The 72089-nt window shown below is 36.8% G+C and overlaps 2 protein-coding genes across 2 annotated transcripts; both read right to left on the minus strand.

The window, feature by feature from the left end:
- Positions 1–38012: 38012 nt before the first annotated feature.
- cpb1 (carboxypeptidase B1 (tissue)) lies at positions 38013–43209 on the minus strand. Its single transcript, XM_026200913.1, has 11 exons — positions 43100–43209; positions 42895–42970; positions 42148–42272; positions 41820–41919; positions 41627–41728; positions 41311–41415; positions 41116–41226; positions 40349–40439; positions 40000–40202; positions 39819–39903; positions 38013–38275 (listed from the first exon to the last, which is right to left on the minus strand). The coding sequence occupies exons 1-11, from the start codon at positions 43162–43164 to the stop codon at positions 38088–38090; spliced, it is 1251 nt and encodes a 416-aa protein (XP_026056698.1). The 5' UTR covers positions 43165–43209; the 3' UTR covers positions 38013–38087.
- A 919-nt stretch (positions 43210–44128) lies between these two features.
- agtr1b (angiotensin II receptor, type 1b) lies at positions 44129–53338 on the minus strand. Its single transcript, XM_026200914.1, has 2 exons — positions 53073–53338; positions 44129–46052 (listed from the first exon to the last, which is right to left on the minus strand). The coding sequence occupies exon 2, from the start codon at positions 45942–45944 to the stop codon at positions 44865–44867; it is 1080 nt and encodes a 359-aa protein (XP_026056699.1). The 5' UTR covers positions 45945–46052; positions 53073–53338; the 3' UTR covers positions 44129–44864.
- Positions 53339–72089: the final 18751 nt, after the last annotated feature.

Genomic DNA, 72089 nt, shown 5'->3' on the forward strand with positions numbered 1-72089 from the left:
CCCCTTCAGTTATTTTTGACCTCAGTAGATACCACTATGTAGTAATAACACATGAAATTAGATACAGGACCAAAAAGGTAACATTTGTTCGAACCATTTTTGTTAAAAAAAATCCCTATGCCCTAAAATCCCTAGAGCCAAAGTCCTGCAGATTTTAGCTCCAACACACTTGCCAAGAACAGGGATAGACAAATCCTTGAACCTTGGACCGAAGTCCTGCAGAGTTTAACCCCAATCCTAATCAGACAGACCTGGAAAGGCTAATCAGTGTCTTCAGGTTTATTAAGTCTATAGGCAAGTGAGGTTTTTTTGCAGCTAAACTCTGCAGTACAGCAGCTCTCTGGGACTGAACTTTGCCTTCCCCTGGCCTAAAAGTTTCTTGTGAGTCTGAAGACCTTGATTAGCTGATTCAGGTGTTTAGTTAGGGTTAGAGCTAAACTCTGCACCAGGACTCTTTCCACCCCAGTAACTATATTTTCTCTTTGCTGCGTCCTGGTAAGCGCTTCCATAGCCTGATGGCAAAAACCGAAAAACTCTGGAGGAGATTCTTCCCAAGAATTTTCCAATTTCCTTCCTAAACTCAAAACCAGCCTCTTAACATCTACATGTCTTCACTTAATATTCATTTTATCAGTAAGATCTCTTTATCATTCACTACCTCAGATAGACACACTCGGAGTGTCAACCTGTTTGCACTCTTGTACATTCCTGTCTATCTTAATATTTAAGACTACAGTTTACTTTCATACACATTATTTTGTGTTCTATAATTCATTCTTGGAATGCACTTCTGCCACAACTTTGCGTAAAAAAAAAAAAATAAATAATGGAAGCTAAATTTCCATTTGTTGTACTCTTCAAAATCTGAAAGGGCCCCTAGAAGTGATCAGTTTTACACAATTCGGTTTAAATGCCCCTTTCAGAGGAAGATTTATTCAGTTTAGAATGCAGCATCTCCATTACTCTGTGAAATAAATAAATACTTATAAGAATTACTGTGTTTGCGTAGACTTAGGGTGGCAGTGCTTTCTGGGGTGACACGGGGAGCTGTACAGTATGTTGTAGAGACTCTTTGGCCACATTTACATTACAGGTCTAGATGACCAATTTTGATTTCTTGACTATACCCAGCTTATATATTCTTTCAATAGTGCCCCATACTGTATGTCACCCACTTGACGAAACAACCCAAGGTAGACATAGATACCCAGAAAAGCTTGGGCTGAACAGGAAATAAAAACAGGGCCATTGCAGAAGATGTGATTGTGGTTGTGAGTTGATGCCATTCGCCCACCAATGCTTTTTATGTGATGAATGATTCACATTGACGGGAATATCCAAACTAATCTGCTTACATGGCAGATGCAAATGCACTTATCCAATACATATCAGCATTATTTCGACATATGAATCAGGCCTGAATCCAATCGGAGAAAATCAGAATCAGTGTTCTTTCTTCGTTCTTACACATTCATGGATCATATCCGATCGGTGTCACATAGGAGGAAAAGAACAGAATTGGGTCACTTGAACCATGTAATGTAAATGCAGCCTCAGACACCCTCTCCATATTCAAGGCAGTTTCCCAGGATTGCACACCCTCTCCATTCTGCTCTTCCTTCTCATTGGAAATGAATTGTGACTTTGCTAGTAACTATTTCCGAGCTGTTCCCTGTTCTTTATTTCACCACCATCTCTTCTCCAGGCTTCAGTCTATCTAGAAATAGGATAAGCAGACTGGCCTTGAAAAATCTTCTTTATATGCTTAAGTCAAAAATGTATGCAGGATAATAATAGTGGCACACAGGACAGATAAAGTTAATCAAATCACTAAATATAATGTGCCTCTGTGGCCAGCATACATCTACAGAATAATTAAGAGGGAGAAGAAACTGTATTTCAGTGCTTTTGCGTTTTCACAAGAATATAATCCCTTGCAAAATTATGTAAGCAAACACAAACCTAGTGATGGAAATAACTGGTGATGGTTCTCTTGCAGAATGCAAAAGAACAAAAAAAAAATATTTTCCCCTTATATTCTCCCAAGAAACTTGTTTTGGCGATGTATGCTAAACAGGTGATGTATGCATTTGCAAGTGAATGCAAGGTTTTGCGTGGGAACACAGTACTTGTGCGAGAGATCAACATCAAGGCTCTGTAATGAAAATAATATTAGATGAAAAAAAAAAAAAAAAAAAACTAGGTATTTACAAGCAAATGCAAAGTTTCTTGGGGGAATGCAATGGTTTTGTTAAAGTTTTGTTAGTGAATGCAAAGTTTCCCAGTGAATGCAAAATTTTTGCAAGTAAAAGCAAAAGGATTGAAATTGAAATTTCTTCTCATATTCTCAAACAAAAAGAAGTTTGGTGATAGAAATGGAAAATGGAGGGGGGTATGCATTTGCAAGAAAACACAAAGTTTTGTTGTGGAATTATTATTATTATTTTATTTTTATTTAATAATAAAAAAAAATGTGTGTGTGTACGCAAACGTTTGCAGGCAAGTAGAAGTTTCTTGAGGAAATGCCATTCTTTTGCAAGCCAATACCAAAGCATTGAATTTTTTTCCCCTGTCTATTTTCCATCACTATGTTTTCTTAAAGACTCTTTAGATCTACTATAATCTCTGCATGTGGGCACATTTTATTTTGAGATAAAAAAATAGATATTTCATTCACTATTAGTGTTAGGATAATTATCATCAATCAGTGCAAACTCCATATACTCTACACTGCTGAGTGATGAAGATCTAGAACTGGAATTTTCTGCTATATAAAATTGACTTAATACATCTGATCAATACTGCATCCTGTCTTACAGTAATTATTTAGTATCATTAAAAATATACTAATCTTAACACATGTATCACTGCTTTATTCATACTTCATATGTGCCTTAATGCAGACTCCCTCATCTCCCTCATCATCAACACAAGATTTAATCATATAAAAATTCTGATGGACTGTTTTACGTTAAGTAATTGTTTTTAGCGCAACAAGCCCTTCTGAACAATACATCAATAATGTGAATAAGGAATTATATTTACTGCCAATCATAAGCCGATGTTGGGCTGGTTTGCTTTGCCTATGTGAAATATTAATATGGGTTAGCCCTGTGAGATGCAAAAACCTAGACGGGGCACACGCTGGCACCAGAAGCAAGGCCACAGTTTGACAAGGCAAACAAGCCACCATAAATAAGTGATGAGCAATGGTTTGGAGAGACGTTTCTAAACATTAAATAAACAGCCTATGCATCAACATACCCCACGTTGTAGATTCCCCGGTGCACTCTTTCTCCAACATAATACAAGTTGTTAAAAATTAACCTGCTCATTGGCAGAAAGCAAGAAGCGCCGTGCTTGCTATGCATGTGGTTTGGGTGTCAAATATTAAATAATTTCTGCAGGGTTAATGCGAGATCGTGATGCAATGCACGGAGAAAAAGACCTCCAAGCTAGAAGCACGCAGAATGTGGAACACTAAGTGAGAGAAAAGCATTAATAAAAGCAGCATTCCTACTAATGCCACACATACTTCCTGGTCAAATGTGTAGTCTGTGTGTATGGCATGTCTGCAAATTGATGTCAAGCTGAGACTGACAGCTGGAGAAGTTATTCCCAAGCCTGGGGGATACACAATGTATTTTAACTCACCTGTGAGGAAAGCAGCTTTTTCTGGAAGACGAGCAGTGTGCATGTGTGAATGCTGAAATTTCAGTTAAACAGGCATCAGTTACTTAGCTTCTTGTGTATTCAGGGTGAACCAGATGATAGAATTAACTATCCCCCTGCTTCTTTCTCGCCACCTCTGTTTGAAAGTTAGAGGAACACCTTTCTAACTCTGAACCCTGACGCATGTAGGAGGGCATTCAGGTCATCAGTGACTATAAGCCAAGCATCTCCACTCCAAGGGTCACAAACGTCTCTTTCCTTAACGAGCTGAATTACTTGTATGCTCACTACGACAGTGACAGCAAAAAAGACGGCCCCCAAGATCACACTCTTAGCAGACCACCAACCCCTCAAACTCACTTCCACAGATGTCCACACTGCACTGAGCGGGATCAACGCATGCAACACTGATGGCCCCAACAGCATCCCTAGACATGTGCTTAGGGCATGTACAGAGCAGCTCGCAGGGGTCTTCACAGATGTTTTCAACCTGTTGCTCACCCAAGCAACTGTGCCAGAATGCATCCACATCCATTGTGCCAGTGCCAAAACACTTCTCCCCGATGTACCTGAATGACTACCTCCCCGTAGCACTCACACCTATTTTTATGAAGTGCTTTGAGCATGTGGTCTTGGAACACCTCAAAAACTGCCTCCCACCCGCACTGGACCCAAACCAATTTGCCTACCATAGCATCCACATTAACGGAACAGATGTTGAAAGTGTCTCCAGCTTCAAGTTCCTGGGAACCCATATCTTGAAGGACCATTCCTAGAACACAAACACCTCCAGCCTGGAGGTCCTAAAATCCTAAATTCCTTAGGATTTTCTTCTGTCTCCTTACTTAATTATATTAAAAAAAAAAATGGTTTATATATATATATACATACATATATATATATATATATATACAGTATATATATATATATATATATATATATATATATATATATATATATATATATATATATATATATATATATATATATATAGTTTACCATTGAGAATCAGGAAAGAACATAGTTTTGAACACTGGCTGGTTATGTACTTGCTCAAAAACTGATTTCAATACACTGCAAAGTTTTGAGAGTGATGGCCAAACTTTATCGATACGGGACTGAATCTGAAATTGTGATGTTTGCCAAAGTAGGCTAATAACCATAGCAATGGATCAGACAATGAATAAATAAATAAATAAATAAATAAAAAGGGGGGGGGGGGGAGTCAAATTATATATTTGTATTTGTCCTTGCAGTGTAAGTGCAAAAAGACTGGTCACATGTAATAGTTTTCCTGTTGCACCTGAAGGTAGAAAAAAGGTCAACATCTTAGTCAACATCCATGCTATCATAGCAACATGCTAAGTTAATTCACTTTTGTGGTTCATGTGGTGCCAAGAAGTAAAATATCCAGGCTCCACTAAATATCACAGATCTGCTATTCCACCGGAAATGCTCTAGGAACATAAGGTCTTTAGACAGGTTGATGCTGTTTGAAATTACAAAATACTGGGGTGGTGTTGGCACAGAGGATAAGACACATGCCTTTGGTGTGAGAGACCCGGGTTCGAATCCACTGTGAGACACCAATGTGTCCCTGAGCAAGACACTTAACCCCCTAGTTGCTCCAGAGGTGTGCGACCTCTGACAAATATAACAATTGTAAGTTTCTTTGGATAAAAGCGTCAGCTAAATGAATAAATGTAATGTAAAAGATGACCATGGCTGTTTTTAAATGTGCCTTGCCTTGCCTGTGAATTGCTGTTATTGAGATATACAGTACATAATAATCCCACACATGTTCTGAGGAGTTACTCATTAGGCAGTAATTGGGATTTGACACTTTATATCTCCCATATCAGTGCAGAGAACCCTGAAAGACACTGAAATAAAGCTCTGACTGTAAGCAAAAGCAAACCCACAAATACAATATGCCTCTTTTTCTCTTCTTGTCCTTAATCTTGGCCTTGTTTTTACAGTTGTTCCAGTGTGATTTTATTGCTAATTCACCTATGCATGTCTTTGGCGGAGAGTTTATGGTGTCTTTCTTTCTTTCTTTCTTTCTTGGCAGAAAACAAATTTAATTAACCTCAAAAGAATGAAGAAGCTCTCGTGGCATGGATAGTGCACTTTCAATTATTAGCGTATCAGTTTATTAATAGGTACAGCAGTCTTTACCATGGGAGATTTGTTTACTGCTGACATGGTGAGAGTTTGTTTGGAACCGGTAATTACTCCCTTTAGGATTGTCTGACACAATAAGTCACTGAGAAGACTGGAAAAAATCCAAGCGTGATCCTGACAGTGAAAAGTAAGGATTTTACAACATATGTACCCTTTATTTGTCATATTTGGTTAATTTTTGTAGCCTGAGTACTAGTCTGACGTTGCATAAAAAGATTCAGTTTGTGTGTTTTGATATTTTATATTACCAATATGTTATTAATTGTTATTAAAGAGGGCAACTGATAAAATAGCTGCTCATATATATCCCTGATGTGGTGTTTGCGTCTGTTCTTGGGACCATTGCTGATCTCACTGAGGGCATCTTCAGTTCTAGATGTTGAAGATATGCTTGTGAAAGAATTGGGTCACAAAGTGTTCCCTAAGGAAATCCTATCTTTTGACCAGTCATGGGCTTTTGGGAGAGCCTATCTGACAGTTTCACAAGGTTGAATGACCTAGTTCTCAAACTATGTAAACAAAAAGGAATGAACGAAGAAGATTTTTAAACTTTGCAATGTGCAGTATTTGGCAATGGACCTTGTTTAGCAATTAAACTCTCAGTTACGTTTCCAATGGTATTGATTAAGTATATACTTGTAGTAACTGGCTTCCACGTTAAACCTCATCCAGGGAGTTTTCCATATTTTTCGAGGCTAAATGCAGTTTTGTGAGGTGAGTCATGCTGTGGAATATCTCTTGCTGTAGGAATCAAACCATTGGGGATAGGACTTCCTTTTCAGTTACACAAAGCTCCATATATGAGCATATACTGACCAAATGAAGGCTGAACTGCTAAAAAAAAGAGCACATCTTATCTTAAAATAATATATACTTTTTATATTATTATTATTATAAACTAACTTAACAACTATCAGGATTTTTATCGTGAATGAAAACCATAATGACAATGAATACTAGCAGTGGGAAAATATTTTCATTAACTAAAATAGAAATAAAAGATTGACTTTAAAAAGAGTGGAAATATATGCCACATATATATATATATATATATATATATATATATATATATATATATATATATATATATATATATATATATGCCACACAATGCAATCCTCCATCCAACACCACATCGTCTTACCTCTGAGAGCATGTGAAGTTTCATCACCTGAGGTATGCCTGCGGGATAGATACAGCAATCATCTTTCTCTATTGCTCTTTGTGTGTGCCAAGTACATACTTCAGTAATGAATTTCGTTAGTCATGTGCTAATGCAAGCATGTGAGGGAGACTGTGTGTACAGTTTTGGTCAATGATAAATAAGGATGACCATATATATATATATATATATATATATATATATATATATATATATATATATATATATATATATATATATATATATATATATATATATATATAACTAAAAAAAAGTTATGCATCCCCTCACAATGGTTAAAATGCCTTCTTTATGCTTAATACATAAATACATAAATTTTTCAAATCTGTACTGTTGTATTCTTTAAAGGGGAGGTTAACAGCTTTTTGCTGTTTTTTCATGCTGTTTTTTTTTTTTTTTTTCATTATTCCTAACCGCATTTTATAAAAATGGTCTGTTGACTTCCTGGTTCCTTCCTCAGAAATTTGCAATGGGCTCAGAATAGTTAGCTGGCCCAGTGTGTTGTTAGTTCACTTACCACCTAGTGCATGTTAACCTATATAGTTGCTAAATTTCTACTGCTTTTTATGATATGTTTTGATATACAGTTTTATCTGTACTAAGGCTTTAGTACAGCAAAATAAACAATTGTGTTTAGTGGGATTATTGGAATACAGACTGCAAATCTTAAGCAATCGCTACTAACTGTATAGTATCGTTTGTTTTGTTTTTGTAGAACGAGTGTAGCCAAAAATCTGTTGCAAGAACTATGAGCCTGTTAGAAAGAGTAACCATAGCTTAACTATAGTTGCCAAATTAATCAAAGAACCACATTTACTGTGTCTGTAGCAAAACTAGCATAAAAGCTAATGAATAGTTTGCACTGATCACTAAAACGCCAACAAACAACAACTTTCAAGATTTGATTGTGGTATTAAAAATAACTCTCTAGGTGTTTGTATAAGAGAAGTATACATTAGCATTTCGCTAAATGGCTAGAGGAGACAGCATTGCCCTTTGTTTACGTCCTTGCTACAACATAAAAATAATGATATAAACTACTGATGGAAAACACATCTACACATACTTATAAGTTGTGGCCCATAAACAATAGCATAAAACCCGTAGATTTAGGAAGCTGTCCTCACACAGAGAGATTTAGATCCTAATTTTCAGGAACTGAATTCAAAAATACATTTTAACCATTGCTCCCGAAGTCCAGAGTTCCTTGCAAGACTGAACAAAGAGCGTTTTGGCGGCATGTCAACAACGCACTACAACAACAACACTTCTTTTCTAAAGCTGCACAGCATGGCCCCACCCCCTTTGCTGCAAGCTTCAATGGGTGGGGTTTATGTAAATTTCAAGGTTTGTGATGTCACCAATCCAGGAAGTAGCTTGCTGTAGTCCCTACCATCCATTTGTTTCAGGGCATAAAAAAGTGTCTTTTAAAGTGTCATTAATTTGCGAATGTTGTTTATACTACCTAAAATAAAAAGGTGAAATCATAATCTAGTACTTTTACTAAACAACAAATCCATCATTTTAATCACAGGCCCTCAAATTACAAATGGAACCCTTCCACATGGATTTTCTTTCTTTCTTTCTTTCTTTCTTTCTTTCTTTCTTTCTTTCTTTCTTTCTTTCAAGAAGCACAAATCACTTCTTGTCAATGCCATTTCTGTGTTATGAACATTCAACTGAGGATATGCTTTCCCATATTCATTAAAGCCTTTACTCAGAATAATGAATACTAGTAATTTTGGCTAAATATTTCCTCTCCATAACCATAAAATCTGTCCCATGTTACAGTTAAAGGGCTGGGGAAAATTTGTCATTAGAAGATGAGGTCTGGTTCTAACATTTTAAAAAGCCACTCCAGCTTTGAAAGAATCTCTTATTCGCTTCAGTATAAACAGAGGGGGGAAACATTAATTTCAACCTCAAATGGTTATGTTAAGTGGTTTCTTGGATTGTAACCGAGGGAAAATATCTTCTCAAATTATTGGGAAAATTTTTGACTTGTTTTAGTAGCTGACCTGTGTATTGATGCCAAGACAGGTTTGTTTGGTTAGAAAGCATGTCAAATTCATAAATACTATATTTTTGGCTTTAATTAGTAATTTTTATGTTAAAATCAATGCAGTGGTAGTTTGTGTCTGCTTGTTTGGAAGACGTAGCACTCAAATTACAGTGATTGCATTCAATTGTTCACACAATTGTTCTTGTTGTCACAATAATATTCAGAATGAAATGCTGAATTGTGCATTTAACCACGGGAAAAAAAGCCAGTTGGCCTTTTGCCTTGTAGAGATTCAATGCAGAATATTAACACACACTGCAGAAGTGAAGCATGGAAGAGAAATTCAACTTGAGAGCTGCCACCACCAAAACCAATTCATTTGCTTGGCTCTGTGTACATCACAGACAAGCTCTTGCTTCAGCCCCAGCCACATATAGCTGGTATTGACGTCTGCCTGTATTTCAGAATAACAGATTGATGGGAGTTCACGTTTAACGTACAACTACATATGGAATCCCTTATTTGCCCCTCATAGAGGAATAAAATGCACTCCTAATGTGAAATTTGCCAGGGATATTTTTGCACTTCCTTTGTTTTTACTTGAGATCATTTGAGATAATCACCATAACTTAGATTAGCCGTGCCTTTTATATGGAGCTTGGTGACAGTTTGAAATATTTAATCACTAAAAAGTATCGCCATACAGCATATTGTGACTGACCCTAATATTAACTGTAATGTTAGTAAAATGTTAGTGTTAGTTACTATCACTATTTTGATTTTCATGAAAACACATCAGTTTTTTTACTTTAGTGAAACCCTATGGCCCAGTTTCACAGACGGGGTTACAATTATTTTACTGCAATATTTTCACCTGGATAACTATTTTGGGCCATCATCAAACCAGCTTTCAGATGGTCAGACCAGCAGTAGGACCAATGAAGATGAATCGGCATTTGTTTGCAGATGCCACTTTTTATTTCATGCAGTTATTTCACATTCTGAATGTGACATATTCAGCATTTCTATACCATTCTGTCATAGCAGGCATTAAGGAAATACCATCTTCTATGGCGGTATGGTAGGATGTTGCACCACAAATGTGATTAAAGTTTAACAGATATTTAATGTCTGTTTTGAGTCTCACTGCCCTTTTAACTGGCATGCATCCATGATGGTAATTATGTAACTCATATATACAGTATGTTCTCGCAGCGCGTGGTAGCCTTGTTTAATTAAATGGATTTGTGTTCCACTTATCGTGCTCATCCCTGGTTCTCCGCATGTTGCGTGTAATCCCAGAGGTGGAGCTGGTCCCGTATGCCGCTGCCAGTTAGTACAGCGTTGGCCCACACGTTCAGCACTTTGTAAAGAAAAATCGCTCGCTCGCAGGGGGTTGTGGGAGGGAATGCTGACTCGCAGAGCTCGCGGCCCGAGGCAGTGGACAAGTTATGAGCTGTAACAAATCTTCCCGCACATCTGTTCCCCCGCCGCACCACCGGGTCTTAGGACTCTCACACACTGACGGGTGGCGAGAAATCACTTGCTCGTATTTCATCATTAGCTGTCAGTCTTGTCAATGACATGCACCGAGAGGAAGGGGCGAGAGCCGCACGGCCTCAAATAGCAGAGGTGTTTGTAAAGCCGATTGCCTCTTCCTTCCATGATGAGGCCCGAAGAGACAGAGAGGGAGGGAAGTAGAGAAGGTAGGGTAGAATGAGGAGAGATGATGTGGGATGATGGATGACACCTGGGCTTGTTCACTGATTTATCGAGTCAACTGTAAAGGCATAATTCTCCTGACGCTGTGATTGTAGATCCATTGCAGCAGTGATTTGGGGTGAAAGAACTACTTTGCCAAGACACATTGAAAAATACACTGTTATAAGCAATACAGGCAATATATATATATATATATATATATATATATATATATATATATATATATATATATATATATATATATATATATATATATATATATATATATATATATATATATATATACTGTATGTATTAAAACATATTAAAACAGGCTAATTGAAATCTATATGCATATGCATGGATTAAATGTGTGAAATATGCAGAGGGTCATGAGATGTGTTAACAGCATTAAGGAAATGCCCATGCACGAGAAATATGAGCAAGCAACATCAATCCATGCTGCCATTTACTAGAGCAATGGTGTTGTGGTAGCAGAACATCTCTGGGAAGAGCTTATTAAGCTTCTAGAGGTCTACACTTCACCCTAGCCTAAAATCTAAGGAAAAATAGAAAGTTAAAGGGGTCATATGATGCTTTTATAAAGATCATAATTTGGTGTATTTGGTGTAATATAATATGTTGACATGCTTTAATGTTCAAAAAACACATTATTTTTCAAATACTGTACATTATTGTAGATTCTCTATGCACCGCCTCTCTCAAATGCATAGTTTTCTACAAAGTCCCTCCTTCAGACAAGCCCAGTCTGCTCTGATTGGCCAGCTGAGCCAGTGCGTTGTGATTGGCTGAACACCGCAAGCACCTGTCAGAAATGTAACATCCCTTTCCATAATCATGAGCTTTATCTTTCAAAATAAATGTAAAGACAGTAAATAGACAACTTGGAAAATAAAATACTGTTATGATGACTACAGCTACTGAAAGAGCTTACAGGTGGTGATGGATATAAGTATAGGCCAAATGGCGTACCGTCGATTTTTCCCCACAAGGAGTCTAAACGGCCCGGATATCGAGGGAAATCCACGCTGAGAAACTCCACCAGTGGCCGCAGCATCATGATTAGCGTAGCGTCGACGTGTTTCAACCTAACAGGATGGCATAGCGTGTCTTGTCTCAGCCGTTTGTAAGCTGTTTCAGTAGCTGTGGTCCACTTAAAATCTCTAAGGCATCAGGGCTGAAGTGAGGACAAAAAAGCAGGTCTTTAGGAAGTTTTATTCATCCACATGCATCTTACCTTTCTTTTCTACTCTTCCTATTGCTTGGAAATCTGTGACGTCTTATTTTGCTTCTCTTGTTGCCCTCCGAATGAAAATGACAAACCAAAGCCACACAATGTGGTATCATATCAGTATTTTATGTACTTGAGTTGTGCCACGATTAAAAAGTGTCAGAAGCTGTGAATTTACTGCGCACATAAAATAATAATAGTGCCCCCCCCCCATGGTGTAAAAACGATGTTGATTTTTAAAAATAATGTAGATCTTTCATGGTTTTTCTATTACATATTTCAATAAGAGACATCATTAATGTTATATTAAGCTATACATGTCTTAATACTCGGGGATCCCTTTAAGACAGCTGACTCCATTGTGTGACCCTGTCCTCTCTCTCACACACACACACACACACGCACACGCGCACACACACACGTGTGACACACAAAACTTCTGAACAGTCAATAGCAAATCCTTAAACTAATAACAAAACATTCTTCTAGTAGCTCATTGCTGACAACCCAATTGCTGGGTTTGTCCACGTTACACCCAGCACTGGGTTGTATTTAACCCAGCATTTATAGATTGTATCATCAGTCAGGATTCAAATACTGATGTTTAACATGTTCATCAGCTCCCAAAAACGAAAAAGAATGAACTGTTTTCAGTGCTTTCTAAAATCAAAACCTTTGGTCATGAAAAAAAAAAAAAAAAAAAGATGAGAGGAAACCCCAGTTCCTGCTTGGAGGGAGAGTAAATTTACTGTTCTTCTGGATTTCAATTTGTCTCAGATTCATGGTCTCATATTACAATATGCAAATGGGAATAAGTGAAAAAGCCAAAAAGCCACAGTGACTTCTCCACAATAGCATTTATTCACACTTAATTTGAATAAATAATGCAGCTGTGTAACTGGTTTCTAGATTTAATTCTGCAGCCGAATAAAAAGGCTACATATTTGAAAGAACATCATTATTTTACAAAACTGAATTCCTCATTTCTGAATTCCTTATTTTAGAAGTTTTGATGTATGTTTTATTACTTCTTCCATTATACACACATATATAATATACAGTATATGCTTCTATAACGATTAATAAAAGTCAAGCACATCTGTACACACATACACAAGCATGGACATTCACAAACCTGGACACAGGATGATATCAATTCACATCCATAAACATGATTCAGACACCAAAGCTATGAAATCATTAGGTAATGAGCTGCAAACATACCACAAAAAAACCTTGAGGGGGCAAGTGGCAGACAAAAAAAAAATACTGACAGAAAGTGATCCATATTTATGAATTATGTTAAAGTGCCCCCTGAGCAGTAAGTGCGTGCCTGTATGTGTGTGTGTGTGTTTGTGCATATGTTCATATCCAAGGGCAGAAGACACATTAGTGCTGCTGGGCCCCAGAAGGGTCCTGAAATGGAGCGTGTGGTGGTTAACCTCCCCCTAAAAGAGGAAAATGTACAACCCTATGAATATTTACTCACCAATTACAGCGCAAAAGCAGACCCTAGTCTTGTCTATGCCATCCGTACCACTAGAATGTGATATTACAAACGCAGGACATTCTTTTGGGGCATGAATCAATGCCAAGTCAAACTAGGGCTAACAAAAGACTTCAGTAACAGGAGCAGTGCGGTGTGGTGTGACGTACCGTCTTGAATGCCATTATGTAGTCAATCAAACAGCTTATTTATGGAATGAGGAAATTCCGTAGGTATTCCATAAGCAATGTGAAAATCACCTGCCGCTGGCTTCTGTGAATTGCGGTTTGGGACACTGATGTCATTTATCAATTCTGATCTCTTTGCATAGCTGCTCTTTTTTTACTGCCTGCATGAATCATGCTGCTCTCAAAACAAAATATTATAAAAAAAAAAAAAATGAATTATTTTGTTCTTTGGTCTGTCCGGAGTCTAGTATTTTATATTGAGTATATGTTTTCAATTTGTAGACTAAACTGTTACTGGCTGCTGTTGATCTAATATACATTTGGGTGATTTAAAGCGTAAAAGTGTTAAAGTTGGGCTGGTCCTGTGCCATATGTCAAAACTTAGAGCTAATGTAGTAAAGACTTATCGCAGCTTACTTTCATTGCCAAATTCACTTGTGTAATTTTGAAGCAGCAAAGACAATTAATAATTTAAAACAACCCAGACCCATTGGAAAAACGCATCTGTGGTGACATTTGTGCAAAAACATATTAAATTGCTTCTTGCATGTTTTACCACACTTTCAAAGTGAAATGTTCAATCTGGTGCCAAAAGCATGTTTTGTTTTATCCGGAAGAGATTAATGTGAAACTGACATTTTATAAAAAAAAAAAAAAATGCATATTGATTTAGTTCGGATATTAAATGTCTAGTGACTGGAAGTAAAAATATTAATGCTTAATCACATTACTAAACCCTATTGTAAACTGCCCGTGTTAACAAAAGCAAACATGAGATAAAAATGCACTTCCATTTAGCATGCAACAATAATTAAATGAATGCTGTAACCACTCATTAAATTATGTTGAATCGCTACTAGTCGTATCTTTCCAGGCTCTGAGCACCAACTGTTACTTGTGAGCTCATATTACAGGTTTGACAGATGTTTCTCCTATTAGACATCTGCCTACAGTGTGCACAACAGCAAGGCCTTGGGGAAGAAGGGTCTGAAAACAAATTCAGAAACTCTTCAGGTCTAGGCAGACAATTTACTGAGGGATTAATTCAATATGAAAATTAGTGTTCCTGTGGCTCAAGTGGTAGAGCATTGAGTCAGTAGCACAAGACTGTGGGTTTGATTCCAAAAGAACACATGCTAAGTAAAAAATGTTAGCCTGAATGCACTGTAAGTCGCTTTGGATAAAAGCATCTGCTAAATGCACTAATTGAATATTAGTCATAAAAAAATAAAAAATAAAAATAATAAAGAAATATGTGTAATTAGTTTTTTTCCACCTATTTTATAACTGTTCTGTGATTAGGGTGTTCCAAAGATTAAAATAAATGCACATGGAATAGAACATTTACAGAAATTTGTTCTTTATGTGTGTCTGAGATTGATTGATTGATTGATTGATTGAGCAATATGTTTTCACTCCCAATTTGTCACACATTATCACTTGGTCAGGACCATTTTGCGTAATTTTTAAATGAAGAGGGTACTGCTTTAGCATCTCTTTTTTTCAACATGCAGGTCCATTGCTTTCAGTTGTTTGCCTTAATATAATTGTTTACATTACTAAAATAGAAATCATTTTATTTAAATGCATACATTAATTGGAGCACCTAACCCCATACAGTCAAAGGTATTTATTGCAATAACTGAACATTTATTTACAGCATATATTTGTCTTCTTTTTTTTCCTTCTTCTTCTTCTCAGATATGGGCCCGATGGAACACTAGATACACGTGTTAGTAGGGACTGTCTGCAGTCTGATTTAACAAACAACCAAACATGATCATTAACGACCAACTTGGCAACACAGATACCAGGTGTTCCTGCTTGTGTAAATCTCTGAAATAGTCTGCTAGAGAAATATGGATCTTAATAAGTCCCTCTAGGAGCTGTGCAGACTAGAGGCCTGGGAAAAGGAAGGACTATCCGATCAAATTACAGCCATATGCTCGATTCATAAAACCAAAAAATGTACAGGCCACAAGTGCAGACCCTCCGAAATAGTGCAAATGAGCACAATTTAACCCTTTGCTAATTTTAAGTACCATTAAGTACAATTCTAATTAAAAGAGGTTTCTTCAGTGTACATTATTCCTGTTTAACCTCCTTCCCACCTTTACTGTATTTCATTTCCTTCCATATGGAGGCTACAGTTCTCACTCCTGTCACTTTTTTTATATTTCGGAAAGCATTAACGCTGTAAGAATGCTGGAACTGGGAAATCCATTCACCTCTAGAAGCATTAGGACATTTCACTTCACAGTTTTCCAAATCATTTCAGTTCTGTACGTTAGAGGAACTGTAACTCATACCTGAAAACCGATATGCATCAACGCTTGTGGAAAACGCTGAACCTTAATCTAGTATTCTGCACCAGCTATGCAAACGATATTGAGCGGCTGTTGTTGAGCCTTTCAATTATTTATGATATTATTCATTACAACATATCTTATTTTCAATCAATATCCACCAAGGTCCTGAAGGTAGAAACATTAGTGGAAGCCTGCTACATAGATTTGCACTGATTTTGAGAGCTGCTCAACCAGAAAATCTCACCACAATATACAGTCCTGAGAGAAAAACAGAAGTTGTAACAAGAGAAGACAAAACAGGAAAGGAGAAATCTAAATACGTGGCAACATAAGGATTCAGAACAACATCCTGAGTGAAGCATGCAAGAGCCGGACTCTCTAATTACACATTGTGTACTACAAACCGCCAGGGTCCTTTGACTATAGGGGCACTTTGGCTATAAAAGCATGCCTCTTTCCACTTTTTTAAGGGGAACCTTATTGAACATTACTGACATATTTAATAGGAAATACAGCGATCACATTTCACCAATAAGAAGGTACAAGCAGCTTTTCGAACTTCATAGCTTTAGACAGTGTTATCAGTTAGTGGAATTGTCCAGTGGCTCCCCCTTGTGTTTTAATTTATATATTTATCAGTGTTGCATCTAACAATAAAGCTCAGAATGACTGACATCACACCACAGAAGTTATTAATACTTGGAAAAAGGTATTCATGTACATGCTGCCCTAGAAATATGCAAGCTGCCATCTTTGCTCATTTATTACGGTAATTTATTTTACATGCCATGGGACTTACTACTTCGGACCCACCTACTGACTATACAAATACAATAATATAACACATGTAAATACAAAGAATAAATCAATCAAGTGTGTGTGTGTGTGTGTGTGTGTGCGTGTGTGTGTTATATTACTTAGTACACAGAACAACATTTCTTGCTCCCATTGTATCTTATACAAAATTACTAAATCCTTAAAAAATTACTATATATATATATATATATATATATATATATATATATATATATATATATATATATATATATATATATATATATATATTTATATATATAATGAAACATTTGTTTTCATGACAACTAATAACATTGACAATTATGGGAAATAAAAAAATGCTAAAATTATTTGTTTCTATGCGCAGCATATATATATATATATATATATATATATATATATATATATATATATTTATCATATTTGTGATATATTTAAATTGAAAACAAAAATTAGTTACTGTAAGTGTAGTCACCGCTACTTTATTGTGACCTTATATATACAGTATACTGTATATATATAAACACACTTTCACTTCGTCACTTATAAATATGATATTATTCTGTGCAGTATCTAGAAAATCTATATGTTGCCATGTAATTTAATGCATCCATCTTTAACCTAAGCATTGCAGGCATGATACTGGTGTTCTGTCTCTATCACTACACCCTTCTTGGGCCCGTCAGTGTATGGCAGGGTTAAGGAGCAGGTTAATGCAATGATGACTCCCATTCATCCCTCCATTTCCCCAACAGCTGCGCTTGATAAACCTAAGAAAACGGTAACACATGCAAGCTATTTAGTGGGCGGCACCCAACAAAGGAAGCTTTTAATATAAGGACATCCAGCAGGGCGTGTAATTGTCAGTGAATGCAGGAGCCGGGGGATATGTGTACATGCGTGATGTGGGGATGCATGTGGACTTGCATGTGTGCAGTCCTCTCTCAATTACGGGAACTCAACAAGCGCCTCCCTCGGTCGCACAATGAGCCGTGATGATGAGGTTTGATGGTGGACTGGCTCGAAATCAGACATAAAATTAGAATTAGAAAGGGCGGTGTAGCGGACGGATGACCTTGTTATATTTTCGTCGGTAGACGTGCAGGCACTCTTATGCAGACTCCCCATCTTCATTTGTGGCCATCCAAGTGTGAACGAAGAATGACTATATGCATAAATTGTTTCAGTCTCAAGCTTAGTTCACAATAACAATAACGAAGCCAATTATGGATAATACTTGTTCTCAATAACAACGTTTGTGCCTTAATCTTGAAACTAAGCCAATCCGTGGCAGGTCAAATATAGGAAAATAAAAGACTTCAACTGAAAAAGACTCCGCTTTAAGTCCCTCTTGGCATGTCGAAGAAAACACTGAGCAGAACATAATGATTAAAGAAAAGAATTCAAAATGAAAAATAATAACAGAGGTTTAAAATAGAGCGGGTAAAAATATGCATTGGGGAAACACTACGCGCTACAGTAGAAGAGACATGTAATTTTAAACGGAGGCTTCCATGCCTCTGTAAGTAATTATAGCTCTCAAATAGACAAAATGAAATGAAATGATAAAATACCACCTATGCCCGTCAAAAGAGTCATGCTCTGTTTAAAAGAGCAATATGTTGGGGCACAAATGCATGCGAGACGCCATTTTTAGACTTTCTGGGAAAGCATGAAAATGACTTTTAACTCTCTCATTGCTGAAATTGGTACAAAACAACAACAAATAATAATAATAATAAAAAAATAAATAAAACAATAAAAAAATTTAGAGCAATAGTTGCAAATGTCACAGTGTTTCTGTCCATGCAGTGACAGTCAACAGGGTCCATTTTGAGTCCAAAACCGATTGCTCCTCAGGATTTTTGAAAAACTGAGTAACTCATGACAGAATGCTAATTTTTGGATGAACTACTGTATGTCTTTAACAGAGATATCATATTATTCCACCAGCTTCAGTTTGCTGGTTCAATGTCTTGACCAACACTAAACAGGGTACATTTTTGCAGATGAGGTAATCCAATAAGAGAAGTTTGTCATAGATAGTGATCATGATCTATAGCATGAGATCAAATGTGCCTCTAAATGGTCTATAATCTGTTCTCGTGTTCTTTGAAAGATATGTCAAATAAGCCCCAGCTGCGCTTGAAAATGGTGCCATAACAAGGTTAGACGAAGATGACAGATGTCCCAAAGTGACACATGATTGAGAGCAGTGCCCGGGCCCCGGTATCAGATCACACTGAGCTTTGATAAGCCTTCTGTGATGAATTGACTGTCAACTTGATGTCAGGATAGTCGAATTTCCTTTAAACAAGATTCTGACGTGGCCATTGTAAGTACAGTGCGAGTGGCGTGATGTAGGTCTGTTTATTAGACAGTGATGAAACTTGTGTGGTGATGTAGTTAGCCATCATAGGGTTAATTCCTAAATATGGCGTCCTGCGAGTATAAAAGAGACCCGACAGGTATCTAGTGTTGGTCTGATCCCGGGTCCGATAAGGGACGTCATTATGGGGCGCCGGTTTAAGCTCAGGAGCGTGGCTGAAAAAAAAGACGCGGAGTAAACGCTTATCATGGCGAACCGTTTTTATTAGCACGTTCTTGAGGGCACGGCGCGGAGTGAGTTCTCTGCCGCTGTGGTATAAGGCGTGGAAGTGTTGGAGCAGGCTTAGCAGACTTTGTAGACTTTTGAAGACTCTGTTGGCCCGTGCTATTTCCTGAACGTTAAACCTGATCGGCGTGTGACCCTGAACGACCATGGACAGATAAGATGGTGTTTCACTTACAAGATGACGGTCTCCATCCGGTGTAAGATGATGCTCCAGTGGATCAAACCACGCTTCGGTGTACAGCCTGCCAGAATACCTCTAACTCGGTACTATGATGCTGTTCCTCGATTGGTGGACGTAACTTACAGTAACGAACATCTACGAATGTCATCCTTTATGTTTGGATGTTATGAAGAGTGTTTTGGTTTTGTATTTTTTTTTCTGTTTGTGATTTTGGGTTTATCCGCTTGTCAATAAGTAAAAGAATGATCTGTTATCGCATGCTATTGTGCCGATTATGATTCATGAGCATCAGCAGGTTAGCTGGTGTCATTATTGAAGGATAGGCTCCCTTTTTCGAGCGTGATTTTATGCTTCATTGACTGAGGTTTATGAAAAGTGTATGTTTACTGTGTTTATTGCTTTTGTATTGATTATGTTTTTGTCTTTTTCCCTTCAGAATCTGGGGTGTTAGTGGTTCCTGAAGCCTTTTAGGTGTGGGGTTGGTTTGATTGACAGTTGTAAGGTTCACAACGGGTGTAGTGTTGTGAGCGAGCACAAGTGGTTGCTGTGATCTGATAGTCAGGATAAATTCCCCAGGTTCTGAAGTGATAGGTGTGTGTGTGTGTGATATGTGATTTATATTATTTTTATTTTACAATTTATTATTGATTGGTTTGTATTTTATTAAATAGTGTGTTTTAGAATAAACTGTTTTGTATTATCATTGTTGCCTGTTATCTTACTCAGCCACTACGTATCTGCGTGCTTTGTGTATCTGGATAATCTGTGTTCCCGGACTATTTCCGGGTGGCGTAGTCGGACTTAAGTTAAAACATCAGCTGCATTGCCACATTTGGCGTAGTCGGCAGGGTTGCTTGTGGCTGTTGTATAGATTCAGACACTGTGATTTTTTTGTTTTTTTTTTGTTTGTTTGTTTGTTTATGTTTGTGTGGTGACCATACGGTGGATGTTCGTCTGGTAAGTGCCCCCTATAGTATTTAGTTATGGAGGCTGAATTACCAAAAATGAGATCTTGTGAGTCAGTTGAAGGCTGAAAATGGGGGATTGCGACAGAAATGAGCGCCAGTTTGGTTGCTTGATCCTTGCGCAACTTCTGGTAGTGCGTCGTGACCGGTAATACCCAGTTCCGTTGACTTAAATATTGGTATTGTCGAGTGTGTTGAGTCCTAGGTGGCACTTTTAAATTAGTAACCGCTACATGGTCATCCGTGTTTAGTGGTAAGACAGTATATGAGCCTCTCGAGACCAAATTGGTACAGTAGAGTGTGTAGTGTTCTAGGCTGCTCCCAGAAATTGTTACCTCTACATGGTCATCCATGTTTAGTGGTAGGACTGTATTTGAGCCTCTTGAGACCATATTGCTACTGTAAAGTGTGTCATGTTCCAGGTGGCACCCTGAAATTTGTAACCACTACATGGTTATCCGTGTTTAGAGGTGAGACCGTATTTGAGACCGGGTTATCTGTGGGCTTATTACCCTTTCCGTCTTGAGTGCATGTGAGCGGTGGTACAAGTTAAGTACCCGTGGTTAATGCCTGGGCTGGTTCAAATCGTGGGACCAGTAGTGCTTTTCATCGTCGGGACGACGATGACTAATGGGGGGGTAGATTGTGGTGATGTAGTTAGCCATCATAGGGTTAATTCCTAAATATGGCGTCCTGCGAGTATAAAAGAGACCCGACAGGTATCTAGTGTTGGTCTGATCCCGGGTCCGATAAGGGACGTCATTATGGGGCGCCGGTTTAAGCTCAGGAGCGTGGCTGAAAAAAAAGACGCGGAGTAAACGCTTATCATGGCGAACCGTTTTTATTAGCACGTTCTTGAGGGCACGGCGCGGAGTGAGTTCTCTGCCGCTGTGGTATAAGGCGTGGAAGTGTTGGAGCAGGCTTAGCAGACTTTGTAGACTTTTGAAGACTCTGTTGGCCCGTGCTATTTCCTGAACGTTAAACCTGATCGGCGTGTGACCCTGAACGACCATGGACAGATAAGATGGTGTTTCACTTACAAGATGACGGTCTCCATCCGGTGTAAGATGATGCTCCAGTGGATCAAACCACGCTTCGGTGTACAGCCTGCCAGAATACCTCTAACTCGGTACTATGATGCTGTTCCTCGATTGGTGGACGTAACTTACAGTAACGAACATCTACGAATGTCATCCTTTATGTTTGGATGTTATGAAGAGTGTTTTGGTTTTGTATTTTTTTTTCTGTTTGTGATTTTGGGTTTATCCGCTTGTCAATAAGTAAAAGAATGATCTGTTATCGCATGCTATTGTGCCGATTATGATTCATGAGCATCAGCAGGTTAGCTGGTGTCATTATTGAAGGATAGGCTCCCTTTTTCGAGCGTGATTTTATGCTTCATTGACTGAGGTTTATGAAAAGTGTATGTTTACTGTGTTTATTGCTTTTGTATTGATTATGTTTTTGTCTTTTTCCCTTCAGAATCTGGGGTGTTAGTGGTTCCTGAAGCCTTTTAGGTGTGGGGTTGGTTTGATTGACAGTTGTAAGGTTCACAACGGGTGTAGTGTTGTGAGCGAGCACAAGTGGTTGCTGTGATCTGATAGTCAGGATAAATTCCCCAGGTTCTGAAGTGATAGGTGTGTGTGTGTGTGATATGTGATTTATATTATTTTTATTTTACAATTTATTATTGATTGGTTTGTATTTTATTAAATAGTGTGTTTTAGAATAAACTGTTTTGTATTATCATTGTTGCCTGTTATCTTACTCAGCCACTACGTATCTGCGTGCTTTGTGTATCTGGATAATCTGTGTTCCCGGACTATTTCCGGGTGGCGTAGTCGGACTTAAGTTAAAACATCAGCTGCATTGCCACACTTGGTAATGCTGGGAGACAGTTTGGGCCCTATTTACACCACTCGGATATCCCTGACGTCAGCTTTACTGGAATAAACAGACACTTTCTGCCAGTCCTTTAAGATAGTATTTAATAGTGTTTATTTATATTATTGTATTAAAATGCAGTATAAATAAATACTTTTCACTAAAAGGAATGAACTCCATGTACTTAATGTGCAATTATTGTGAAAGCCACATAAAATTGCACACTCATTCTTAATGTATATTATGCTCAAATTTTGACACTTAACTAATCCCATATGTGCATGAATGATACCTCAAATGATATATACAGTACAGACCAAAAGTTTGGACACACCTTCTCATTCAAAGAGTTTTCTTTATTTTCATGACTATGAGGCATCAAAACTATGAATTTACACATGTGGAATTATATATGGAATTATATACATACCAAAAAAAGTGTGAAACAACTGAAAATATGTCATATTCTAGGTTCTTCAAACTAGCCATCTTTTGTTTTGATTACTGCTTTGCACACTCTTGGCATTCTCTTGATGAGCTTCAAGAGGTAGTCACCTGAAATGGTCTTCCAACAGTCTTGAAGGAGTTCCCCGAGAGATGCTTAGCACTTGTTGGCCCTTTTGCCTTCTGTCTGCGGTCCAGCTCACCCCTAAACCATCTGGATTGGGTTCAGGTCCGGTGACTGTGGAGGCCAGGTCATCTGGCGCAGCACCCCATCACTCTCCTTCTTGGTCAAATAGCCCTTGATGCCTTCAGTGTGACTCTACAATTTTCATAGTCATGAAAATAAAGAAAACTCTTTGAATGAGACAGTGTGTCCAAACTTTTGGTCTGTACTGTATATATACTGTAATATATATTTAATACAGTTTTAAACAGTTTTAGATATTTTTAGAAGCACATCTTTATCTTATTACTAACATTCTCTATCTCAAATCCAATTAAAAACCTGCCTCGGGGCACAGCTTTTATTTACACCCACATTTTAATAAAGAAATCCATATTATATATAAACAAATACAACCCTTAGACACAAACACATGCTTGTCATCTACTTGGCATCATAGACCCACACACACCCTGTCTGGTTTTCAATAAATGCGTGACGATGTGAAAGGTGTAAGTGACATGTTTATTTTAGTTCACAATTAGTCTCGCCAAACCCACAGCACTGGTCTCTCCCTCATGTTTGCTGTTGATTGACTTGTACGTGCTCCAACTGTTGCATCACTGTGGGCCGACGGCCAGAGCAGACAGAAACCTACCATACAAAGAAGAAAAGGATTATAAAACTATGAACATGAATCTGATTGCAAAATCTAGCTTGCTCTAGAGTCATCCGAGGTTTGGAACATCTAACACACTTGATTCAGGATGCTCAAAGATTTTGGCTTGCCATTACCAAACTTTATGACAGTATTGTATAATTTGTTTCACGCACAACAACATTGGCCCAATATCTTTCTGAAAGAAACCATGTGTGATTCTGTGATTCTTCAGCAAATGTTAATTGCATTTTAGCCCTACTGGATTGATGTTATCACATCACTGTCAAGCACACTCCATTGTGTCCGCTCTGACAAGTAAATTAAAAGATCTGAAGAAAGAAACTCTTAAACAAGCACAGACTGCTACTGGTTGGTTTTAGAGGGATTTTTGTTACATTTTTGGAGACCATCTGACAATCCAGCTAAACGGCTAAAAGTTTGTAGTTAGCAATGTAATCCATCACACATTTTATATATATATATATATATATATATATATATATATATATATATATATATATATATATATATACATACAAACATACATACATACATACATACATATATATATATATATATATATATATATATATATATATATATATATATATATATATATATATATATTTACATCATGAAGTGCATTCAACATTACATTGTCAACATTTGCCAAACTGGGGTTCGTGAATGAACTGCAGTTACAATATTATTTGGGTAATTCAGATTTTTCATGTTATAGAATTAAGTCTCTTAAACTCACCAATACTGCACTTATTTACTTAGAAAATACATACAAATTTGCTAATTAAAAATGACCTTTTTGTATTTTAATATATTTGAATATATTTGAATATATAATATATTTAATAATAGAAAAATTATTATTTTTGGTGGAAATGCACACATACAATATAAATAAATAAAACCAAATAAATACATAAAAAATAATACATTTTCAGGATTAACTCATGAACTATTATTTGAAAATTAACTTTCTAATATGAATGAAAAAAAAGACTAAACTATTAAAAGGTAGCTATTTTAAAATATCTGTTTTTAGCATTTTGTAATTCATTATGGTACACAATACGTACTTTTCAAATTTCCAACCTATATTTTATCTTACTGAATATCTGTTTTCACTTCCAAACATGTTTGAATACAGAAGTAAAATAGATAGCAAAAGGCAATTCATGTTGACTTTGAAATGTAAAAAAAAATTAAAAAAAAGGTGTTCATCAGTAGTTGATGCAACATTGAAATGTTGATAAAACACTTCTTAAAATTAAAATGACACTGTGTGGCCTCTCAGTGTTCTGCGCAATATAGCCATATGAAAACATGACTAATTTCTTTGTGTGAATGCCCACAAAACTGGAAGAACTTTTGAATGTATGTGAGTGGTAGTCTATATTAGACAGGAAATGTAAAATATGAACAAGAAGAATTAGGGTGAATCACTAAGCTATGAATACTTTATTGCTTAGTTAGGTGCCACAAGTAAACACACATCGCCTTATCCTGTGTCAATCTGATAAATCATGACTGATCTTCTCAAGGATTCCAAACACATGTAGCGGATCATTTTAAGATTGTTATTGCCAGCAGGTGATTAATAATACAAAAAACAAACCGTGCCCCCTTCCTCAACTTTCTCGCTCATCCAGCTTCCTCGTGGGAGATCTTTTGATTGAATATATTGATTTGCTTGAGGCCAGCTAGTAGCCTGCCACAGGGATTCAGAATAAACCTTCACATCGAATGAACTCCGCGGCGAGCGGTAGAGTCCTGCATCTCAAACAGGAAGCCGACTCGACCAACCTGTTGGGACGTAAACAAAACCTTGCCTTTTACAAAACTAATTCAACCCAGAAACAAGTTAGTCTTCAAATGAATGTCAAAGCGGCAAACGTCTTAACACGCGTCTGTTTAAATAAACGGCTTTCATTCATGAAACAAAGCTGGGATGTTCTGCAAGAAGGGTTGATGGATCGCTATATGTTGTCTTTCCACCCTGTTCACAAGGACTTCGATGGTGAACTCAACACAGATGCAACAGACGCACAGAGTGGTGAAATGCTTCCTCCTGGTGGAGGAATGCAAGATTCATAGTTGAAGAGAAAGTGACTAAATGAATGACTTGTGGTTGATGTGTTAGCAGGTCAAGAACCATGACTGAGACATGACTGATTTATGAATGTTGCATGCACAACAACACAATGGACCTTATTCAAGTTGGACATCACGTTTAAGTTAATGTTAGTTAGATGCCAACAGATGCTGAGCTAAAACTTCCATGCTTCTGTCCACTGTCAAATGCACTTTGTTACTTGCGTGGTGATGGCTTGGAAAGTGAACGCGAGGAAGCTTCCTCTCCCTGTCTGTGCCAGCTGCATATATTTCAACTCTTGTCTGAAGACACTTCCAGGCTGTGAGAGTCTCGGTGTGTGTTTGGTTTAACCAGGCTTACGTTCAGGCCCCTCTGGCATGCAAACAGTTTGGTCCATGCTGACGTGGCCGTGATTTACAAGCAGGAGACTGAGGCCTGTCATGTTGTTCTGGGAAACCTGACTGAATATCTCGCATCTGCTCAATCTTTAAACCATGGATGGATGTTTTTTCCTGCTGGAGTTTCTGCATGGGTTCCTGCAGGGAATCGCGGGGGGAACCTGAGACAGCTTGTTGCGCTCCATGGCAGACCCTGGTGGCTAAATTCAGATTGATGGCTCACTAGGATTGGCCGAGCCGTGAAGCTGGCGAATGGAGGGGGATGGGTGCTCTGGAAGCTCCGCTTAATACAGTTAGCAGATACTGCCTGGCCATGGTTTTGAGTTATATCAACAGCTCTCCCCCTCCCCGAGGAGATGACTCTAAATACACACTGAAACACACTTACACACACTTCACATGCTCCTGCAACCTCTCATCGTGCCAAAGACCTGTCACAGCAAATGCGTTTAACGTATGGGAAGTTTGACGTTAAAGTAGGGAAGGGAGAAGGATCAAGAAAGGACAAGAAACAAGAAAGGAGTACAACGCGTGAATCGTCGTCTTGTGGAAAGGTTCCCTCCTGATGGATGGCTCTGGCGTTTTTCCAGAGAGGAAATAGTCACATTCTTCTTAAAGCCATGCTGGGACTCTACCGGATGGGGTTCTGAAATACAGCCCAACTGAGAGCTCCGCGTATAACCGAAACACATTTACGAGCCCCATCCGTCATACTTTCAAACAGAAGCGTCGGCAGATGGAAGCGGGAGGCTGGGGGGGAGAGGGAGTTCTCTCTGCCATGATGAAGTCGTTCCTTGTCTCTTCAGCCTTGACTCAAGGGCTCATGCCAGTTCTATAATCCATAGATTACTAGTTTTAAAAGGCACTGTGGCTAATTATTTCATTACGTTCTCCTATCCCGGCTTAAAAAACAGAGACAAGTATAAGTAAACCATTTAAAGACTGAGATACTGAAGAAAAAAAAAAAGTGTAAACACTGTGGTGCTTTCAAAACAGTTTTGTTTGATCATCCTTACCTGCCTGACACAGCAACAACTCAACCAATGGTGTGGGGCTATTTTATTTATTTATTTTTTTGGAGCAATAGCAGAAGATACTTTTTGGCTACCTTTACTTAAAGGTACTGTATGTAAGTTTTTGACTCTACTAAAGCATAAAGACATACCATAATATTTTTACAGATATATAAGAAGCTAAGTTAACATACTTGTTCATCTGTAAAACAATGCTAAAGTCAGTTATTATCCTATGAAAATGTGTGTAAACTGTCAGTTTACCCAATAGTATTTCAGCACTCCGGGTTGCCAGTTGTCAAAAACACAGCATATTTAATATAATTTATCATCAAGTACGTGTGTTCCTGTTGGTGTCGTCAATCTGGCAACCTGCGTCAAGTCAAGTCTGAAGAAGAGGGGCCAGGTGGAAAAAGACCCCACTCCAATATTTGGAATTTGGACTGCAATACCTAGTTCAACCACTCTGTGTCAATCCTACATACAGCACCTTTAAAGCTTTTATGTAGTGCATTATAAATGTATTCACAATGTATTTTGTAATGGATTATATTTTTTCACACGTAATTGTAACCAAAGTTAAAATGCATCAGAATATTTAAAATTTTGTTAATGCATTTGTTTTAATGCATTATTCTTTCTAAAGGTTTAACAATTAATAATGGTTTAAATGAATTTTCTTTTATTTATTTTTCTTTTTTTGTTATGTTACATACTTCATTGTTAACACATTGTACACCCTATTTTTATTACATTTAATTACACTCAGTAGACTTCTTAATTTGGAAGCATACTTGTCAGTGACACTTTTATTATTATTGTTATTAATAATAATATTATTATTATACATACTTTTTTTCTTTTCTTTTTTTTTTTTCCAAGGTGGAAAGTTGGTGCTACTTCCCAAAAATCCAATATTATTTATAAATTAACATTTCATAGATGTGTGTGTGTGTGTGTGTGTGTGTGTATGTGTGTGTGTTTTCCACTTCCACTTATATTGAATCCGGAACATTCTTCTTTTTGACAATATCTGAGGTGTTGTGAAACCTCCTGTCTCAAGTTTAAAAATGGCTTGTGCGCAGTCTGTCAGCGGTTAACAGAAGGCAATTAAGTTTTCTGCGTACAGCGTGATTTCATTAGGCTGTAACAGCTGTACAGTTAGCGAGGTAAGAATGGATTATCCCTCATACAATGAAATGTTTGTGCCACGAACGCCTGTGCCAAAATGTCAAGGATTCAAACCAAGTTTATTGGACATAGCACTGAGAAATGTTCTCTAAAAGTTGAAGCTTCAAGACAAATAAATAAGTGCATTAGGCAAGGTGAGAGCAAGATATAAATAATAGACCGGAATGGATTTTAAATTTGTCAGGCAGCTTTTTCCACCGCATTTCCAGATGATGTTTTGTTGCTCTGTGGCGGCCTCAGCAATGTTTCCCCCCTGCTCTGGGTCCAAAATGTATGAAATCAACTTTCCTGCACATTCTCATTAGCCAGGAGGAAGCCTGGCCCACAGTTTGGAGCTCTGATGAAGTGGTGCTGGGAAGAGGTGAGCTTTATTCCCCATGTCTCGGGACCTGACAGCTGGGGAGCTGACGTTGGCTCTGGCCCCCTCCGCTGAACCTCTCTGCCACTGTAACACACTAATGAGGCCCGTAATAGCTGTCATTGCCCACTGAGCTGCTGCTGGAGGAGAGGGGAGAGAGACTGAGGGGGGTTGCTGGAGGAATAAAAAGAGATAGCAATAGAATCCTGGAATGGGAGTCTGTCGCTGTGTAGAAGATTATTGCAGGAAAAACAGCTACAATGAGGCCCGTGTCAATCTGTGACAATAGAAATGTGCCTTGGATGTTCATTAATCAAACATTTTGGGTAATCAGACGTGGTTTTTTAGCAAGGGTTAGGAGGTATGAGGCAATTGTGTGTTTGTTTGTTTGTGTATTTAGTTAATTAGTTGAAATTATGTTTAAAAAATAAACAAAAATGTGTTTACATATTACCCTTTGGCAATGCTGGTTTGAAAATTGATTTTTTTTTTTATTTCATTTATTTATTGAGAATTTTTTTCTCAAACCAGATTAAAATAATAAAGTATTACATAACATAAAATTCAAAAGACTCAAAACGTTAATATAATATTAAATATGGTTGGATAAGCCATGTTAAAAATGATGTTAATTCAGTAGCTTTTAAATGGAAATAAATATGACGAACAAGACATCCAAACTTATCATTGAATTTCATGTCATAGAAGTGTTTTCTATCTATTTTTAGTTTAATAAAAAGACACATAATAGATTGTATTTTATTTTTATTATTTTTGGCAACAATCACCTCTCCAATAGAAGACTGCAATATCGGAGTGTTTGAAAATATATACATACACAAGAACAAAACATCACACACCAAAGAATTGTATGTTGCGTCATAAGCAACTTATTTCCCATCATACCTTTAGTCAGCACAGCTGGGGGAAAACAACTGTGCCACCTGTCTGAATAAAAAGACCATTAAAACATGCAGACTAGATCCTTAGCATGCATCACCTAAAAAGTGTTTCACCAAAGCATTAAAGAGCCACACAGATGGGAAATCAAAAATTACTTGTATTACAGTGTATGATGTAGCTGTCCATCAGTGTAAACAATGTGCAAATAATTAAACCAAAAAGTACACGATTTATAAAGTTATTGGCTTCTAAAGTAAGGAGTCGACTCTGAATCGCTGAAACGAGTCGTTATAGATTTCAAATCTTTTGCCCATCTCTATGTACGTCACTAGGAACACTTTGCATAATAATCTCCGCCTACCGTCTTGAGAGAAACGGAACTCTGAGCTGCCCCCCCCCCCCCCCCCCCACACACACACACAGACGCTCTGGTTGGTGTGATAGCATCATGTCGAGGAGACAGTGTGTTTTTAATTGTAAAGGCAAGTTTGTTTTATTTTCACTGCCAAAGAATGAAAATCAGAAGAACCAATGGCTAAAATTCATTTTCACCACAATACCAGAGCAGTACAACAAATCCCTTTTGTTGTGTTCACAACATTTCACTGATGACTGCTTTTCTAATCTCGGTGAGTACAGCGGGATTTTCAAAGCATTTGGGCATAAAAGAGGGTTCATTACCAACTTTATTTAGACCAACAAGCATCTCCGAATCACAACGCAAAGTATGATTATGAAGTTATGTGTTTGTTTTCTCCCGAGCGTCTTATCAGTATGTGTGCTGTCTGCAGCCTTTCTCTGCGCTGATCGTCATGTACAAACACGTCATTAAAATGAAGTGTAACTCCGTGAATACTCAACGAAGAGACATGAGAGAGATATCTATAGAAAGCTCGACATGTCTACTTTAAAACTAAACAAGTGCTGCTTCCAGATATTCTGTGATAAAGTAATCCATATGATAACAACGTGATATCTGTTTTTCATGTCTCCCTTCGTGACCACACCTCGGCGCTGAACGCGCTATTCAGATTCAAACTGAAGCGCGTGGCTTGAATACACCCACACAGAAGAAAAAGCAGCGAGACTGTTCAAGTTTTTTATTTTACTGTTTGCTTCGCGGTGAGAGGAATAAGACATAATTCACCCCAAACAGATGCCAACGCATAGTTTACCGTGGAGGTGTGTGCGGAACAACCAATCAAAACTGACTATGTCAGTTGACCAATCAGAACACAGTATGCTACCGAAAGGTGGGGTTTAAGGAAACTGAATCTTTTGAACAGCTTCGCGTGAACCGTTTGGGGATCTCTGAGAATTGAGGTAATTTTAAAATGATATTTTGACAAAATGACAATGTTTTTTAACCTTGGATGGATTTAAACCTAATGTACAGGACTTCTAAACAGTGATAGGAAGCTTAGAATTTTCATCTTACTGGCTCTTTAATTTAAATAAATACATTTCTAAAATCATTCTTAATGATATCAATAATCCTTTAAATTTACAAAACAGACATTTAACATTTCAAGCTAGTGGTACTAAACAGAACTACATGTGTTTGTTTCATTATATTGCCATTCCATGGTATTAAATAGGAATAAGAATAGGAAATAGGAAATAGGAAAAAAAAAATAGGAACAGGAATAGAAAAAAAAAATTGCTAAGGATAGCACACATGCAACAGCAACAACAACAACAACAACAACAACAACAATAATAATAATACATAAAATAAATAAATACAATAGTTTCCTCTCCTTTTACTGTCCTTTCTAAATGAACGTAGTGTGATATCTAGGTTCTCTGGGAATTAAGCGGGTGAACTGGGAGAATGAGTGCAGCTCTCCAGAGTGGATCCAAGCTTTATAAACAGCTTGACCTCACAAACCACTGAGGACTGCATTCACAGGCCAACCAAAGCAGCCAAGGGCTTATGTACAGATTATTTAGCCCGGTTTATCACTAATCAGGAGTGTTTTAGAAACCACCGGCTCTGAAAATGAAAAAGTTAAAGAAAAACAAGAAGAAAAAATGCTATTTATCCACTTCAATCAGAGCCTAAAAAAGTTCACAAACTTTACTTGGGTGCCATTATTCTATAAGCTTGCTCTCTCTCTCTCTCTCTCTCTCTCTCTCTCTCTCTCTCTCTATATATATATATATATATATATATATATATATATATATATATATATATATTTGTGTGTGTGTGTGTGTGTGTGTGTGTGTGCGTGCATGTGTGTGTGTTTTTCTCAGAATTGTGAAACTAGTCACAATTCTCTGAGTCTGAGTTACGAGAAATGAATTCACAATTTTGAGAAGAATAGTCAGAACATTTAATGTTGTAGTTATTAATTTATTTAGTCCTTGTTACTATTTGATTTTCCCATAATGACACCTTGAGTGTGTTTAATAAATTATGAAAAAACGGAATTGTGCGATAAATTATATTTTAAAAAAGTTAACATAAATGTCAGAATTTAGAGACGAAAAAGTTACAATTACCTTTCATTATTTTTATTAATTTAATTTTATTTAATTTTATTTTAAAGAAATCGCCTTTCTTCCATGTGAACCGGTTAGCACCTGCAGAGCAGTTTTTCTCTGTCTTGCGTCAGCTGCTACTACAGTACTCTGTGTGGGCACTGCTCCAGAAAGCATAAATATCTAATAGATAGATGGCCCAGGGAAGAATTTCGGTGATCTATATGTGCTATTCTATCATACCTGTTAGAGGTCAGGTGCAAGTCAGAGCAGTATTACTAATGACTACAGAAATGAGTTCTAAAATGCCACGCATCAAATATGAATGTGCTGCAACTGAAATGAACAAACAGCAACATGTTGAGTCATGGCTGTCTGAAAATCAATGAATTGTGGAGACTGCTAGTTGGTTTATTGGCTTATTGTGCCACCTACTGGTCAGAGGTTAGCATGGCACACATTTACATTCAAACTAGTTAAACAAGAGTATAGTAAACACTTGAACAAACCAGTTACGCTTGCAACAGGAACTGAAAACGTCTCACCAGCAAACAAATGAGAATCAAATTTGAACTTTGGACAAAAAAGAAAAAGTTGTGTTTTAGTGTTTTGCTTTACTCTTATGGTTACAGTTGATGCTTTTATCTGAAATTAAGTCTTAAGAAGTTGTTTTTGAGAACAGGCTGTGGTCGTGCAACTCATAAATTCTGAGCTATATATATATATATATATACATTGTACATTGTATATATTTCCATTGTTTCTATTAGTGTGACCAAGTTGAACACATTTCACGTTTCAAGCTCTTTTACTCCATCAGCCTCCTCAGCTGAAAGAGAATGTTCTCAGAACTGTATTTAAGAAATCACCTCTAATTACTAAACAAACTTGAAATTTCAATAAATCATTTAATATTTCCATCAATACAATTATTAGCATATAAACACATTAAAAGCTATAAACGTAAATCAAAATTAAATCAAAACACTGTATTGTATTATTTAAGCTAACTCTTACAACTCTTGTAAACTGGAATTGAGAGATTGAATAATATATACATTGGGTTACTTTGTCCTATTAATCTTAAACAGCATAATTTAAATGCGTACAGTGCCCATAGATTTACACTGGAAAACAGCAGAAAAGCTGGTCTACTTATCTTGAGTTGAGAATGGCAAGAGTTTGAATTGGTTATTTAATGTTTTAGGCAGAGCTAACCAAAGTGTCATTTGTAGGCCTTACGAAATTGTACTACAAATAAAACCAAAAAACATGGTAACTATAACTAAGCCATTGTGACCACAAAGTGGTTTTCAATATACTTACTATAAAACTTTAATTATTCATGTGTTTATTGTTGGTCAGCTCCTGAAATCATGAACACTGTGTTGTCTGCTAGTGTAGCTAGCTACTCTCTCCCAATAGTATGTTCCTGCACAACCGGAGGCTGCAGATTCAGGACCGTAGATCTGGACCGCAGTTCTAGGACCCTAGTTTTTCCTGACAGCGCCACCTACTGTACTGGCCAATATAGCGATGGCTGCAGTTTCAGGAACGCAGTTCTAGTATCCTGTTGGTTTAGTTTGCAGTCACGTTACTTTGTATATAGCATCAATATATTAATCTCAGTAGCATGTTTTTAAATGTGATTTTTGATTCAAAATGCAGCAGAGTTAAATTACTAAGTGTGCTTTGAGTCACAATTTTAAAATTAAACATGAATTTACACAAAATATAAATGAAATATAAATTTTGTAAAATTGATGTTAAAATAATTGTAAAAAATGAAGAACCTTAAAAGTCTTGAATTGTCTCTTGAATTATACAGTATATTGATTCACTTCCTTAAGGTGAATTAGCTCATTATCAGGTAAGTTAAAGTTGGAATCAGCGTATGGAGTCACTAAATTACTGCCAATATTTTAAAAGTTGTTGAGAGGCAAGACAAGACACAAGAATGATTCAAGAATGTTTATTTATATACATATATACATATATTATAGTTCAGCGCAAAAGTTTGGACACACCTTCTCATTCAAAGAGTTTTCTTTATTTTCATGACTATGAAAATTGTAGAGTCACACTGAAGGCATCAAGGTCTATTTGACCAAGAAGGATAGTGATGGGGTGCTGCGCCAGATGACATGGCCTCCACAGTCACCGGACCTGAACCCAGTCGAGATGGTTTAGGGGTGATCTGGACCGCAGACAGAAGGCAAAAGGGCCAACAAGTGCTAAGCATCTCTCAGGGAACTCCTTCAAGACTGTTGGAAGACCATTTCAGGTGACTACCTCTTGAAGCTCATCAAGAGAATGCCAAGAGTGTGCAAAGCAGTAATCAAAGCAAAAGGTGGCTACTTATAAGAACCTACAATATGACATATTTTCAGTTGTTTCACACTTTTTTGTTATGTATATAATTCCATATATAATTCCACATGTGTTAATTCATAGTTTTGATGCCTTCAGTGTGAATCTACAATTTTCATAGTCATGAAAATAAAGAAAACTCTTTGAATGAGAAGGTGTGCCCAAAATCTTGGTCTGTACTGTATATATATGTCATTTTTGTGACAACATCACAACAGCACCAAAGTGAACCCCTTCTCCATCAGTTGCTGCATGGATAGAATGGCTGTAGGCTTCAACTCTAGAGAAAGAGAGAGCGAGAGACAGAGAGAGATAAATAAGAAACATTTGTTTAACATATTCAGCTGGAATATATATATATATATATATATATATATATATATATATATATATATATATATATATATATATATATACATACAGTGGCATAGCCAGGGGAGGGGCCATGGGGGCACTGGCCCCTCATGAAAACTGATTGGCCCCCCAGTGTGCCCCCACCCTTCTACTTGTCTGTCACTCACAAATTCAAATCATAATCTTTCAGCCTAGTAAATAAATCATGATTGCGTCGCGATGCTTCTCAACGAGGACCAAGAATAGCGAGCTGCTGTTTTCCAATGAAAAGAAAGCACACGGTAAGTTGATATATTTTATATAGCTTATTTTTTTGATTAGTGAGTTGTTGCAGTGCAATAAGTGTTTGGTACTAACGTTAACGTATTTCGGTGTTAGACAGACCAGGTTCGATGACGATGTTATCTCCTAGAGCAGACCAAATGCTAATCATTATATTTACTATGCTCCTCTGATGCTGAATGTAAAAGGGGTTAACTGCGTAACGATTTACTTATTTTTCGGCCGAACGAGCCGAGGCAACAACGCAATTTAAAGCAATGGTTTAAAAAAAGTATAATTGCAATTCTAATAAAGTCATTATTGAATCATGCAGTCGATTGGCGACTTTTTTCACTTAAGTGAGGTGACGAAACAAATCGTATGATGTTTATCTAATGCTCCACACTTGAGACTTTTTTTTACAGTCTATGGGTGAGACACATGCAAAAACATCGTTTTTTTTTTTACTGGTCATTTTTTAGATTTGGGGCTGTTTGTTTCCAATAACATGTCGTCTTTCAGACTTGTGGTGAAAAAAAAGTCCAAAATATAGGTCTTTATTTTACTACACCTTTAGTCTTTTTGCGTCTGTAGATTTCTCATAAATTCAGTTGGCGTTCTGCTGTCTGCACCCTGGAAAGCTCTCTCTCTAGCTCTCTCTCCCGTACAATGTTCTCAGATCCAAATATGTTTTCACAGAAGTTATTGACAAAACGTAATTTGATGAAACCCAGAAACATTCTCAAAAAAAAAAAAAAAAAAATCATACATAAATATTTAATGCATGATTAAATAGCAAAATAAATAACTAATACTAAAATAACACTGGACTAATTAAGCTATTCTAAACTGTTTCTATAGGATCCACATATTTTACATGTTAAACTAAAGCTACCTTTTTGAACGAGTATCTATCTAACAAAGTATTGAATATGATATTTTAAAATCAATATGCTCAAGATTAATTAGCTTTGACATAAGTAAATTTTGTTTATTCATCAATGCAAATTTACTGCAACTGCTTCTATGCAAATTAAATGGGATGTGGATAATAAACATAATAAAACAATTTATTATATTAAATTTATATTAGTTATATTAATTCATTAATTGTGTATTTATTTCTATGAATTATTAATGTTATTCTGTATTTATATAAATAAGGCTATTATATATATTATAAATAAATTCTATTATTATTATTTGTGAGATGGCGTCAGAATCACATATCTTGACGTTTGCCCAATGACAAAAGATGGCCCATGGTAAACGAAGAAAAATGTAATTTAACAAGAAATCTGAAAATGACTAAATACAGACTAAATGCCATGCTGCTTGTCACATTGGCAGAGGAAATATGGCTTTTGTTAAAATTAATAATTATCAATAATAATAATAATAATAATAATAATAATAATAATAATATACTATAGGACCACTGTATGACACTAGAGTCATGTATCTTACATAAAAACATGTTTGCCCAATGTCTAAATATATAACGTGGTAAATAAATAAATAAATAAATAAAAACTTATATTAAAGCATTTTTAGTCAACAACATTTGCTTACCTACAATTCTTTAAATTCTTCAATTTAATCAGTTTAATTATAATAAAAAAAATGCAATTAAAATGATTCATTATATTAAAGAAATATAAATTATATTACCAATGAAATCAGTATCATCAAAAGCCATCTTTGCTTTGCCATTGACACAGAAGTTGGATCTTAATTGCCATTTATTTTCTGGGTGGTACTGAGCAGCAAAGCAGCTTTCAGACAGAAGCAGCAGCAGAAATGCTCTTTTCCACCAGGGGCGACATTTGCTTTGTTATGATTGTTTTGTAAGGGAGACATCAGGTGGTGAAACTTGTGCTCTGCTTGTACCCTAACTACTCTGAAACTGCAACTGACATTGCATTTAATGTGAATTTAATAAAAACATTGTAAGTTACTATTTTAGTTGTACAGAAAGAGAGCAAAGAACATTTACATCAGGCTATTGAAAAACATTTCACTGACATCAATTAGCCAGAGTTTTAGCAGTCTCAAAAACTCCCATTATAATCTCTGAAGCGGTTTACACTTTGAAATTAATATCTTATTTACATTGTACACACATCTGCACTTTGTTGTTTATGATGAGAGAATTCACCAGAGAGCAGAATTCAGTCAGCAAGTGCACACACAGAACCTAACACCAATGTTTCAGCGATGACTCTTAATGCCTCTGATTGGTCATTGCATTCATAAGCTCAACAGAATCAGTATGATCGGTTATAATGCACAGCACTGTAATAACAGGTCTGTCTCTGCCATGGCTGTTTTGGAGGACACATTTCAAGGTATGAATGCATAAAGGCATGTTCAAATCTAGTGTTAGATTCACTTCCTGTCTGCTGAGATCCCTTCATCTGGTTGAGTTCTTTCACTGCCTTTGATATCCCACAATCCTGTGCGTTCATTCCGACAAACATAATGTTGCATTATATGACAATTGCCATTTAATTAAACTTTTTCAAGCAAAACATTTTTGCAAAATGATGTTTGCAACAACAGATGCATTGTTAGAAATTGAGACAAAAATCTATTTGGACAGCGTCCTTATTTATTTATTTATATTTTTTTTGACGTTCATGGATCTTCATATTTAATTTATTTAGTTAATTCACCAAAAATGGAAAATGCTAAATATATGTTCCTTGTAATCTAATGACATTCAGACTGTGTTCATGTGGCCAAATACTCTTCAGGGCCACTTTATATTTAGATACAAATGGTCAATAGATATGTAATATTATAAATAGCATCTGAATTTAATTGCTTCGATCAAACTTATGTCTCCATTATGGTGTATTTAGTATGAAATATGAATCAACAAACAGTCTTCTGTGTTTTATTGCTTTACTGATCATGGTAATTTGCCACAGCCAAACTTTTTGAGACGGTTCCCTCTCAGTACAGGTTGTTGAGCACATGGCTAGCGATGTATTTGACAGCCAGCATGGTCTCCTCACAAGTGGGCTTGATCTGAGACTCAGGCAGCAGGAATCCATAGCGACCTTCGTCACGCAGCTCAAAGGTGTAGGAGTACTTCACACCCAGGTCATAAGCCCAGTCGTCAGAGCCACCAGCAGCAGGGTCTGCAACGAGAAGAGTCACGAAACACATCAGCACATGGTCCCTGATAGAAACAGTGTGTCCTGGCCAGGCTGAGGTACAGGCCAGCACAGGACAGATGCTAGGGCCTATACCACTCGATGCTAGAGGTGTTACATTTTTAAAATATACTTTACTATGTTATATATCAGTATAATTAGTGTATAATTAATAGGGATGCACGATAATATCGGCACAACATCGGTATCAGCCGATAAAAGCTTAAAATGAACATTATCGCCATCGGCCGATATGAATATTTCTGCCGATGAGCCAAACCGATAGGGGGGCGTGTGCGCGCGCGACGACCATGAACTTAGCTTGAGCGCCAAAAACGTAAACTTACAACATGTCAACTGTGTGGAGGCATTTCCAGATCTGTCAAGCAGATAACAAAGTTGCTATTTGCAATATTTGTAAAGCACAAGTGATGCGAGGAGGTGTAAAACAACAGTCTTTCAACACTACAAATATGATTACACATCTTAAGCGCCATCATCCTGAGCAGCACCAAGACCTGTTTTTCAGGTGTGAATGTCTGTCTTCATTTGTAAAATGAAACATTTATGGTAGAATCAGTACAGAAGAGATACATGGATTTCTCTTCAGTAAAATTAAAGTTTAAATATATCAGGCGAAAAATTTGTATATATATATCGGTATCGGCTAAAATTATTTTGAAAATATCGGCATATCGAATATCGGCCAAAATCCAATATCGTGCATCCCTAATAATTAACATAATGGCTAAACTGGACTGCAGGGGCTATTGGGACATTAAAGCATCATCATATCACACAGGTAAAACTCATCTGTACACTAGTCCACTTTTACAGCTTTGTTATGTTTGAAATCACATTCTTGAAAACTTTATAGCCCTACGCTTAACTTCTGCCGATTGTATTTAGGCTTCAACTTTCTTAAAAGTTTGTGTTCTTTTGTAAAATTATCATGCTGAACAAAATGTGTAGGAATCATAAATCTATCTCACGACCAATTCGTTCGTATTTTACACGGTGGCTAATTCGTATGAATTCGTACGATCTCACTCGTGCGATTTTGTACGATTTGTCTAGACCCAAGTAACAGGTTGCTTTAGGGGCAAGGTTAGTTGTAGGTCAATTGTACAAATTCATACGAACTGTGCAACTCGTAAAATATGTACGATTTAGCACAAACCATATGAATTCGTACAAATCAGGTTGTACATATTCGTACAAATTAGCCACCTTGTAAAATATGTATGAATTGCCGTGAGATCAGGCTGTCACAGAACATATTTTCTGCTGTAATCCAAAAGCAAAAAAAATAATAAATAAATAAAAAAATCACTACAACATACTTAGAGCATACATTGTTATCTTAGGAACATGTTAGCTTCTTTTGGAAATATCTGTGAGCCACAACTTGTGAGACGCTGCCTACAGAGCATTCCAGATCAGTCCATTCCAGTGAGAACACTGAGGATAGATGTCTAGAAGGATGTTGGTTTTGGACCGGAGCTTATGTTGGACTCTTTATACTCACAGATGGTCGCAGCACCAGGGCCGCTAGTGTATCTGGTTCCGTACAGGGAGCGCAGAGCCGCGATAGCTCCTTGAGACACACTCAGCTACCAAAAAAGACAAGATATACTGTAAGATTCATATCAGTCAGAAACCTCAAAGACACGGGCCATTTTTTGCAGTGAGCTTCAGTGCAAGCGTACCAGCTCTGAGTGATCAGCAGCCAGCCCATATTTGTAGGAATAGGGGAAAAGGAGCATCTGGGAATATGAGTGAACGGTCAGGTAGGCCTTGATGATGGACTTGTTGGAGCGGATGAAGTTGGCCAAATTCTTGGACTCAATCTCAGATTCTATGCTGCTTCCACAGTAGGTTTCACTGCAAGGGTTGCTGGAAGCTCCGACAGCTGGGAAGTGAATGGCATACATCAAACATAGGACCACTTCCCAAGATTGGTTGCAGGTTAAGCTAGTTAAGCAATGTGGTGTGGACACTCGATTTCTAAAATGCTGTTGATTTTAATAATAGCTTTAATAGGAAGCAAGTACTCACTGCACCATCCAGCATCAAAGTTTCTGTTGGGGTCAGTACCGATACAGCTGCTACCACTGTTCCTGGACCGGGTCTTTCTCCACATCCTGTCCTGTGGGATCAAAACAAGATCCTTTTTTTTTTCTCTCTCTCTCTTTAACATATTGCACATTATATATTGATGGGTTTTTGTATGTGATGAAAATTCACAATGTCTCCTAAGCTGATGCACACTATGTGTTTGGACATTATTAATTTTTCCCTCTGCATTTTAAAAATGATAGAAAGAGATTATATGAAATATTTCAGTGAAGTAATAGATGTTGATGTATTTATAATTTACATTGTCAACAATATTAAGTGATTTAATTATGTATGGTTGCTTTGTCGAAACAGTGTAACTCATTACACTAAACATCGCAGGGAATCCTCAAGCTCATTGGCTGGCACCTTTAAATACACTACGCATAGCAAAAAATACATGATGGAACACACTTAATATTGCGTTTTAACACAGAGACTTTCAGTACCTGTACAACTGAAGAAGAAAAATCTGAAGCCAAAAGAAAGAAAAACCAACAAAGAAAAAAAACTAAACATTATGACATTCACAAAGTGGATGATTTGATGAGGGAAAGTATAGCGTGAGCAGCAAATAGCTTTTTTGTTGATCATGTAATTGCATTTTGTGAAACACAAAAGAAACATCAATTCAGTTAAGTTTGTTTAAACATTGGACTGAGTGTGGGTTTTATAGCTAGGACATACTGAGCACGGTATGAACGTACATTGGTCCAGGTGTGTTCATAGCCATCAATGTTGAAGACAGGCAAAACAAAGAAGTCCATTCTATCCAGAAGGTTGGTCATCTCAGGGTCACTGCCGTAGGTGGACACAGCCTAACCATAAGTAAAACAAAGTTTAGATTTATAGATCTCTTGAATGAAAGACATCGGTTTAAAAAGAAATATTTTTTCCTGTACCTCATTTATGAACCACTGACAGAAAGCGTGTGTGATCCATTCTCTGGCATGAAAGCCACAATCCATGAAGATGGCTGGCTTAGCAGAGCCTGTCTTCTTCCCAATCTGTGGAAAAGGAAAAAAAAATTGTATAGTTTTTTTTTTTTTTTATAATTATTGTCAAAACCAACCATATATCTATGATATAATATTTAAACAACGTAACGGAACTATACTTTAAAAAAGAAAATGTCTGTAAATTTACAAGTGCATGTCATTTTCACCAGGGTATACAGAGCTTTGTTAAGTGACTAGCAGAGGTACTGTGGGGACTTACCGTCAGAAGGTGCATGGGACGTCCCTCATAAGTGTTCCCGATCACCTGTCTGCTGATCAGGTCAGCATTGGCAGAGCTTATGGAGACTACCCAATCATTAATCTGTAGGTGAGAATAAAGATACATAAACACCTGGAATGGAGATAAACAAATCTATATTTGCAGGTTATTATGAGTGCACAGGTAATCATACCGTCGCCCAGCTGTTGTACTTTGTGTAGTCATGGGCCTTTGTTGCCCTCTTGTCGTCCATCTGAGCCTCCACAGCCTCCTGAAGATTTTCAAACATGACCCTGCAAAAACAAAGATGGCCCTTTTTAAAATGGCACACAAGCTCAAAATAAATTCAATAAAGAAATAATATCTAATATAGGTTTATCAGTAACTTGGGGTACCATGCATACATCAAGATAATAATTTTGAATCGATTTATACAAGTGTCAGGTAGAGCACCCGCACATTACTGTATTATTATTATTATTATAATTCTAATGCAACTCATGTGTACATGTCATACTTACTTCACTTCCATGCCACTCTGCTGTAAAATGGTGAAGACCATGTCGAGCTGGGCTGCAGGAACATGGATATCAACAGTCATGCCAACGGTCACCAGGTCAGGACTGTCGGGCTTCCAGAAATCCACCTGCAGAGGGAGCAATGTATCCACTTACTGAAACTGTGCAGACGTGTCTTAATGAAAATCAAATCACTACAGTCATTGTTTAGAACAGCTATATATTTATATTTTTATGTATGTATCATATAACCTGGGGTATGTTAATTTAATTGAATTATTTACTTTATGAAAGATGCTGTAATTAAGCATTTTGTTTTCCTTGATTTATATTTACAAAAACTTGCAGTTCTATAATTCTATAACTATACATCATAAATTCTGATGGCTTCGAAGAATAAACAGATAGTGTCATCAGGTGGCCAAGATTGGTCCAACAAGATAATTGTTAGCTGGCAGTTTTGTCTGGATACTGGATCTCTCTCTCTCTCTCTCTCTCTCTGAGAAAATATATTTTAGAATTCTTCAAAACATAAGAATTCTATTTTTATAATTGTAAATTATTATGGTTGTATATATATATATATACATATATATATATATATATATATATATATATATATATATATATATATATATTTTTTTTTTTTTTTTACTTTGCCACTCAGTGCTTCTGTACAAAATAGTAAATAAATAAATAAATAAGCCCTTATTTTATATCTTAAATAAGAGTTTGCATTTTCAATTTTACCTTGATTGTGTGGCCTATTTCCCTGATGATTGTCACATCTTCCTCAGATCCAGGCGTCAGACGGAGGACCTTATCTCTAGAGAAGCGTTGAGATATATAAACAAATCTATATTTGTATCATGTATAAACGATAACATCTTAGATATTAGCTCCACATGTTTTAAGCTTTCTGGTTAAAGCAATTCAAATATATTCAAGATTTTACCCCACAAATTTAGTTGGCTCACAGAGAGCAACAGCCACCAATCCCAAGAGCAGAAGGACCTTCATTTTGCAAGTATGTACATGTTCTCCACACAGATCTCTTTTTATAATGCCAGGCCTTCAAAGGCCGCCCAGTCCTGACCTTCTCCAGAAACATCATTTATAATTCACCTGTTGCACACGCTTTTCAAGATATTTTTAGCTATGATTTGAGGTCACAACAGCTTCAAATACAAATCTTTCAATCATTAACCGGCTACAAGGCAGATGCTTTATATATATATATATATATATATATATATATATATATATATATATATATATATATATATATATATATATATATATATATATATATATATATATATATATACACATGTTAACAAAGAAAAGAAAAAAGTATCAGGGCCATAATAATAAAAAAAAAAAAGGCTTTTATTTAAACAGTCCAAAAGACATCCAGTGCTGTTTGAATCTTCAAAATCTTGTTCCAGTACAAAATCTGGAATGGACACATAAGGGAGACAAAGAGAGACAAAATAAATGAGTGTAAATATATATAAAACATTCAACAATGTAAAGCATTTTTTATTCTTCAGTGTTTTCACATTCATATCTCATATAGAAGTATTTAATATCTTACTACAGTTATCAACTGATTTTATTTTTCTAGAAAAGCCTTGAAACATTACAGTGGCACTACAGAGACACAATCACAAGTATTTGAATTAATTAGGACACAAATATAATTGAACACTTTACACTGTTATACTGCATTCAAAGATGTTATATACATTGTGGTTAAATGTAAATTTGTACAAAGTAAAATGCATTATTTAAAGTGGGGGGAAAAACTGAGCAAGATAAGTATATACACAGTATCATATATACATAGTTTTTGCAATATGCAATACAGTTTTATTCTATTTAGGGTTATAATATATATATATATATATATATATATATATATATATATATATATATATATATATATATATATATATATATATATATATTAGATTTTATGTAATTTAATATGGTCCATTGTTATGAAAATAAAGTTATATTTCAGTGCATGTAGCCAAATGCCAAATTAAGTGCATTAATCTGTGATTAATTTGCATTCATAATGTGTTAGACCACAAATAACATGATGCACAGTTGACTTGAAAAAGAAAACTTACCAGAGAAGCAGACTGTTAGTTATAGGCACTAACAGATACTGGCATAAACAGAATTTTTTTATTTTTTTATTTTTTTTAGTTTTCTCTGCAGTCATGATGAAGAATCTTGACAAGTGAGTTAAGATAGTTATAGCAGATTAAAACATTTTAATGGAACTGACATTTGAAGACAATTCTGTCGCCCCCTTGATTAGAGAGCATGGTCACACTTTATTTAAGGGTCCAATTCTCACTATTAACTAATCATTAACTATGACTTTTGCCTCAATTAACTACTTATTTGCTGCTTATTAATAGTTTATAAGGTAGTTGTTAAGTTTAGGGAATTGGGTAGGAATTAGGATGTCATGCATTATATTTACTTTATAAACACTAATAAACAGCCAATATGTTAAAAATAGACATGCTAATAAGCAACTAATTAATAGTGTGAATTGGACCCTATACTAAAGTGTTACCGAGAGCATTTTTATTGACACAGTAACTCATATATTTATCAGATCTATGCTTTGGCAGTGCATATAGTACCATTCAAAATCCCCAAAACAGATAAATACATAATTCCAGCTGTGCCTTTTACACTCAAGATGTCTTAACAGTGGATGTTGACTGGTTCTTGGAGCTTGTTGGGTTGAGCAGAACAGAGGTACAATGGGATTTGACATTCATCTTTGAGCTAATGCTAAAGTTATTGCTAGATTGTCCAGACCCACAGCCTAGTAACCTCAGTAGGTTCTTGCGAAAGTTGTGTCCAACAAACCCATAAAGAATGGGGTTTACACAACTGTTTAAATAGGAGATGCAGATGGTAAACGGCATGGCTGTGTCAATAACGTCCAGTGTTTGGCAGTTTTCCACTACGCCGAGCGTGGCCAGCAGCTCCATGAAGTGGAAAGCTTGGTGAGGAGCCCAGCAAACAAAGAAAGCTAGCACAGTAGCCGCTATCATACGTAGAGTTTCGTCTTCCCGAGAGCGAACGCTTTTCCTCAACAGACCCCTGGAGTCCAGAAGTGCCCGACCAATCAGGCAATAGCAGGTGATGATGATGAGGAAAGGCACAATGAAACCCAGCACGCTTTTTAGCACGCTAAGGCTAACTAGCAAGTTAAGTTGCTCACTGCGGTGCCACACAGCGCACAATGTAGAGTTCCCAATGTCGTACACGTCCCGGCTTAGTGCTGTAGGAGCACTGAGGAGCAAGGCAAACAGCCATATGAGTACACACGTGAGGTTAGCGTAGAAAAGCGTGCGTTGGCGTCTGGAGCGCACTGGATGTACGATAGCAAGATATCGATCAATGCTAAGAGCAGTGAGGAAGAATATGCTAGTGTAGAGGTTGAAGATGACCAATCCGGCACTTGCCTTGCACAGGAAGGTCCCAAATGGCCAGTGGTAACCCATAGCCGTGAAAGTGGCCCACAAAGGTAGTGTAATGAGGAAGGTGAGGTCTGATATGGCTAGATTGAGTACAAACACGTTTGCTACTGTCTTCAACTTCATGTAGCGGTAGATGACAGCCACCACCATGCTATTGCCAATGATCCCAATGACGAAATTGCATCCGTAGACGACGGGGATGAAGGTGAAGATGAAGCTGTGTCTTCCAGACATACTGCAGTTCAAATGGAGGCCCTCGCTTATTCCTGATGTTTTGTTCTCCATTTCTGGTCTCCAGTTGTGGTGATTATGTGACTACAAATGGGTTCCGCTATCCACAGGGTGTGTCTGCACTAACCAACACCAGCTTTGGGGTAAAGGCTTCACTGACACCTATAAAGGAGAGCAACAAAAATGTCAACCAAAGACCAGGGGAAGAGGCATCTTTAAAGGCCGTAAACAGCAGTTGTGACACATGGCCATGAAAGAGCTCCTGCTACGCACTCTCATTAAGTTCTTCACATTAAAACTGTCCTCACTCATCATGCTACTTCTGCTAAATAAGATGCCGTTAAAAACAGATGCTTGATGAATCAGCCCTTTGAAATTGCACTTATCTGTCCACCAGGAACCCCTTAAAATGTTCCCTAAAATGGTGTTTGTCACGGAACGTGGGGGAAAAGTTGAGGGAAACTGTTTTTCTGTTGCTCCCTTGATTGATGAGCATTGTTGCTGATGTAGTAAAGCGTGTAACTGGTTTGTTTAGCAGAACTGTGATGTGGCTGTGTTGTTGGCTGATCAAAAATATATTGTAGGACCTTTTCAAGATCCCAAAACAAAAATTAATAGAGAATTCCAGCTATGCATTTTGCACTTAAGATGTCTTAACAGTAGATGTTGCGTTGTTCTTGGAACTTGTTTGGTTGAGAAGACCAGAGGTACAACGGAAGGTGACATTTTTCTATGAGCTAATGTTAAACATCTTAGCAACCTCAGCAGCTTTATTTTGTCTGACTCTCTGTCTAAACACCATAAGACCATACTCTCCAGTTTCAGTGAGTTTTCTGTTTATTGCTGTCTATTTCAAATCTTAATGGGAAATTCAGAATTTAAAATGCATATAATTAAATTGTAATTAATTTCTGAATGTCCCACAGACGTTTTTCTCTGATACAATATTTATTTGGCTAGATACTAATTATTCATTTACATTGTAGTGTACATTGTCTCTTAAATAAGAGAATAAATTTTTCCTTGATCATCATTTAAGAATTCATGGGTCAGTTATGTCAGATGCAAATAAATGAATGAAGAATTATATATGTTATATCAAATGTCTATGAGTATTATTTTAAAACTGTCAATGAATTAATAATTGTTTCAAACAGATGACAGATCTATTCAGTTGACAGAATTTGCACATCACAAATGTCTTTCTATTTTGTTCTGCTATTGGTGATCATGGTTTATATGTTGTCACAATGTATATATATATATATATATATATATATATATATATATATATATATATATATATATATATATATATATATATATATATATATATATATATATATATATATATATATATATTAGGGATGCACGATATTGGATTTTGGCCGATATTCGATATGCCGATATTTTCAAAATAATTTTGGCCGATGCCGATACCGATATCGATATATATACTGATATATTTAAACTTTAATTTTACTGAAGAGAAATCCATGTATCTCTTCTGTACTGATTCTACCATAAATTTATTATTTTACAAATGTAGACAGACATTCACATCTGAAAAACAGGTCAATTATTTCACTTGAAGAATATCGGTTTGGCTCATCGGCAGAAATATTCATATCGGCCGATACCGATAATGGTCATTTTAAGCTTTTATCGACCGATATTGTGCCGATATTATCGTGCATCCCTAATATATATATATATATATATATATATATATATAATAAAAATAGTATAGTAAGAAAATCGTCAAATGATAGGCAGCTTGTGTGTGTGTAAAACCTTCAAAGAAAATTTCTGTAAAATAGTTTTTACACTTTATTTCAAGAGTTTTTTTTTCCAAAAGTTTTTTTCGCGTGTAAAACCTTTAGAGAAAATGAATGAATATTTTATTTTATCTGTATTTTTTTACTCTTTATTTTAAATATATTAAATCATTTTACTGTAATTGATGGTTTTTGTTTGTCATTTGACAAAGTCATGGAAATTCATTGCTCAAAATCAGGATTCCTGTTATCAGTGTGTGTCTTGAACATACCATAATCAGATGGATGAAAACGGTTACCTGCTAGTGTTAGCTATGCTCATAAAGGTGGCATGGCAGTGAACGTGCTTTTCTAACTACACCATTAATTGATGCAGGAGATAGAGGGAGCGAGAGAAGTGCAGTAGAGCATTGCAGAGTTGTTATGTTCCATACACAATGTGCTGAAAGGTGCTCAGCATGAGAATTTCTAATCAGCACACACCTAAATAAACAGGTCACCCGGGGTCTAGGCTGTGGAAAGTGCCTGTGAGAAAATCAAACCTGTTTGTGGTTAAAAATGAGCTTGCTGCTGCCAGGATAGAGTGAGGAAAAATGATCCATTTAGAACATTGTTTATGAATGTCCAAAACTATAATAATGAAACACATTCAGCATATTTAATTAACTACTCGCAATATGAGCTGTGGTTTGCATAAAAGTCATGCATTGCATGGTTTCAGTTAATTTAAGAAAAAAATCTAAATACAAAACAGGATTGTGCAAAAAGTCCAAATTTAGGAACCAGTACCCTTTCTATTTATTTAAATACTACATAATTTCTGTATTTAGCAGATGATTTTATCCAAGGGCAATCAAGCTATATAGGGGGTGGGTAAAAAAATAAAAAATAAAAGCATATATATTTTACTTAAATATTATTATTATTTTATTTTTATTTTTTCTGTATGTATCAGAACATTATCAGGAATATTCTTTATTTGTTATGTAATTTGTAAGCCTATATCTCTTAACTTTTTTGATCTTGACAAAAATTTATTTTAACTTTGGTATAAATTGAAATATTCATCCGCCATGGTAATTTAAATAAATAAGGAATTCTATAAGCAGAATCTATGATATTGACTGTGTATGTAAAACAAATCCACCAATTCAGCATTTACTCGCCTCATATTTTAAAGCTGTTTGGTTTTTATGTAAAGTGAATGTAGGTTTCTTTAGTTTTACAGTCGGGACTTTTTAAAAGCATTCATTCTTCTGTAAAAGCAACATCCATATCAGTTGCAGATGTGGCATTCGTTGTGAGAGGAGCACAACATCAGGGTGCCGAGGGTAACAGGATAATGAAATATCACCCCTGCATTTCTCCCCCTCAGGCTTGCAGCGGTAAAGCAGTTCCGCACATGTCACCATTTGATTTAGTCCTGTTGTCTTATTTTAAAAGAGTTGAACAGTAGGCGGCTGTACATTTGACTGTAAAGGGAACACAGAAGCTAAATGTGCGAGACTGGCTCACTTTTAGTTGTGCATGTGTTACCATATTTTTTTTTTCTTTTTTTTTTTTTCTCCGGATTCATTTTGATAAAATGGGAACACATTACTGAGAATCAAGATTCGCTGAAATACCTGCAACAAAATTTGGTGCAAGTCATGTAAAACAGATTATATTTAGGGACTGAACTCACAAGAACACAACCACAAAGTATTAATTATTAATGGGGAAGTGTGTCAGTGAGAAATCATTTCAGATGCAATGTCTGTATTGACAGTACATTTGTTTAAACTAATTAAATTATTATAATTGTCTTTAAGTTGCATCATAAGCAGATGCAGGCACATCATTTATATGTCATCTTTTTTGAAGCAGAGTTCGGAAATCTTGTTGAAAAAAGATGCATCGCCATTTTGTTGCAACCATGGAGACTAGAGCACACTTAATGTCTTAACTACACGTAAATCTCAAAACTGCCCAGGAGTACTTTAACACACCGAACATAAACGCATAAGTGCACAAAACAGGAACACACAGAGCACCAAAGTAACTACTCCTTAGCTAGATAATTTGAAAATAATCTTAATTGTTTCTCCCAGGCGACAATTATCTTAAATAGAGGGCAAATGGAAACTTTAATGGAGACTGTAAAAGGCAGACATGCACATTTATATTAGTTTAACAAATGCTATTAAATAGCAGATAAAGAACATTGGTGCATTTCCACCATTTACTGGACTGGTGCAGGATGTGTACAGGAGAGCAGGGATGTTTACCGTGATTTTATTTGACAGCTGCATGAATATAGAGTAGTTTTTCACCAGAACCAGAGTACAAGGAAAATGTTTTGAAACTGCATGGACGTTTTGCTGAAACTCTCTATTAAATGTTAAACATACATAATGGCGTTATATTGATTTGAATTTAATTTAATATCCAATTTCAGTGTTAAGGTAAAGCATTTACAAATAATTGAAAAAGAAACATCTAAAGAAAGTTTTGTTTTATTTTATGTAAAATTAAGGCAAAATATAATTAAATACAATGAATTACGTATATATGACATGCTGTTGAAAATAAGTAATAAATAATTAAATGCATATTCGAGAGCTGAGAATCATGGATGTGTGGTATAATTAATTATTTTTTTTATTTTGAAATTGATTTTGAGGTCAAATGTCTCCTGGATATATTTGAATGGGATTCAACTACGTATTTACTTGCTACTTTACCTAACAACGCAACTGTCTAAAAGGAGCTGTGTTTAATCAGAAGTGTCGCGTGAGCACCACCATCTGGCAGAGCGTTAAACTGCACACTAAAAGTCGTCTCTGATCTAGTTAAAGATTCGCTCAGTCTACTCCTCTCTCACTTCGGAGAGGTACCACGTCAAATTCACCTCATCAGCACAACCGTGGCCACTAAAAAAACAATTATCTTCTCTTCTGTCCCGCTGGGGTGGTTTCTGTTGACTGGGCTTTTAAAGAAACTGGCTGTTTGGATTAACAGCAGATGGAATGACACGGACATCTGTCGGACATTTTGTTTAGCCGAGCACAAACGTAAGCCCAACACAGCAATTTAGCTTCTGTTATTGTGTTTAAGTTCTCAGCGGATAGATGAAGCTGCCGCCATGGGAGATGTGGACGACAAATATTAGTCAGCCTTAAGACTGCAGCTCAATAAAACGTAGAGTTGGTCTGAGCTGAAGAGATGATAATGTTTTTAACCATGAGAGATAACACAATCACTTTTTTACCAAAACTTAGTGAGCTGCTTGCAGAGGCAGCATTTTAAGGCATTGTAAGTTCTCAAAACTGCTCTAAAAGCCTGATCTTATGAAAAATGCATATAAATAGCACAATTTTTGGTTTTTATTTGGCATGCAGATATAACATGCTGTTTTCACATGCTTTTGATAGGCCTGCGCAAAGTCTTGGCAAGCATAGCCTATGATGTGCAGTTTTTGGCGTACAGTACATGTAATATGCACCTACATAAGTGAGGAATTGGGGTGGAGGAGGGATGCCGAAAAACTGTTGTGGGACAGGAGGTATGAATACTGGATATACGCTTGTGTGCTAGTTAAGATGATTAGCTAAACAAGCTAAACTTTGTTAATAAAACCACAAATAGATGCTTGGTCTGCTGCTAGTCAAGTTAGCCCATCTCATAGCGCAAAAAGTCAAATGCGTTTATGCGCATAGGCTATTGTTAGAATTTGTATAACTTATTGGCAGCTTTTTTATGCAATATAACAAAATGCGCATTAAAATAGGTGGATGGAAATGCAGCTATTGGTAACTAAAATTACTTTGTTACCAACTGTCTTCAAAACACATTAATTTATGTTCCACAAAATAAATGTTTGAAACGACATGAGGGGAGGGAATGATGGTTTTGGGTGAACTACCCCTTTAATGTTATTATTATTATTATTATTATTATTATTATTATTATTATTATTATTATTTAATTGTAATTTAACAAGAAACTAAATATGCCAGCATGTGGCGGTAAATGTCCTCATTCGATTCGTTCAAACTGCTAATTTATTCAGAAATGAAGTAAACGTCTCTGCTTTTTCTTTTCTTTTCTTTTTTCTTTTTCTTTTTTGCACCATATCTTACTCTTTTGAGCATAACTGGATTTATGGAGTTGTTGCCTTGTATCATATTTGTCAACAGTCGACTGTTTGAAATGTAAGATTATGTACAGGTCTGGGGGCGGAGGCGGGGCCAGTGCGTTAATGGTGTTAAAATATTTTAATGCCGTTATATTTCATAACTAATTAAATAAGTTAATTATTTAAACTGACAGCCCTATTAATAATAGATAACTAACATGACAGTTATGTATGGCAGTCATATCACCCTGTAGCCCAAGACTGGTCACCCACTTAAACTAAGCAGGGTTGAGCTAAAAACTAGGTTGCTGCTGGAAGAGGTGCTAGTGAGACCAGCAGGGGGTGCTCACCCTGTGATCTGTGTGGGTCCTAATGCCCTAGTGTAGAGATGGGGACACTATACTGTCAACAAGCACCGTTCTTCAGATGAGATGTTAAACTGAGGTCCTGAATCTCTGTGTGTCATTAAAAAAATATCTTTCAAAAAGAGTAGAAGTGTGACCTCAGCATCCTGGTCAAATTCACCCATTAGCCTCTGATCATCATGGCCTCCTAACATTCTGCATATCGACTTATTGTAATAATACGTATTAATTAATTTAATTAATTAATTAACTCAGTCTCCTCTTCAACAGTATGCAGGTATGTGGTGTGTGTTCTTGTGCAATATGGCTGACGTCGCATCCTCCAGGTGGGTGGATATAGCCCCTGACCATGTAAAGCACTTTGAGTGCCCAGAAAAGCGCTTTATGAATGTAATGAATTATTATTACTATTATTATTATTATTATTTTGTTTTCCCTTTAATTTGAAATGTCTTAAGGTAAATCCTTCAGTGTCGGATGTTCAGGGTGGTTTTTAAGGTGTTGCTATCTGACCAAAAGTTCCACCCCCAATCATCCACCATGCTAAAAACACAACCACAAATAATAGCACATTTCTCTTTAATAAACTGCACTAGTATTCATGTCTGTAAGGGTACTTATTATTATTATTATTATTACGTTTTAATATTTATGGAAAAATCTTTACTATGCAATGAAAATGATAACGATTCTTTCTTTAACATTAAACATTTGCATGATTTTACAAATGGCTACTGAGTAAAGCATCTGAATAAGGATTTTAGACCTGTGCTGCATGTTCATGAATTTAGTTTCGTATCCAAATTAATTAATACATATGCAAACATGTTCAATAAACATGATCAGCTTTTAGTAGATGTTGCATGCTAACAATGACATATAAACAAATGTAAAACTCTAAATAAACCAGAATTGGTCCTACCTGATGCAGTGGATGAGAAATCACAGTGTGTTCAGAGTGTGAGCCAAAGTGCCTGAACTGCTCAAACAAGACGAGAAACAGTCAAAGCGCTTGACACTCACACACACACATCAGCATGTACAAACACACAGCATGTCCACCCCCCACTGATGAAAACATGGTTCACGTCTCATGCATTTCCACAGAACCTGCTTGTTAAGACCACCACCCCCAGCATACACCCACTCAGCTTTAACACTCCTCCCATCTGAGTGGCACATCTCCAGCTCAGCGGTCAGTTATTTCATGCTGTCCTCCCATGCCATGAATCGTGCAAAAGGCAAATCATGACATATCTAATTGGCCTCCCCCAAAGATTTATTAATAGCACTGTCACCAACATGAGACATCAGAGATGGAGAGGAAATTGGTTGTCTCCTGTTCCACATCTGTTCTTCGAGATCAAATGTGATTTTTTCCATTGCTTGCCTAAAAAAACATGCGAGTACACACTCTGTGCTATGTGGCTGTTATGTCACTGAATGAGTGACGTACTGAGTGTACAAACTAGAAGACTTGATTATCAGATCTGACATCTGAGACAGAGAAGGATCGGAAAAAGAAAACAAAGTAGGGAAGCAGAGGTCTGTTGGGAAAGTTGGAGCCGGCTGCGTGTAGACATGAGAAAGAACATGGAGAACTTGTTTGTGAGAGTTCGACAGACTGACCTATGAAGTCAGATCATCTGATCCAATTCTGCAGTCTGTAGATGTTCTTTCATCCAGTTCAAATCCTGTTTATATTTGCAAGATCAGTGTGGGTAGGATGCTCAGTGTGGTACGATCTCAGATCAGTGAATCCAAAAAAACAACCATATGAAGAACCATAATCTCAAAATATCTGTGGTTCTTTTGGTTTTTGATTTAGACATGTGACTCTTCTGAAGTATTGCATACATTGCTTTCTTTATTAAATGGATTTGCTGTTATTAATTACTCACTCTTATGTTGTTCCAAACAAGCTGTTATGTTTTTTTCTTTCTGTGTAAAAAAAATTATTCCTATAGCTTCATAAAATTACAGTTGAACCACTGATGTCACATGGAATAATTTAACAATGCCTTTACTATCTTCCTGGCCCTTGAAAGTGTCAGTCCCATAGCTGTCTGGAGGGTAAGAAAGCTCTAGGATATCATCTAAAATGTCTTCATTTGTGTTCTGAAGATGAACGAAGGTCTTACGGGTTTGGAACAGAAGGAGTGTGAGTAATTAATGCAAAATTTTCATTTTTTGGGGTGAAATCTCTTTAAGGTACATTTTAGTTTAGGGATCAATTCTCATTATTAAGTAGCTGCTTATTAGAATGCATATTAATAGCATATTCGCTGTTTGTTAGTATTTATTACACACATATTAAAGGGGTCATGAACTGCGTCCAATTTTGTGCGTCCACTCATAAGATTTTTACATAAAAAAATACAAACCCATCATGATTTAGATGTAATAGGCTATTCTGTCATCTTGCTGTCTTCGGAGCCATATTGATCATTTGGTTTCATAGAAGAGAAAGATCTTGATCTTCTTCTGTTAGATCGATGCTTATCCACACTATTACATCATAGAGTGGTACATTCCAAAAGTTGTTGTTTTGGCAAACTGTCTTCAATATAAGTTATTTTTAGACTAACAAGAACATTTTGAGTTCTGAAAATGTTTTATAAAAATATCCCCAAACCACTATAACAGTGTTATTTGTGCTGACTTGTGTGTACTTACATTATCCCAAATGTTTAAATCCAGAGAAATAAGCATTTAAATCTAATGACAGACATAGTGTCATTGTGTCGCCTGCCAATGGCATCAGAACCCCTCGATTTTTTGTAGAAAACATGGAAACACCAAAGATGCTTTGATATGATACGTTTCACTACGACAGTTTTCAGCCTCACCCTGCTTCATTCTACTGAGTTAATATATCATTAGCTGATTCAAGATCATGATTTCTGCTCAAGTCCCGTTGGATTGCATCGGCTGTGGGGATGAAGATGACAACTACAGTACCATGATTCCACACTCAGCCACAGCATCATCAAACTATGCCTTTGCTTCTTTGTTTGTTTTTAATATGCGCCCTCTAGTGGCAATTACGTACATATTGTTCCTTTAATTACCAAAGAACCAACTTGATTTAGATTAAGAAAAGCAAGTTGTAGGCTCTCTTACCAGTTTTCTTAAGGTTAAATTCACCTGCAAATACTAAATAAGTCATCATTCACTGACCCTCATTCGGTTCCAAATCCAAATCCGGACTTTTTATGATGTCTTTATTTACTTTTTGAAACTTGAAAATGTTATTGTTAATGTTAAACTACGTGTGAAATAAGATTCTCTAGATCATTAATGTCTGGTGGTTTTCCAAGGCTCAGCATCAGAGAGGATTACACAAGATATGGTATCTTCTGACACAAAAACTCACAAAAAAAATCTAGGTATATCAACAGTGAAAATGGCAAACGTTGAGACAAGGCAGCTGCGTATTACAAACAATTGCATTATATGAGACTGGCACTTTGCATTAAATCCAGCCAAAATAAATTCTGCGAGGATGTGAAGGTAGGTTTATCACCTTCCCAAACATTTCTCACATCCCCTCATGAGTGTAGTTGAATGCAAACATATCTCTCTTAACTTGTGTGTGTGGTGTGCATTCAGTTGATAGGACACAAGAAAAAAGAAAACGAGTAATGAGGTCAATGGCTCAAACAATAAGGGCCAGTTTGCTTAAGATTCGTTAAGGCACATGCTTAAATATTTGTCAACACAGGTAAATTACAGTGGGTACGGAATGTATTCAGACCCCCTTAAAATGTTTCACATTGTTATATTGCAGTCATTTGCTAAAATCATTTAATTTCTTTTCTTTCCTCATTAATGTTCACACATCACCCCATATTGACAGAAAAACCCACAATTGTTGACATTTATTAAAGAAAAACTGAAATATCACACGGTTCTAAAGTATTCAGGCCCTTTGCTCAGTATTTAGTAGAATCACCCTTTTGATCTAATACAGCCATTAGTCTTTTTGGGAAAGATGCAAGTTTTTCACACCTGGATTTGGGAATCCACTGCCATTCCTCCTTGCAGATCCTCTCCAGTTCTGTCAGGTTGGATGGTGAACGTTGGTGGACAGCCATTTTCAGGTCTCTCCAGAGATGCTCAATTGGGTTTAAGTCAGGTATCTGGCTGGGCCATTCAAGACCAGTCACAGAGTTGTTGTGAAGCCACTCCTTCGTTATTTTAGCTGTGTGCTTAGGGTCATTGTCTTGTTGGAAGGTGAACCTTCGGCCCAGTCTGAGGTCCTGAGCACTCTGGAGAAGGTTTTCATCCAGGATATCCCTGTACTTGGCCGCATTCATCTTTCCCTCGATTGCTCTTAGGAACCTTAAGTTCAGCAGACATTTGCCTTGACACAATTTTGTCTCTGAGCTCTTCAGGCTGTTCCTTTGACCTCATGATTCTCATTTGCTCTGACATGCACTGTGAGCTGGAAGGTCTTAAATAGACAGGTGTGTGGCTTTCCTAATCAAGTCCAATCTGTATAACCAAACACAGCTGGACTCAAATGAAGGTGTAGAACCATCTCAAGGATGATCAGAAGAAATGGACAGCACCTTAGTTAAATATATGAGTGTCACAGCAAAGGGTCTGAATACTTAGGACCATGTTTTATTTCAGTTTTTCTTTTATAAATGTTTTCTTAATAAATCTGCAAACATGTCAACAATTGTGTGTTTTCTGGCAATATGGGGTGCTGTGTGTACATTTATGAGGAAAAAAAAATCAATTTAAATGATTTTAGCAAATGGCTTCAATAAAACAAGGAGTGAAAAATTTAAAGGGGTCTGAATATTTTCCGTACCCACTGTATATGATTACTCCATTTGTTTGTTTGATTGACTCTTTAAACTAAATTTGTTCATGCATTAAAGGGTTAGTTCGCCCAAAAATGAAAATTATGTCATTAATAACTCACCCTTATGCTGTTCCAAACATGTAAGACCTACTTTTATCTTCGGAACACAGTTTAAGATATTTTAGATTTAGTCCGAGAGCTCTCAGTCCCTCCATTGAAACTGTGTGTACGGTATACTGTCCATGTCCAGAAAGGTAAGAAAGACATCATCAAAGTAGTCCATGTGACATCAGAGGGTCAGTTAGAATTTTTTGAAGCATCGAAAATACATTTTGGTCCAAAAATAGCAAAAACAATGACTTTATTCATCATTGTCTTCTCTTCCGGGTCTGTTGTGAGAAAGAGTTCAAATCAAAGCAGTCTGGATATCCGGTTCGCGAACGAATCATTCAGTTCACCAAATCGAACTGAATCGTTTTAAACGGTTCACATCTCTAATTCACATTAATCCACAAATGACTTAAGCTGTTAACTTTTTTAATGTGGCTGACACTCCCTCTAAGTTCAAACAAACCAATATCGCAGAGTAATACATGTACTCAAACAGTACACTGACTGAACTGCTGTGAAGAGAGAACTGAAGATGAAGACCGAGCCGAGCCAGATAACGAACAAAACATTGACTCGTTCACGAGTCGAGAACCGTTTCTGTCAGACGCGTCCGATTCGTGTACCGAGGAGCCGATGATACTGTTCATGTGTGATTCAGCGTGAAGCAGACCGATGCACAGAGCGTCTGAACTGAACTCATTCTTTTGGTGATTGATTCTGAACTGATTCTGTGCTAGTGTTATGGGCACGGGTAAACCGAAGGCTTGAATCAAGGGCAATCATCGCCAATGACGCCATTACGTCGAGCGCAAAAGTACTGGTGAACCATTTTCTTCAACCGGTTTATTGAATCGAACTGTCCAAAAGAACTACTGGTGATCCGAACACCGATGCAACCGGTTCTTCACTTGTGAACGAGTCAGTCTATTGTTCATTATCTGGCTCGGCTCGGTGTTCATCTTCACAGCAGTTCAGTCAGTGTACTGTTTGAGTGCATGCATTACTCCGCGATATTGGTTTCTTTGAACTCAGAGGGAGTGTCAGCCACATTAAAAAAGTTAACATCTCAAGTCATTTGTGGATTAATGCGTATTAGAGATGTTAACCGTTTAAAATGATTCAGTTCGATTTGGTGAACTGAATGATTCGTTCGCGAACCGGATATCCAGACTGCTTTGATTTGAACTCTTTCTCACAACAGACACGGAAGAGAAGACAATGCTGAATAAAGTCATCGTTTTTGCTATTTTTGGACCAAAATGTATTTTCGGTGCTTCAAAAAATTCCAACGGACATTCTGATGTCACACGGACTACTTTGATGATGTTTTTCTTACCTTTCTGGACATGGACAGTATAGCGTAAACACAGCTTCAATGGAGGTACTGAGAGCTCTCTGACTAAATCTAAAATATCTTAAACTGTGTTCCGAGGATAAAAGGAGGCCTTACATGTTTGGAACAGCATAAGGGTGAGTTATTAATGACATAATTTTCATTTTTGGGCGAACTAACCCTTTAAAGGGGTCAAATGTTGTGATTTCAATGTTTCATTTTCTCTTTGGAGTGTATAAATAAGATCTGTAAAGTTGCAAAGACTAAAGTCTCAAATCCAAAGAGAAATTCTTTATAAAAATTTTAGTCAACCACACCTTCATTAAACGGCTCTTTTTAACACGCCCCCACATGTCTATGTCACAATGTGGGACGATGTGCATAACGCAGCCCAAATGTTCATGCAAAGAAAGAAGGCGTAACTTTAATTCTCACTGTTGTCTACGGCACAATGTCGTCGAGAAACTGTGTGTTTCATTGTGAAAGAAAATTATCTCGAAATCAGTGGTTAAGTTGTTTTTACAACACTGTTCCAGAACAATCAATCCAAATATTGGTGTTTGCAGCACACTTTATCATGAGGACTGTTTCTTGAATCATGTAGCCTACAATGCGTATGTGGCACAAAGGCTGTTTCTATAAAGTTGGGCAGCTACAACTTTCCGAAGACAGTCTGGAGCTTCTGACTCACTGTCTGTAAGTATGTTTTTTTTTATTTTTTTTATTTAAAGAATTTGCCACTGGCTAATCAAACGTGACTTTTGAGCAGTGTAGAATAGCGCTTGTTTTTTCTCCAATCACAAACGCAGACATGGTTTTATATTTATGCTGCACAATTTTCAAAAAAAAAAAAAAAAAAAAAAATAGAAAAAGTCATTATAATCAGTAATTATCTCCAAATTGGATCCAACAAATGTTTTTTATTGGTTTTGTCTCATTGTGCTGGGACATGGCATCACAGTATGGTGAAGGGCGTAACATTTCCATCACACGCTTGAGGCATTCAGCCAATCACAACGCACTGCATACCTGGCCTCTCATCATACACCTCACTTTTTTAGAACTATAAGCTTTGTAAAAAACAATGTTTCTTTTCAGAAAGGCAGGGCATAGAGGAGCAACAATAATGTACATTTTATGGAAAATAGAGTTTTTTTGTTTGCTTGTTTGTTTGTTTGTTTTTTTCCCCTAACTGCATAAACACATTGCATTACACAAAATAAACATAATAATGTTATTTTTAGCAATGTCATATGAACCCTTTAAAATTACTCTCTCTCTCTCTCTCTCTCTCTCTCTCTCTCTCTCTCTGTGTGTGTGTGTGTCTATACACATATATGATATGTTACATAAAAGAAAACTTCACATAAGACATTTAGTACAAAAAATAAAAATAAACTTCTACCATAAGCATTATATTTAATTGTCATCTTGTCATAATGTTCATGTTGTAAAGAAAATATTTTTTCATTATTTATCCATTTATTGAAAGTGCCACATGAAAGTGAAATATTAAAATGATACAGGCAAAACAAGTACAAGCTTGGGTGACTATGCTTCTTATAATTTCCCACTGAAACATTATGTTGTTTTCCTGGCATTGAATATGGGAAGCATTTATATGCTATCACCATTATGAACGCTTTCTGTTTAGTGGCAGTTTGACTTGTTTGGCAATCTTCCTTTGTAACTTTTATGTGTTATGTTATTGACAAAGGACACATCTTTTTCTCTGTCCTTTTCCAGCCATCAAGGTTTTGAAAATATTTACAACCACTTTCACCGGGGGTTCATAAGAAGTTGTTAGCATAGCTGCTGATGCCTGACATTTTATCTGTAATAGACAGTAACTGGAATGTTTTATTGGGTAGTGTTACTATGATGCATTATCTTCGGATGGCTCATATCAAGCCAAGTGTTACGACCCATAAACCAACATGAAAGGCAATTAGAGACCAAATCCCAGGTCCACAGATCTTCAAAGAAAGTGATTATATTTGTGTGGCCTTCCTAGTCAGCATGGGTTGATGAACAGTGACATTTGAGAGATATTACAGCAAATATCTACACACTTCAGGGTCACTATTCCACAACAATCTGTACTATAGTTGGAAAGCAGTCTTCTAGTTTATAGAAATTGCTGACCCTAGATTAAAGCAATTTTTACTAAAAAAAAAAAAAAAAAAAACTATACCTTTTCAGAGACAGTCTCCCCAAAAAAAAAAAAAAAAAAAAAAAAAAAAAAAAAACACATGACCTTATTATCCCAAACAGGAAAGAGAGGTTGGGGGAAATGATGGGAAAGACACTGGAAACGAGAAGATAATTAACCACTACTTCGGCTATGAATTTGTCTCTTTTAAAATTAATCATATTCATTTGGTATGATGGATGTTGAGGTTTTATAATTCATGCATATATTTATAGATAATCCATGTGGTTCACTGAACTGAAAAAATGATTGATATAACAATTTAGAATGTAATTCCACTATGTTTAATGTTGTGTTTCATGTTGTGCCATGACAAACATAACTAAATATGTGTAATTTTATGTGTAATTTGTTGTGGCAAGCCTAAATCCCAGAAAATAATGATTTATTTCATGTATACTTGTATATGGATGGCCTAAATCAGCTAGGCTTGATTTAATCGTTTCCAGTAACGAACAACAAACCGATACTGAATATCGGCAAATATTACTGTTAGCACTATTACAATGTTTGGAGGATAAACAAGGAGGATTCTACTAGGGTGTGAATGTATAAGCAATAGGAATATAATAGTATTTGTAAATTTGTGATGTTGTGACATTGTAAGGTCAACGTTTGGCAGTTAGACAGTTCAATTCAATGCATGCATCAATTCAATCAATGCCTGCGTGTATGCATGCATGCATTCATTCATTCATTCATTTGTTTGATGCATGCATCCATTCTATGCATCGATCCATGCATTCATTCATGAGATGTATGCATTCATTACATGCATTCATTACATTAATTAATTAATTCATTCAATGCATGCAATAATTCAATGCATTAGGTGCATGCATTAATTCATTTGATGCATTCATTCATTCAATGCATTCATTCATTCATTCATTCATTCGAAGCATTCTATGCATTCATGCATGCATGCATTAATTCAATTGAATACATTGATTTATTTGACACATTTGAAACATTAATATGCACGTTATATGCTGGTAACTAGTCCAGCTCTCTAACCATTAGGCCACAGCTGCCCCAAAGATTAAGTTCATCATTGAGTTCAGTGATGTGATCATTTCAGTTCTATTTAAATAGTATCTGTGCAATCATTTACAATCAAGTCAACAGTATCACTGTAAATGAAGTGACCCCATTTGCGTGTGAGGTGAACATAATAAACACTACACTACAAAAACCTGCAATAACATTAACCTCACTAGATTCAAACCCATGACCTGTGTGTTTTTTTTTTTTTATTGTGTGTTTTTGTTCATTTTTCACAACAAAAATATTACTTATAAAGTCACAGCAGCAACCATTTGTAGTGAATTGTTGGCCTTCTGGAAAGTATGAACATGTACTCAATACTTGGTAAGGGCTTTTTTAGCTTTAATTACTGCCTCAATTCAGTTTGTGGCACTGCTGAGGTGGTATGGAAACCCAGGTTTCTTTGATAGTGGCCTTCAGCTCATCTTCTTTTTTTTTGGTTTCTTGTTTCTCATTTTCCTCTTGATAATATCTCATAGATTCTCTATGGGCCTCAGGTCTGGTGAAGTCATACGAGACTGGCACTTTGCATTATACCCAGCCAAAATAAATTCTGCGAGGATGTGAAGGTTGGTTTTATCACCTTCCCAAATGTTTCTCATATCCTTTCACGAGTGTAGTTGAATGCAAACATACGTATCTCTCTTAACTTGTGCATGTGTGTGTGTTGTGGATCCAGTTGATAGTTTCAGTTGAAGAAAAAAGGAAGCGAGTAATGAGGTCAATGGCTCAAACAATAAGGACAAGTTTACTTAAGATTCGTCAAGGCCCATGCTTAAATATTGTGCTTGCTGGCCAGTCAAGCACACCAACACCATGGTCATTTAATCAACTTTTAGTGCTCTTGGCAGTGTGGCCAGTTGTGAAATCCTTCTGGAAAATGAAATCAGCATCTTCAAAAAGCTGGTCAGCAGAAAGAAGCTTTAATTTATTTTAACGTTTTTTTCTTATAGTAGTTTCTAAAGTATCATAGTTACACTTGTATATTTGATACCTTGTATGGAATTTTCACTCCTTAAATACCTCTTGTTCCATTTAAAATCATATTTTTCTTTAAAACTGTCTTGTAGTTTACCACCGTTTTGAATAGTGTTGTTCAAATCTAAGAATGTGTTTGTGTTTCCCAACCTCTTTTCTGTAATGCTTGAGAAGAGCAGGAGAGTCGGCTCATTGAATTGTTTCTCTCAGCCATGACCTATTCAATTTCGGCACACATGTCCACCACCTGTTACTGGGCCTCTGGACCAGGTTTCCTCTCAGCCAAATCCAACCAGAAAACAGTGGTTTAGATGGAACATGTCTCTTCATGTATCTTCTCCAAGGGGTGTGAGTGGCTCATCACTTTAACAAACATCATATAAATGTCATATTAAACTACATGGGTTAGAACTGGGAAAAACTGCTAGGCCAAGCCTGACTAAAAAGAAAAAACTGCTTAATTATGTGACTTGTGAAGAGCTAAAATAGTCTTTTAAAGGCTCAATGAACAAACAGGTACTTACACTCAGGATATTATTTTGATTTTATTTAGATATGTTTTGCAGGGGATATACAATTAGACTTATACTCTTAATGAAATTGAAACAACAGAGGATGCAGACTTTGAGCATTCACTCAGGGCAGTAGCTGGGGTTTGCGGGGCCCCAATGCAGGGTGTATCGTTGGACCCTGAAATTGTTTAATTTGTATGTTGTTCTATTTATTTATTCATGCTTTTTACAAAATGTTGATTTATTCATATTTACACAATGTTGTTGTTTTTTTTTTCTTTCAAGTTTGTATTGTAGGTGTCCAGGTACAGAGACCGATAACACTGCATAGTCTTTACTGTAAAATTAAATAAAGTCAAACTAAAATTTATTCAGACACCTTCAACATTTCTCACATTAACAGAGTTTATTTGCTATGGTTTAGAAAATGGTAATAAAATATGACAATAACTCAGGGTTAAACTTTGTCAGAACAAATTAATCTTGATAATGTCAGCTAACTTTGATAGAAAGATATGTAATGGATTACAATCAATCAAAAAGTCAGGCAACAATTAGTATGACAATATTTACACAACTATCAATACTTTGTCGACCAATTACCAAGCAACGCTTAATTTTGTTCAGTCTGTGGTATAAAAAGTGTGCATTAGCAATTCAAAAAAAAAAAAAAAAAAAAAACTATGTCAGGTCAAAGTATCAGAATAATTATTGGTCCCAATTTTTTATTTAGTTTTTTAAGTATATTTTAATAAGTTTAATTTTCTTTCTTTCATTTTCTTGAATTAACATTAAGGACACCGACAGCAGTTAGTAAATTAAGCGCGGTCACATTAAGAGACAATGCATCCAGTGTTCAAGCACTTCTCAACACATCTCTGCGTGCTGAATTGGGCTCTTTGAAATCTTTTTTCTCTTTGCATGATTAAACTGCTATTTGTATTTGTTCATTCAGATGAAGGAGATGCAAAGGAGATCTCAGTTTGGCGTTGCTGTCCATGAGATGCAGCTCTGTGCATGTGCATCGGACACGGCATGTGAGTACTCGGTTGATTTTTTCTGCGTCGTCTTTGAATGCCTTAAACTCTTTTGAATGTTTCAATTGGCAAGGCTTAAAAACTTGTGCAAATGATAAGCTTTCATGACGATGCGCAGCAGTGACCCTTTGAACTTTTTTATGCCGACCTCAGCCAGTCGGTTGAGATCGCCAGGGGGCCCTCCCTCAGCCATCGGCCCCTATAATTGTCACCACCTTTCACCATACCAGCGATGGCCATTTGTCTCAGGATGGACTTTTTATGGAAAACTTTTTGTGTGTTTTGGGCATTTGGTCATTACACAACAATGGTGCTTTTGGGGTCTAAAAACATACAATGAATGTGAGCTATAGTATGTCTTCACTTTAAGAGAACATTTGGGATTTTGCCAAAAGGAAATGTTGTGTAGCTTTCAAGACAGTCCCCCCCAGGCTAACTATTTCTGTCCCATATCCTGTTGACAGCACTTTCATTGTGTTTCTAGAACATTCTTTCAGTGTTGTTATGTTTAGCATTAGTGTCTCTGCTCGGTGTTGGTGACCTTCTGCAAAAGATGCAGAGATGCACAAGAGTCCAAACATTGCATTTGTGGTCAACGGAAATTCTTTTAACTGAATTGTTGGACACTATTTGGTGCCTACTTTCACAAGAATGGAGAAGGATGTTATCCCATATCCTGTTTGTAGGAGGGTCTATGAAACCCTGTTTAAAGGAGACAATGAGAACAATTGGTCAGGAAATCTGACAGAACTACACGGTGCAACATGTCAATCAGAGAGTGAGGGTCGTGACTTTAACTTAAAAATGTTCTCTTACCAGGCTTGATAATATTGAAAAAGTTTACTCATTGATTGATGTGTCATAATAATGTCAATTGCACTACACAGTATTGTAGTTTAGCACTTGGGTTTAATTATTTAGTAAGTTCTTTGCCTGTCCCAGATGAAAATAAGTTTATGTTACATTTAAAATAAATATAAATATAGAAATAGCTTATAAGATGATCATATTTACATTTAGTTTTTTTTTTTTTTTTTTACAAAAAAGGTAATTGATTGCCTCATTTGTCACCTTTTCTTTTGAAACATCTCAGTTACATATGTAACTCGCAATCCCTAAAGGAGGGAATGGAGACCGATCGCATTGACCGATCGGCTGATCGCAGTGCAGGTATAACTAGGCAGCAGGTGCAATGCATACTCAGGTTTTCTCTGACGAGACGAGCCATTGAAACAGTCGCTCGGTGGTGGTACAGCAGCTGTGGCAATGGGATGTGATGTCTCCATTCCTTCCATCAGGGAATGAGAGTTACATACATAACTGAGACGTTGCCTTTCAGTCTGTCCCTCTCTATGTCATGGTGGTTATGACCAATGAATTGAGATCCCTACCAAAATGCCATGGATGGGAGAGCCCTTAACCCTGTGTTCACACAACTGATCCTGAGACTGAGCTAGTATCAGCCAGTCTTCGAGGTAGATGAGTATCTGAATGTGTCCCGCTTTCTCAGGGGAACAAGGGCTGCCTCTGCAACTTTTGTGAAGACACGGGGCACAGTAATGGCCTGTGGCACTGAAGGATAGAAACATGAAAGTACCCATCCTTCAGGTTGATCGATGCAAACCAATCTCGGGGCCAGATGCACCCGAAGGGCCATAAAATCCCGTCTACATATCATCTGGAGGGACCGGCTCTATTGGATCCTTCACGAGTAGGACTGCATGTAAGACAGGACATCTGCAAGTGGACACTCCTGAACTTGGGAGGATGCTAAGTGAACTGAATCGCAAAGCCGAGTCAGACGATGCGAAGGAGCCAGCCTGGGGAGTGCTAGCCACACTCCCAGATACTGTACAAGTGGCACCAACAGGACCACCAATGTACCTGCAGTGGGGCAACTAAGAGGAATTCAGGGACCCAGCCCTGGAATCTCATAGACTGTCCAAAGGGGGCTCTACGTGTGTGCAACTCTTAACTGCATTTGTGCAGAGGATGCGTGAGTAATAAGTTTGATTGCACACTTGAACTGCTCACTGGTGAGAGAGGAAGGTGAGTGTGATCTGAGACTGGCCCATCCACAACTCCCTGTCCCATCTGGGGACCCAGATATAGAAGAAGCTGTTCATTTGTTGAGGTTTTGGGTACCATTCACGGTGAAGTCAATGGCGCAAAAAAGTGAAGGAGTGGTGCATTCACCATCTCCTGAAGAGCAGCACTCTCCATCTCTAGGTCACCCGTCTCAGTGCCTCAGTCTCTTCCTCTTGCCACCAGGTTTGGTGGGGGCCTGGACTAGCGGGGCGGCTTCCCTGCAACCAGCTCCACTGTGCTGTTTTGCCAGAGGCTGCTGCATTTGCTGCGTGAGAGCAAAGATCAGACTGTAGCACTGCCGGACGGGTGCAGGCACGTGGAGCAGGATGTGTTTGGTGGCCTCTGTATGTTTCTAAGCGGTGGAGAACTTCTAGGCAAAGTTCTCCAATTCATCGCCAAAGAGGCCAGTCTGGGACCTGGAGGCATTTAAGAACTGAATCTTATCTGTCAGCCTTACACAGCCAGATATGGCATTTCTGGACAACCAAAGTGGACATCGCATAGCCCAAAGACCGCGCAGTGACCTTCATCACCCATAGCGCAAGGTCAATAGCAGTGTGGAGCCCTTTAAGAACTTCCAGGTCATGCCCACCCTCATGCGGGTCCTTCAGTGCCTTGGCCTGATGGACCTGCAACAACGCCGTGTAGGGCAGAGGCAGCTTCTCGACTGGCCGCATAAGCACTGCCTGTCTGTGCCAACGAGTATTTACAGGCCTGGGAGGGGAAAGATGGCTTGCCCCACCAGGTGACAGTGGTATTTGGACACAATTGCATCGCAACTGAATGCTCCATCAGAGGGACCTTTGTATACCCCGCGCTGCCCCAGGGGGTATGAGCCACCAGGGGGGTTTCTGGCAGTGAAAGGTGCTGTCCACGACCCAGTGAGCTCATCATGCACTTCTGAGAAGAAAGGCACTGGGGTGGGGCCATTACTGTAATACCAGCTAGGAAGAGGCACGCCTTTGCAGGAAATGGAGCAGGGTCCACAACTGTGATGGTCATTTTTCCGCAATGAGAGTATGACTTGTCCACAAACGCCGCCTCAGCGTGCTTAATGCCAAGACAAGTCAGGCAGCAATTGTGACCATCACGCAGCACCAGGTAATGACCTCATCCAGAAACAAACAGGTTTGCTGAAGCACACCAACACCAGAGCTTCCAAAGCGTGAGCTGAAAGTCATTGAGTTTTCACTCTGTGCAGTGAGGTCAGGAGCAGAACAATAAACAGTAACTGCTCAGCTCTAAATCGAAGAGCTGAGTATGCGTTGCACCTTCTGCTTAGTTATACTTGTGCTACGATCAGTGGCAGCTGGATGCAATCATCGCTGTCGTTTGTGGATCAGCTTACTATTTTTTGTTTTCGGCAGTTTCATGAAAAATACATTTCATATTGATTCATTGGATTAATTGCATTTTGAGAAAAAGTATCATAAATTTATCGCAGTTTGGGGGAAAATTGTTGAATTTTATAAGCAAACTTTGAAAATCAAAAGCTGGATTTGTTTTTATAACCCAAAGTTGCTATGTGAAAGTTTAAAACAGAAAAATATTGGTGTTCATCTTGCCACTTTCTTGATAAAAAAAAAAAAAAAAAAAAAAAAAAAAAAAAAAATTTTACTCAAATTTATCAAAATGGATTTATTGCATTTTGGAACCAAACTCTTCATATATTCTCTCCCATATATACCCCTGAGAGAGAGAGAGGGAGATAGAAAACCTGTCTAAAGGTAAATCTTTGTCCCTTATGTAAACCCAAATGGCACATATTAGTGCCTTAAAGGTACATAATAGTACTTTAAAAGTACATATTGTACCTAAAGTGTACATAATGTGTCAGCAAATTTTGGTACCTTTTTTTTGAGTGTGCAGAGCCTTTTGTCGAAAACTCTGTCTGATTCTTTGAACTGAGGTTTATCCTTGAGCCACAAGATCCAGGATCCAGACTCCTCCCAGTCAAGGTTGGCATGGCAGAGTAATGTTGAGAGGGCGTTTGGTGGCACATTTAATAAAAGTTTAAGCAGACCACTCAAGTAAATATTATCGACCCTCCCTTTCCAGACACAACAGATCCCCCGACTCAAGCCTCAGCTCACTTTCTCTAATTAAGCACAGACACTATAAGAAAGTGTCAGCCCGGGACAGCAGTGATGGGACACCAGGGGAGGACTGCTGCTATCCTGATCAACACCCTCCCTCACACATTACAGCCAGTCACTGAAGCCCAGCAGAACTTTAGTCAGCCGAAACTGGGTCAAAGGTCAAACACTGGAGAGCCTGTTTTGCATTTACTCTCTGCAGATTTTGAAGCACCCATATAACTGCCAGACTAGAAATCAACCCTAAATTGTTGGAGACTGGACAGGCAGGTTTTGCACTTGGGAAATTTTGTTTAAGTCTGGGTTGTGTTATTTTGCAATTTTTTTTAGTAGTTATTAGCATGTCTCTAAATATGTAACAACTTAAGCTACCATTGTGTCTCTTGGAAAAAAAAAAAAAATATATATATATATTAAATGTGCACTTGTCGAGTTTATAAATACTGTTCTTTTATAGTGTTGACTAATGTACTAAAGCACATTTAGTACTTGATTATAATTTCAACTATTATTCAATATAACAATAACAATGTTATATTTAAAATGTAATAAATTGCAACTGCATTATTATACTCATATGTTTATACTTTATATATCACATTATATACTTCATATGTTTAGCTAATTGCATTCAATATACATTTCAATTACAATACATTTTAATTAAATAGCAATTAAGATGAAGTGTCCAAAAAACATTACTTTAAGTTTATCCTCAAGAATATTTATAAAGTATATTGATAAGTAGTCTTTTTAATGCTAAAGTGTAGGTTTTTATTTATTTATTTATTGATGTTGTTGTTGATTTGCACAAGGGGTCAAATACTTCAAACATATGTTATACACATTTTATAGCAACTTTAGAAGATTCAGAGATGGATTGAAGCAGCACATTCCATTTTGTTATTTGATGGGTAAATGTTCTGATTACACATAAATTAACTGCATGTGGTGTTTAAATGTAGTGTTTATGAGTGAGGCGAACGTGCAGGTTGAACAGAAAACTAGGCTAGTTCACTCATTTTAAAGCGGAATCATTTACAAAAAAGGATTTCCAAAAACTTTGATTACGTTGTCACTATTGCTTTGCCTGTTTTTACAGATTGTTTCGTAGCAGTGGGCATTCATTTCTGATTCTACAATATGCCATGCCTATTCAAACAGAGCATTCTGATGAGGGGGGTTAAAAGCGGGACAGAAAATAGTTTATTACTTCTAAATAATAATAAAAACAATTATAATCCTATTATATGATTATAAGTGGAACTCAGAGAACAGTATTTTTTTTTTTATATATATACAACAGAGACAATTCATGATCCTTTTAAGATGCTTAGTAAAAAAAAAAAATAATAATAATAATAAAAAATAAATAAATAAATAAAAAGGTAATGGAATTGTTGACAATTGCCTTTGAAAAATAAAAATTGCTGACCTTATTGTATATGCATTTGTAGGAGTTTCTCTTTCAGATGGGAGGAGAATATTAAAACGAATCATGCAGAATTATGTATATAGAATAGGTATTCAATTTACTGGTATCTGTGCATTATTTACTGCATGTTTTAACCAGTTTTGAACTTGATGCAAAAATGTTTTTATATTCTCTTATATTGTTTCAGTTTGCATGAAATACATTAAATCTGAGGTCACATGACAATTCTTTATATAAAGCCTATGCTTTCATATTGGTCTTTAGCCATTTAAATACTAGAAAAAACAACTCTGGAGTTGATTAGGTATATATTTTTGGGAATATTACTTAAGAAATTATTTCATTTGGGTCACACTGTGTGAAATTTCCAGTAAAATCTGGTTTCATTCATAATCATTTTCCCACAGAGGAGATAGATTATTGAATAAGGTGCCATCTCTGGTTTTCCATTTCCTTTAAATGTCAATTATGTTATTTAAGCTTTCACTCATATGTGAAAATCATGTCACCTAATTGTCTAACAGGAGTTTGAGCTTAGTACCAAGATCTAAATCCTCCATAAAGCAGTTGACCAATGACCAGCCATGAAACCTTTAAGAGGCTTTCTGAAAACTTGCCATCTTTATCACTAATGCGACCATTTCTCTCTGTGCTTGTCTATTTTTCTGTTGGATACATTATAATTATTTATTTTCTTTCTTTTTTTTTTTTTTCAGGCAGGAACATGGTTTCTCTAAACAGAAACAGCCCCACATTTGTACCAATTTATAGACAGCACAAACTTGTTTAAGAAAAAATATGGACACATTGGAAATAGTGAGGTGAACAGGCAGATTAGTGTGCACTCTTTATATTGAATCAGAGGCACTGTGCCTGCTGGGATGGCTGCGGGGGCCGGCACACATGGCTATCTGTGAAGAAACAAGCCATGTGGAAATCAAATTATGTTACATGTCTACTACTGAGCGCTTTACCAATGCCAGCTCGCTCTTCTCTTAATAATATTTAAACAACATTTTCATTTGTCATACACCTGAAGGCTGAACCCATGTGTGTTGATCTTCTTTTCCAAAAAAACAGTTGATGATGAGCGTAGCAGCGTCAAATCTAACTTCAAATAACGTCAAAGGAAGCTTTTTTATGTATTTCTCTCCTCAGAGAATGTTCTTTTGGTTCCATTTCCTCTCAGTTTTCATCAAAACAGAAAAATCACAGTGCTGATGGAAATTACAGTTGTGATTCATTTGGCTTGAGCTGGACTCACGGCACAGACACTGATTGACTTAACACACCTCAATCAGAAGCTCTTGATACAAAACCTCTGATGTATGTGTGCTTTCCTCTTGATACATGTCTGAAAGGATCTGTGATTTTGTTTTGGCTGTAGACATGTAGCGAATCAGCTCAAATTGGGGAATATGAATAATTAATCATAACTAGTTTTAATTAATTATAAATATTTAGAAGATCTGCTAAAATGTTTACTTGACATCTCAGTGTCAACTATCTGTCAATTCTAAGAACGTTAATTTCCTGGTTTAGGAAAATAACTTTCTTACTGCTGTACAATATTATTCAGAGCATGTAGCAAAAATCTGCATGATTAGGGACCCCAGATATGAGCAAACAATGAACAACCTCAAGTGTTGATATAAGTATGACTTTATCAACTACATAAACACTTAAATTAGTCTAATGTACACACACACACACGCATACAGTGGGTATAAGAATAAGGGTTAAAGCTTAAATGGATACTCCACCCTAAAATGAAAATTTTGTCATTAATCACTTAACCCCATGTCGTTCCAAACCCGTAAAAGCTCTGTTCATCTTCGGAACACAATTTAAGATATGTTGGATGAAAACCTGGAGGTTTGAGACTGTCCCATACACTGCCAAGTAAATAACAGTGTCAAGGTCAATAAAACGTATGAAAAGTCGTCGTCAGAATACTTCATCTTCCATTAGATGTGCATTTACATTTATTCATTTAGCAGACGCATTTATCCAAAGTGACTTACAGATGAAGACAGTATAATAATGAAAAAAATGTAGTGTAATATTTGTTTCACCCCTGCAACATTCATGTTACATGTAATAAGGATCTGACAAAACATAATTTAAAATCAAAATTATTGAATTCATGTCTAGTTTTCTAACCAGTTTATTATTACAAGTGATTTTATGAATTGACATATTTAGTTTGGAAGAATTCCAAACTTGTTGACAGTTCAAATAATGTAATGCTTTAAAGTCAGCTACTCTGCAGTT

The sequence above is a fragment of the Carassius auratus genome, chromosome 24, assembly GCF_003368295.1.
Source record: "Carassius auratus strain Wakin chromosome 24, ASM336829v1, whole genome shotgun sequence".
Classification (NCBI taxonomy): domain Eukaryota; kingdom Metazoa; phylum Chordata; class Actinopteri; order Cypriniformes; family Cyprinidae; genus Carassius; species Carassius auratus.

Excerpts from the sequence above, each read along its gene's own strand:
- cpb1 (XM_026200913.1), bottom strand. The coding sequence starts at position 43,164 with ATGAAGGTCCTTCTGCTCTTGGGATTGGTGGCTGTTGCTCTCTGTGAG. Across the intron at positions 41,729-41,819 it reads AGTACAACAGCTGGGCGACG|ATTAATGATTGGGTAGTCTC; the intron begins GTATGATTACCT and ends TCTCACCTACAG. Across the intron at positions 41,227-41,310 it reads GTCAGTGGTTCATAAATGAG|GCTGTGTCCACCTACGGCAG; the intron begins GTACAGGAAAAA and ends ACTTATGGTTAG.
- agtr1b (XM_026200914.1), bottom strand. The coding sequence starts at position 45,944 with ATGGAGAACAAAACATCAGGAATAAGCGAGGGCCTCCATTTGAACTGC.